This window comes from Urtica dioica, chromosome 1 (assembly GCF_054948205.1).
Source record: "Urtica dioica subsp. dioica isolate 48M chromosome 1, U.dioica_male_clone48M_v1_H2, whole genome shotgun sequence".
In the NCBI taxonomy this organism is placed as follows: Eukaryota; Viridiplantae; Streptophyta; class Magnoliopsida; order Rosales; family Urticaceae; genus Urtica; species Urtica dioica.
Window position 1 is genome coordinate 15,931,340 of NC_142756.1, and position 72,089 is coordinate 16,003,428.

Sequence of the window (72,089 nt, forward strand, 5' to 3'; positions counted from 1 at the left end):
AGGAAATTCGTCGACATATTGTTGATTTATACCTTGAGCGTGACGAAAATGGTGGAAACTCGCCGATCGCCGTCGAATTCCTCCGACACCCACGTTCTCTCTTCCACAGCCGCGAGACTTTTTTTTTTTTTCTTTTCCTTCGAATTTCCTCGAATTTCCTGGAAATGAAGATGGTTTTATACACAAAATGGAACGACATCAACCGGCATTAAACGACAGAAACGAAATGTCGTTTCTTGGAAATTCCAGCGACATCACACATGGAAACGACATATTTCTCTTTCGCTCGCCGTTGACCCATGGAAATTCTCCGGCATTTAGTTCCTTGCTTTAAATTAAAAAAAAAAATCCCTTAAAACAAAACAAATAAGGGAAAATAACACATTTATACCCTGTGTTTTAGTGAAATGTCGAGTTTAATCCTCGGTTTTCAAAAATGTCGAGTTCATACCCTCTGTTTAACTAAAATGAGGAAATTATACCCTCTGTTTAACTAAAATGATGAAATTAAGAAACATCTAGAAGCTTGTTCTGAATGCAATGTCGAGTGAAATGTCGAGTTTAACCCTCGGTTTTTAAACAGAGGGTATAATTTCAGGGTATAATTTCGTCATTTTAGTTAAACAGAGGGTATAATTTCATCATTTTAGTTAAACAGAGGGTATGAACTCGACATTTTTGAAAACCGAGGGTTAAACTCGACATTTCACTAAAACACAGGGTATAAATGTGTTATTTTCCCTAGTATATATGCAATGAGATGGACGGCCAACTAAAGGAAAAGGGAAACAAATTTCCAACCTTGGTATTATTATGGTAGGAATGGGAAATAAAGATTGTGCTCATGAATATGTGATATTCAATAGAAAAGAGGAAACTACCTCTTCAAGGCAATCTCTTCTCCTATAAATACCACACCTCAATCACAATGTTGAAATAAGTTTTTGAGATTGAGAGCTTCTCTCTCTAGCTTGGCCGATCCCTCTCTCTCTCTCTCTCTATCTCTCTCTTTCTCTCTCTCTCTCTCTCTATCTCTATCTCTCTCTCTTCTCTCTCTCTCTCTCTCTCTCTCTCTCTCTCTCTCTCTCTCTCTCTCTCTCTCTCTCTCTCTCTCTCTCTTCTTCTTGCTCTTTTTTTTGGCACCTAGGTCCTCATTAGACCTAGCATTTTGTATTAGCTCTTTTTCTCTAAGACTAGTTCTTGAGTCGTTGTGTTTAATCACTAAACTCTTTGACTTTAGTGGTAGAAACTATCGTGGTTACTCGGATTCAAGAAGACGCAAGGAGACAAGCTAAGTGGGGAGATGAGCGATTCAACATTTCCAAAGGCTTCTCAACGCTCAAGCTTCAAACGAGATTGGTACCGAGTGAAAACTCTTTATAGTTTTTAAAATTTAAATTACATGTTCATGCACTTTGTCTAGGTAGTAAAATCGTTTTACATGTTTCAAAGAATTTTTTATATTCCGCCACTTGCTAGAAGAGATAAATTATTCTTAATCTTGGATCTATTTCAACACGCGAGCCGCGAGATGAGTACAGAACCTAGAAACAAGGGATTAGGGATTGCTTTTTTGGAGGTGGTTGGCTCCACTAGCTCTCTGCATGGGAGGTGCGAACTTGAAGATTTATACTGGATTAATTTCTTTCAGCCCACACAGTCCAAACCACACAGATATTGCGAAATTTATTGAGGTGTAAATTGATTTGTACAAGTGACTTAGTAGCATTTTTTTACCAAATTTATTGATATCAATTGTTGAGAGTAAAATTGTATTTGTACGAGTGACTTAGTAGTATTTTTGGCCAAATTAAGATTTTGGTGAAAAATTAGAAAAAAAAAAAAAATTTATCAAATGGTTGTAGTTGAAACAATTTCTCAAAAAAAGGAAAAACGAAAAATAGCTTTTTAAATTGTAAACCGTCATTTTTCTTGATTTTCTTGATGTTTAACAATTTTTTTAAAAAAAAAAAAACTTGTTTAGTATTTTGGACTCAATTTAATTTTATATAATGTATACAATTTAATTTAGAAGGAAAATAATTTGTTAATGTTTGAAAAGCAGATATGACTGAAAGGATCTGAAATAGCAATTATTTTTTAAATATTACACATAAAAAGTGTTATTTCTGTAGTTTCTCCGATAATAATTGGGATCCCATAATAATTCTAAGCTTAAAAGTATCATGATAATTCAAAGCCACAACAATATAAAATTATCAGGGATTATATTGTTTAGTATTTGAAAGATGTCATTTAAGGTCACAATTCCAAGTGATCTGGAATCTTGACGCATTAGCCTAAGCAAAGTGCGATATGAAACAAATGACTTAAAAATTAATGGTCTAGCTTAACAACTTCATCTACAGTCCAATACTTTTTCTCAACTGTACAGAACATTGAATCATAATTTTCAGAATCTAAACTTATCCCAACTTGAGTTGAAGAACAGACTTTTCAGAGTCTATCTGTCTTGTATTCGAGAATGCACCGATTGTCGATCCAAAAGCTCGATTCGATGATATTGCAATATCTCACCACAACCTGCTTCTGAGAAGTCCCGATAGACGATCCTTCCTGGGCGAATACAAAGAAAACGGCTAAAAAAACAAGACCAAGGAGTCGAGCAATAACCTTTTAGTTTTGTACAAAATCACCTATAAATTTTATTTAACCACAGGATATAACCAATGTGAATAAATTAATTTTTATGAAAGCAAATGGTAAAAGATTACCCGGAAGACCGAGGAACCTTGGCGGAACATGGCCGGTAACGAGTTGTAGTCAGTGATACCGAATTTTTTAAGCAACTCCAATTTCTCTGCTGTTTGGGTACCCTGACAAACAAAATTCGAATAAGCGGTGAATGTCAGAAAAGGGCTAAATTCTTGGAACTCCATGGTCAAACGAATCATTCTTGTCATGTAAACAAGGTGAGAAGAGAGCTTGAGAGCTGCCATTTGGACTTGATGGAATGATTCTCAATAAGCTGAGCAAATATCTAACGCGATAATCCAATCAAACAAAACTCAAAGCAATCAACTGGCATATAAAAAAATAAAAAATAAAAATAAAATAAAAGAATGAGTGATTAGAATGTAACCAAGACATTTAAATTAACCCCGCCCCCGAAAGGAATTTTGCCTTCTCCTCTATTCTCTCATATGATACAGCCTGGGATTTAGATCTCGTAACTGGGCAATTGATGATTAGATTTTTTTTGTAATAAGAATGAAGAACGCAAAGTTCCACCAGAACCTAATCTCTTCTCGTTCTTGAGATATTATGTTATTTGGTTGGAAGCTGATTTTCTCGTTGACTTTAAAGTCTCTTAAATAGACCTAAGTTTACAACTGAATGGGCCGGGCCCAAAACCATAAATCTAGTTACATAATAAAACTCTAAATTAATTAATTTAAATTCGTAACAATAAAAAACACATAATTAAAAATACTAATTGCAAGACATAAAAACCTTAATTCAGAATTTACAAGTCCTAATTCCCATATTTTAAAACCATAAATAACTAAGTACGTATCGTCGTATAACTTTCCTCCTCAATCCATTATAATCCTATTTATTTATAGACCAAGATATTTACTCATTACTCTGAAACCGCCGATTAACCAAATTACTAATTATTACACAGTTACCCCAGTTCCTAAGACGTTATCAGCAAGATGAGTTGTACTACCTTCAACTGCTTCTGAGCTTCACTTTTTCCTTTGCCGCTCTTAACAAGCTCCCAGAAACAAGTGTTGTACTGATTATTAATGTGGCCTGCACAAACCAAAAAATCACTACACGTGTGATAAGATCTAAGAGATCAGATTTGAAACTAACATCGTTTATATCACGAAATAAATCTAAAAAAAATACTACGCCCCTCACACTCAGTCAAGCATATAAATCAGAGGCGTGACGGGCATCAAAATGTAAACAAGAATGTACACAAAGCAATGTGATGCTAGTAGAAGTGTTATCTATCTCGGTTTCATGGTTAGAAATGCGACGCTCCTCAGAATTATTCCATGTTGAGAAACTCACAATCAACTTGTCTCCACGCCAGATAGTCCCGAAGAATTTCGGCCGTTGGATAGCAAACGGCACGACCATCGAAGAACGGAGGGTACTTCAACTCTTTATTTGGCAGGAATTCCTTCCATTTCATCACATACACGGCTGTGAACAGCGATACAATCGATGTTACAATGTCACTGCAACATTACAAGGAAGACATTTGTTAATCGTGCTATGAAACTAAGTTATGAAGAAACTCCTTGTAAGAAAATAAGAAAAATTACGCTGAACCTTGCTCGCCTTTGATACAACTGTGAATCCTTCTTCAAAACAAAGCTGGAATGATGCGGTTTAGAGAAGAGTGAGTTTAGGGAAAGATAAAACTGACATGTTCGGTTGAATAAAATATGTACAAACAGAAACAAATACCTGTACTCATCGCTGACCCCATACGCAAAAACCAAGTCTTGAAACTCTTCCAACACCGCAACCGCACATGAATTCATGAGGTCAAGTGCTCTCTCGTCGTTTGGCTTAATGAATCCATGAATCTCCGTGAACCTACCAAAAAAATAAATGAATAACTTGAAAACTAGCATCACCAATGAATTAGCTTTTCCGACATCAAATTTCTGTTGATTGAGATTGGTGATGTAAATATATACACAATGATTTACTTGTGAAAGTGACAGCCGTCGATTCGAATAACAATCCATGTGGATGGTAATAATTTTGGCTCAGCTTGGAAGGACCGGATATAATCTAATTCGGTCTTTCCAAAGCCATCAGTAAAGCTTCCAAGCTCCTTCACAAGATCAGGATTCTGATTCCAAAAGGTTTTACAACCTATATTCTTCGAGTGAATTATGCCAGCCTTTCTCCTACGTCTCTTAACTGGAGCCCCGTCATCATCATACTTAACAATGTCTTCCACCTATAAATTTAAAAAAGATGAGATCTCTTTCGCTACGACATAACTTAGTGTGAAAGCAATCCAAACAGACATGCTTACAGGCATTTTCCAGTACTCTAACCAAAACTAGAACACCGTCTTAAACAGCTAACATAGAGCAAAGAGCTTTCTGAGAAGACAGCAGTTAACGGTAAAATAAAATTGAAAATTAAAAAAAAAAAAAAAAAAAAAAAAAAAAAAAAAAAAAAAATTCCACAGAGACATGAGAAAAAGTACACTCAACTCTCCTTTCCATGAATAATATATCCAAATGGGAACAGATGGATCGCTTATGGTTAAGAGAACAGTGCTAACATTCTAATGAAGCTAAAATCGTGAGTGTTTCGTTCAAGTAAAAGAGAAGATAACCTCAGATTTGAATATGCAGGATCCCTGACGGTACATAGCTGGCAGTTTCTCATAGTTGATACCAAACTGTTCAAAGAGGAGGTCGTGTTTCTCCCTTTTTCCGGTTCCCTGCAGATTTTGCAAGCATAACACAAGCAAAAATCAGTAAGATCAAAATATTATACATTATATATACACTTGTATAAAAAGGCTATTACACTACCACCCAAAATGGTTGAATTTACAATACTTTCTATTTGACTGTCCCACCGTGGTGACGATTATAGACAATATAGAGCGGAGTAAAACAAAAAGCTAGTTTCAATCCCTTGGGTGCCTATACTATTTCCCCTTCTTCTCCGTAGCTGCAGAAAATGGCATATTCTTCTTCACCCTCATCCTTGCCTCCGAGATACTCAGGCTTGATAAACAGACCAAGCTGCTCCAACATGGCTTCGGTGTAAACCGGCCAAAAAGAACCATCAACACTAAGCGGGGTATAATGTTACATTGTCAAGTATGGGATTGACATGTAGGAGTCCCACATCACTAAAATATGGGCTTAGGGTGTGGGTTTATAACCTCTTGGGCACCCTCTCCTTAATGGCTGGGTTTTGGGGATGAGTTTTACCCAAAGGGTTGTATCATATAACCACTCAAAAGTTCCAATTCCTCGGCTGTTCTCTCCATCTTCTCAAATGTGATGCAAGCAGCTTCTCTCTCTCTCTCTCTCTCTCTCTCTCTCTCTCTCTCTCTCTCTGCTGCTTCAATTCAGCAGCAGCCTTCTGTCTTAAGGCTACTTCAGCTGCTCTCATTTCACCTTCAATTTTTGCCTTCTCTTCACATTGCCTCCGTTCTAATCTTTCTTTCTCCTTCTTCAATTGCTATGGATCATTTTTATCACCATTATAGAGAGACTTCTGTTGTGCTCTAAAGATAGTGACAGCAAAACAACATTCGCGGGGGCCTTTTGTGGAGATAATGGGACATCTGATTGATTATTGCTATCTTGTCTAGAAAGAGCATCTGCAACAGTATGTACGATATCGGAGCTAGGCCACACACTTTCAATGTCCACAGTGCTTACATCAGAATCAGGATCAGCCCTCCCCATCGGGGATGCTGAGACATAGCTCACCAGTCCTGACACTACACTATGAGCGTGATTATCTCCGTCCAGTGATCTGTCAGTAGATATTACACTAGAGGATCAACATGCTGTGTCATTTGATTTGGTACCTTTATCAGACTTCTTGGCTCACTTTGTGAGCTCTTTTTTGCTGTTTTCATTGGCTCGAAAGTACACCTCGCAATTGTCTCTTTCAACGGGGTTTCTTTTTCCAGCGCAGCAGTATTACCCAAGGAAGCTGTCGTGTTGATAACAATCTTGATCTATCTACACGAGGATTTTTCCGACTCAAACTTCGAACCTTTCACCTCCTCCATGACTTTCCATCTGCTCTTGAAAATCTGGTTCAGCTCCTTAGCCATCTTTTGACTTCATTGGAGGGAGGATTGTAGATCATGGCATTCGAAAATGTCAATCGTACACCCGATGCAAACTCATTGATGTGAGAGTAAACCTGCCTATCCAGATTGCACTTGATTTTCCACAAGTCCACTGGTCTAGATATGATCGAGAACAATCAGGTATTTGCAAGGAAAGAGGGTTGACGGGTTGCTTAAAAATCCAACCAACTCCGTGATACATCAGATTTCCGTGCACTGTGCTTTCACGTTGCGTTCAATCCTCTGCCTCCTCTCTCTTTAATCCTCACTCTCTATAACCCATATCGAGTCACGCTTCTTTACAGCAGAGGCGGAGTTTTTTTGCACTATAATAGTCGTGACTTAGAGAAACCTGTGGTGTAACTACGCAGGGCGTTATCGCTGCATCGGTTTCTATTCTTTTCCTATTAAACTTCAACTTCAACTTCCGTTGAGGACCGATTGTTTTAGTGGTGGCAATCATTGTGAGGAACTTGGACCAGGCTATTGAACTACTACGCGGGATAAATAGGGTCAAACCGAATCAATAGAGCCGACTTTCTCTACCCAGAAGATATTGGAGACTCTTTGAAGCGAACATCAAAGAGAGGGCTAAGAGCTCCTTCTTAGCCCTCTCTTGGGCCGTCGCAGAATTTCGAAGGAGACGAATAACAAAGCTCAGCGAAGCTTTAAGAGGTTTATAGTGTTCGCTTCAGAGTGGCTTCAGGGAAAGTTTCCCTTGCTAGCATCAGTGGCTAAACGTATGATGAAAAAAAAAAAAAAAAAAAAAAAAAAAAACACCCAGAAAGTACCTTCAAGAAATTTTGAGCTTCCATCTCACTATTCCCGTCCTTGATCAGCTCATGTAGGCATGAGGCGTGCTGGTTGTTTACATGACCTATCGAACATTATTTAGAAGGCTTTATAAAGAAACAGATTAGTCGATCCAAGGGTGAAAAAATCGACGTAGTACTTAAGAGTTGTTTAAAATGCTTACGCACATTCATTTTGCCTCCAAGAAAGATACGACTGAAGTACTTGTATCGTAGCACAACTAATCACACGCGAACGGAATGACGGTGCATATTTCAAGTCTCTATGAGGAAAGAACTTTTTCCACTTTGTGACATACGAAGAAGTGAAAAACGACGCGATAAGAGACTGAATTTTGCTGCAGAGTCCAATTCACTACTAGGTAAGTTTCTACTTTCTAGTATGCTAGAAAACTAACAATGAGAGTTAGAATGGTAGAAAGTAGAGAATTATTTATACCTTGCACGCCTTTGGTAGAACTTGGTAGTCTTCTTCAACACAAAACTTCAATCACAGAACAGAACATAATCAATATTACAAAAGTAAAACATCCATATAAGTATCATATGACATGAGTTTTTTAATGTAAAGAAAAGAAAAGTAAAAAAAAAAAAAAAGGTACCTGTATTCATCACTGTATCCGTAGGAAAACCCAATGTCAGGAAACTCTTCTACCGCCGAAGAAGCGCAGGAGTTCATCAAGTTCAGTGCCGTTTCGTCATTCGGTTTCGCAAACTCGTGAACTTTTGAGAACCTCCAAAAGATCATAGTGATAGAAAAGAAGAAAGAAAAGAAGGAAAAAATATATATATATATATATGCTTGAGCTGATGTGGTTTATATCTTGAGCTAGCAACGTATATTTAAAATAAATGAACATGAAGAAAAAGCAATGCCTGAATTTATATGTGATTTAAAGATGTTAGTAAGAAACTGTTAAGGAATTTGTACTATTCGAGCCAGTACCAAGCTACATGAAGCAGAAATCAAATCTTCTCAATTCATGCTTCCCCTCCAATTCATTACATCAGTGTTTATATATGGCTCTGTTCTCCAATTAAACTAAACATATACAGAAGAAACTTAATAAGAGAAGCTATAGTTTGGGCCTTCACTGATGCCCATTATATTCAGCCACCAATTACCCAGCCCAACCCATAACCGTATCAGAAACCAATATGTGAAGTAAGCCTAATACAAGGCTGAACATATGTTGTAAAAACAAAACAAACAAAAAAAACATCCGATCAGGTTTATTCATCTGGATATTTGCTCAGAAACTACATATATTCAAAACTCCAAAATCCAAAAGCTTGAATAACTAAATATACATGTATATTTAAGTACCTTTGGAAATCACGGCCCTCTACTCGCACAACAATCAGAGTGGGGGAAAAGATTTCATCTTCAACTTCGAACGATTTCACATACTCATATTTGCTGTTAGCCATTTCTGACAAGAACTTGTTGAAAGATACAAGTATAAATCAACACCTGAACATCAATCATCAATTGTTGAATATAAATCATCATTTCAAAGATACAAGTAATAGATTTGTAATAAAAGGAAAAACAAAAACAAACAAAAAAATAAATAAGTGGGAACAATTATCAAACTGGTGGTGTGCACAATGAATTAAAGACACTTTTTTTTCTTTTGCATAAGAGTTGCCATTTCTGAAATCCGGTCAAATTTACGAAAGAGTACCTTCTTTAAACACTAAAACTCTCACAATATTCTGAAGAATTCACAAAAGCAATCAATCGAAAAGAAGAAAAAAAAGAAAAAAAAGAAAAATATATATATATATATATATATATATATATATATATATTGTGTCAGAGCCATATAGTGATACATTATCAAGACAGATTTTCATTTTCAGATTTGTTGAAGATAGATGAAAAGAATAGGCCATGATTTTGATCTTGATTCCGATTCGATTATTATGAGTAAAAGGAATTCACATTGTTCGCAGGTGATAATTGAAAAGTACTCGAAGACAGACCTGCTTGAAATGACCAAAGAGAAGTATGTCATGGAATGGTGTGAATATTTTATTAATATAAATGCCTTGAAACCAGAATGGTGTTATTCTCATAAGCAAAACATCAAACAGATGATATGCATTACTGACCTTTGGCGGGGGTCAGGGGTCGAGGTTCCACTATTCTCTCATCTTCCAAAGTTCTGCAAAGAACACCAATGAGTCCCAAAAGTTAAGCACAATCACAATTTCAAAAGCATGGAAAATAATTAAATACTGATTTAAGCAATTTATCGCATACCGTGGAGAGGGTGACGGAAAACCATGGTGATATCACGGCGTTGTGGCTAAGCCCAGAGGCCGAAATTCTTAATCAAAGCGAGAAACGACTACAACTACGACAAAGATTTAGTGGCGACGACGCTGATCAGTACACTTGCTTGCCGATATAAAGGAAATGGCCTCATAAATATTTAAATATTTTCGAAAACATATATTTAAGAATACCATAAACATATGATAGTGCCATGTCTAGTTTGACTTGTTGAACTCTTCGGCACTTCATATTAAATTTTAGTTGCACCTTTAAAAAAATGTCCGTAAAGTTTAACAAAAATATACGTAGCGGCCTCAAATTAAGCATGATTTAATAATGCGAGAACAGTTCCGATCGATGTTTCGAAAGAGATTACCTACATAGAGTTAGTCGACAAGGTGTACAAGAGAATCGATATAGACATATTCAAGTATGACTTAAAATTTGAAGTTCCATATGCAGTGGGTATGATGCCGATTGAGCCTACTTTGTTGAAAGACGATCTTGACGTTATGTATTATACGAAGTACAAAAGTCGTAGAAGTTTTCCGCTTTGTGTAAGCTTGGTATCGAAAGAAATCATAACGTGAAGTGCAAATCAAGGAGTTGATAAAGGAAAAAGTGTGATGAATAAAGAATTGTCTCGAGTTGAACTCAATGAGACAAAATAATCTGATTATCAATGATCGACACAATGTTCCTATCATCAACAACCGACAAGATGTTCCTGTGTTCAACAATCGAGCAGATGTTCCTATCATCCATCAACACAATAGTATCAAAGATGATGAGTTGTATAAGGGTGATGATGTTGGAATTGATCTAGGGTTAAGAAAAAGTTTAACGCTTCGAGCAAACGGCGGAATTTAAAAAATTTATTTTAAAACGAGTAAACCGATTATACTAACCTAGACAAAGAGCAAGTACATGTAAATAAAAACTATTATGAGCATTAAAATTTACTAACCTTTTTAGAAGCTTGAACGTTGATGAGCCTTCGGAAGGTTGAAAACGTTCGTCTCCCCTCGCAGCACGTCTCTCTTCTTTCCTCGGCAACTCGAGCAACCACAAAAGTTTCTATCACTAAAATCACTCGAGAGAAAAGGAATTAGTGAGTGGGCACTTTTAAACACGACGACTCGAGAACAAGTCTTAAAATCGAAGAGCTAAAATTACTAGGTCAAATGAGGACCTAGGTGCCAAAACAAAAACGAAAGAAAACTTAGAGAGAGAGAGAGAGGGAAGGGGCGGCCAAGCTAGAGAGAGAAGCTCCCAATCTCTAAAACTTGGGATGAATAAAATGTGAGAATGAGGCCTCTATTTATAGGGGAGGGATTACCTTCAAGAAGGTAGTTTCCTCTCCTATAGAATATCACATATTCATGAGCAAAATTTGCTTATTACCCAATAGAGTCACACGGCCAAGCATGATTCAAGCAAGTCCTTCGATTTGTTTCCTCTTTTATTTTGCTCTCTCATTGCCTCTAATTGCCGCCCACTATGACTTCCCACTAGAGGAAACTTGTTTCCTCTTTTTCTTTTGGCAAGTATCTTGATACATTAATGCACACAAAAAAACTCTCTCTTTTTCTCCTTGGGTTGGGCGGCCAAGACCTTCTAGAAGGCCCTTTTAGATTTTTCTTCACTTGTTCATGACAACATAAGAAAAACCCATTAAGAATTTTCAAGTAAAATTCTATGAAATGAAATTAATCCACAAGGCCCAATGAACTCATCATGGCCGAGTGATTTAAGTCATCATATGTCCATGTCAAAAAATTTATTGACATTCATTTCATCATATGTCCAAAAAGACAAAAATACACTTTTGACAATTTTCGTAAATCTTATCTCGTTCTTGTTTTGACTTAGCTTCTAGTTTAACTATTCCTACTCGATATGATTTGTGACAGTGACCTCATGGATCCAAATGAACAAAGCTTGAGCTAAAAACTTGGACTCAAAAGTTCACAAACATTTTTCCAATTTTAGCTTAATGTCAACTGACTCCACTAAAGAGTTGACACTGAAAATCTCTCGGTTCAAATGAATTTATTTTCTACTCAAGAATTCAACCTAATTGTAATGAGTGGATCCATTGAATATTATCTATGTTTACCCTTCATGAATATCATCAGCTAGTCGGGATTTACAAAATTACCATTTTACCTTTCTAGCTATTATTTCCTCAACTCCTTTGTCGCTTGTGAATAAGTTAGAAACAATGTATTGACGAGCAATCTTGTACATGGATTCCATATCTATGAGAACTTCACAAAGTTATTCATGACATCTTCACAACTTAGTACTTCACCAATAGGTCCTGTTCAAAGTCACATAGTGAGTCCGAACTCTGAATTTCTCAAATGAGAATACGTAAGTTGTGAAATGGCATGTCTCATTTCAGGATTAAGGTAAGCATGATGCAATTCATATGTAGTGACTTCGAGACATAAGAGGTTAAATGGTTTGTTCTTATCTTGTCTCTAGAAGTGCACTGGTCAATTCAGTACCTTCGGAAGATACCTAGAAGAACTATAAAGTCTCCAACTCTCAATGCTCCATAACCAGACATCATAGATTCTCCTAACAATCGTACTGAGATCAATAGTCATTTGACCCTTAGATTGCGAATATATCGTTTTAAGCAAACTACGAAGAGTTTGTTCATGCAAATCTACATTTGTCTCTTCGTAAGTTGTTATATTTGTTTATGGACTAAAGACTAAGGTTTTATCATAAAGCTTCACACAAGGAATAATGAATTAACGTTTCAACTTTTCATTAATGAATAAGCAATTACAAGCAAGAGTCTTCGTGAGACTTTATTACATCAAATGTACAAAAGTAAAGGCTACAACTCTTCTTGTGGGCACCATTGACAACAGATGAAGTATACAGGCGTGACAGAGATGATTACCACAACAATGACCAAGATGATGAACTAAACAGTGACGGAGGTGATGAAGACAACTGTGATGGAGATGATGAAAACAACAGTGACAAAGGTGAAGAATTTGAAGAATTCGCGAACCCTCAAGAATATGAAGATTTTTTTGAATATTTTATAGTACCATCGGGACACCGTGAACCGTCACGTGGGCCTCGTAAAGTATCACCAACGGATAGCATGCCTTACTCATGGAAGCCTCCGATTTCACAGCCGATGATGTTGTCAAGGAAGAACGTAGTGAAGGTCCAAGTCTGTATCCAACTTCTTTCACATGTAATATAAATGAGATGTATTTATATTCTTAAATGAAAAATGTTACGTTATAAGTATTATAACCGTTGAATGCAATAGGTAGCATATCTTGGGAAGGAGTTTGAGTCCAAGAAATAAATGAAGTAAGAGATTCACATTTTTTCTCTAAAAAATCATTTCGAATTTAGAGTAAAATCTTCTTCGAAAAGGAGATGGTATATCATATGCAAAAATGATTTGTGCACTTGGAAGCTGAGGGGTGTTGTGCAGTGGTCTGATATGTGGCAGATTATATCTTACGAGAGTAGACACTGTTGCTCACGTGTGGTTCGAATAGAAGGTCATAGATGAGCTGCTCCTTGGGTTATTGGGCACGTCTTTAAAGATAAGTATACTATTCACCGCAAATGTGGTAAATGTGGTGGTATGGGCCATAACAGGAAGATATGCACTTATAGGGATTGAAAACTTTTTTTTTTCTTTTATCTTTGATTTTGTTATGAAATTAAGACGTTTGTATTTTTATCTTTACAACTTTTGGTTTTTAAATGTAGAACATTTTAAGTTTATTTTTATATTTATGTTTATGTTTATGACATTAACATATTTTTGAAAAATTTAGTAACATCACAAAATTTAATGACATAACATATCAAAAAATTAATGATATAACATATCAAAAAATTTAATGACATAACATATCCAAAAATTTATTGACATAACATATCAAAACATTTAATGACATAACATATTTAAAAATCTATTGACATATAAATAAAACATTCCACATATCTCAAACTTTTTTCAAAATAAAAAAAATAAAACATATCATCGCAGTTCCGTCTGAAAAAATAAGTCAATCAACTATTTCTTTCTGAACGTTCTTATGTTGTCGCTTTGAAGTGTATCAAACCCCACGTCGACAAGGATGTACTTCACATACTTGATTGCGAACATCCCGCAATCACCACTGAAATAAAAAAAAAACATAAAATGTTATACACAAAATACGCTAAACAATTAATTATACAATTTGCATACCTGGCTACACATTATGGCACGTTTTGGTCGACTATCCATAGGAACGGTGGAAGTAGAATTTGGTCACCATCTAGCTCTCGCTCCGCCCTCAGATGCTTGTTGAACAATCCCGACGCTTTCATAACCGTTGGTAACGCTCGAGCCCAATTCTACATTATTGAATGAATATAAGATGATAAAAACATCGGATTCACTAGAGTTCTTTAAACTTCAAATTTTACTAACCTTCATCATTGTGTTGAAATCTTCTGAATATGCTTTCAACTAGACAAGGTGTTTCTGGCAATCCAAGACAATTATGGTCCACTCTTGGAGGTCGACCCGGAACGTGAACCAATGCATGTTCTTGAAGTTGACGACAAACAAAATCTCTCGTACCAGTCCATGGCAAGACTTACGAATCTTTGTAGCCAGTCATCGGGGTCAACACGCTTTTGGCATCCCATTCTACGACATTTACCTATGAGCCTTGTTCAGCGGCTATCTTCTTGTTCTCATCTTGCTTCGTATAACGACCGTATACGTTTTGGACTGATTGAGTATCCATGATACGGGCGTCTTGACGATACTCGACAAACTGTTGTTGGCGTCTCCGAACCATATGCAGAATAGCATCAACATGTTGTGAACGTGTATGAAATAACAATCATATTAATTAAATTTTTATTTAAATACGTATTAAAAGTAATGTAATTCAACGTACCGTATCGGTTAGCCATTTTCCGTTCTCCAATAGGATCTTGAAGAACTCGGTAGACACCTCAGTGGTCTTCAAGTAAACTCTCTCTATCAATTTGCCTTCATATTTCAAAGTGCGGGTCAACTTGACAAAATCATTGAAAGAAGAATTTATTGATTCCTTCAAGGCTCTGAACGACCCGTACTTCTGAGGAGTACTTTGGCCGCATCGGGTTGGTGAAATCGGAGGGGAATGTATCTTTTTGGCGATACCTTTGAGATAGCGTCCGTACCAAGTCTCTTTCGAGTTTCTTCTAGGCTAGGGTTGAAATTGGGAGTAGCTTCTTCGATACATCGAGCCACCGGGAACGGTTCCTACTCGGAGAAGATGACGGCTTCGTCGAAGAGGGCGGCTTTGTCGAAGAGGACGGATGTGAAGGAGGAGGAAAATGATTAGGTGGAGGATGACTAGGAGGAGGACTACGCGATCGATGTGGATGATGTACACTAGCTTGTGTAGTTGGTAACGACCCCGGAGGTAAATCTGTCAGGTCCTCGAGCATGAGGTTTATCTTCTCAAACATGGCAAGCTGTAAGTTGATGACACCAAATACTTTAATAAGAAACTAAAAATTTATAAAAACGACTGATTTAGAACTTAGTTTATAAAAATTAACCTGGTCTCGCCTCATTCTCTCTAGCTTGCGATCGTTCGTACTCAGAGCTCTCAAGACGGTCGCCTGAGAACGTACCATTTGATTCCACATATCCTCCTTCAAAGCCCACAGAGCAGGATGATCGGGAGCTTCAGGACGAGCATAAGCACGCCCAGGACATTCGGACTGAAATGAATGATGAATAAACTAATAACTAATTAATAAATAAACTATTGATTCATTAGTAACTAAAATCATATTTAATTAATAAAATTTACCTGACGAGTTACTCGCAGAGTATCCGAAACATGTTCTTCATCGTCGTCTTCCTCACCCCACAAATCCTCATCTTCATCCTCTTCGGCTTGTCTCAGTACGCTAGCTTCTTTCGTTGTTGACTCTACTAAGTCAATCTCTTCCTTGATATTACGTGGCTCAACCACGTCTTCACCTTCTGTCGGATAGAGCGATTGATTGAGTTGCGTCTCTAGTAGCTAGAAAAATTGGCGCTCTCCGGTCCGTGGTCTCAACATCTGAAGAACGCCAACCTACAAGATACCAAACAGTTATAAATATTTAAAAGTTAGAGACATTAAGGTATTTAAGCTCAAAGTAATTACCGTTTTTTTACTAAAATCTTCTCGACGTCCCTGTGGGTGACAACGCGGGTGCTAAACCAAGAATGCATCCTCGGTACTCGAACACCGGCATTTTTGCCGAACTGCTGACCAATCTCCGGGATAGCCTCATATGCCCAGTATTGCACGGCGTGCAAATTTCCTGATAAGGAATACTTCGCCTCCTTTTGGACAACATTTTCTTTCGCAAATTTCTCCTGAAATCGGTCATGGTAGCGCGATAAATTCACCGATAGAGACGACAGAGTTTCGGCCCACGTGATGTTCCCCCACGGCAGAGAATAGAACAATGGAAAGTCTTCAATCATGTAGAGATATTTATCGTTGATGTTTTTGTTGTGTTCTAGTCCGCGAAGATACCCCATGACAAACACACACAAACAAGCTTGTACGCATCATTCGGATATTGACAAGTCTTTAACACATTTACCAAGACGTCGAACTTGGCATTTGACAGGCCGTTCAAGTAATTCGTTACAAGCCTGTCGCTCATTTGCTCGTCCTACTCTGCCGCTGCTGGACCATCTTCCATAGTGAATCCGATTATCAACGCGTATTCGAGCCGTCCAAATCTCACGCGCTTATTTCCCAAACCGAAATGTATCTCCCCCGTTTCGTTGGCACACTCTTTCGGAGAAAAAGCGAATACATGAGTACCAGGGAAAAGTTGAGTGTGGCCCCTCGAAGAATTGGGCGAACGGAGTCTCCGCGACCCGATCAAATACACCATCTTCAAGTAACCCGAACCACCATATGTGATTCGACCCGCAAACTCATGCTCGCATAGGAATGTCAATTTTTTCTAAAACACGAATAACATATAATTATCATTAAATATTAGTAACCAACTTAATCTCATATTTTCCCTAGTCTATTTTTCCTAAAATATAAAAACATAACAACAATATTGTTACTAAAATATAAAAACAAATCAACAATTTCTTAGTAAATTTATCATAAAAAACAACAATTTATAAGTATAATGTTACTAAAATATTAAAAAAAAATCAACAATTTATTAGTAAATATTCATAAAAACAACAATTTATAAGTATATTGTTACATAAATATTAAAAAAAAAACAAGGATTTATTAGTCAATTTATCATGAAAAACAACCATATATTAATACATTTATTCAAAAAATTAAATAATAAAAAATTCAATTAAACCATCGGATTTGGAACTTCATCGGATCTTGACCAAAAACCATAAGATTTTGGTGGATTTTATCGGAGCAATTGGAATTCATCGGATTTTGGCTGATTTTATCGAAATTTTTTGTTTCAATGCGTTCGGAAAATCCGATGAATCTCATCGAAGATCGTCGGAGTTCATCGAATTTCATCAAAATCTGATGAACTCCGATGAGCTCCGATGAAATTCATCGGATTTTTTCCATATTTTTTAAAAAAACCTAACTCGATCAAAAGCTTCAAATCCGACTATTTTCATCCAATAATCATTAATAATCACTGCAATCATGTATATATACTATCCTACACCAATAAAAAAAAACATGAAATTAAGATAAAAATCTAACCTTTTTCGTCATTTTGATCTATGGAGTCTTCAAAGACTTGGAGACGATCGTGGAAGCGTGGACAGCCTTAAACGCCGGTGGAAGCTCGTCGGAATCACTTGGAGACGTCGGAAATGGTCGGATTTTGAGGGAGGGGGTCGGATTGGGTCGGATTAGGAGTTTGAGAGAGAGAGAGATGAAGAGAGTTTGAAATGAGATGGAATGAGAGATGAAGAAGGTGATTTGAATTTTAGGGGTATTTTTGTCCGAAAAGTGTCCAAAAGTCCAATTTCGTGTATTATTGAATTAGTTGGTCTAACTAATATATTTTGATAATTTTGGGGTCTACAAAATGAAATTTCTCTTTATTACATACTTAAGAATTGAAACTATAAAAACATTTTAGTAATTATTTCTTAATATTAATCAAGCATTAATAATATATTTTTAGAAAAATACTTACTTACTTTTTTTTAATATTTATAAACGTCATTATATTAAAAACGATTGGCACCGGATAGTTTTTCTTGCTCTAGTTTTGCAAAAAAAATATTATACTTTAAAAATAAAACTCTAAATAACTATATGAACTAATTTATATATATATATATATATATATATATATATATAACAATTGACACTGGATTATTGTTTTTTTTCCCTTCTTTGTAGCCTTTTGCAACACATACATTACTTACACACTACAAAATTACTTTAGCATCAAAGTAAAGTTGTCAATTGGGCCGAGCCGCCCGTGGACTAACCAGCCCGACCCTTCTTTTTAGAGGTTTTGGGCCGGTCCGACCATTTTCGGAAAAGGGTCAAGCCGAATCGGGGTTCATGAAGAGCCTGGGCTGGGCCTATGGTATAGGCTCTTAAGCCGGACCGACACGGCCCTCATAAAAGGCCAACCCGGGGCCGGCCCGGACCCTGATTAGGCCCGGTTCGGGCCCAATCCTTTTTTTTCAAAATTACGTTTTTATGTACAAAAGTAGTTTTTGACACATAAATTTAATTTTATATTAATGTATAATTTTTTTTTACTCATATTTTTGTTGTTTTGATTAAAATTGTATTTTTTAAAAAATTTTAAAAAAATATTTATATATTATTTTTTTATGATTATAGTTTAGACTTTTTGAGGCACAACTTAGGCCATTTTCCAGCCCGGGCCTAGGTCCGACCCTCGGCCCCAAGGGTCGAGGGCTTCCTGGGTTGAGTCTAAGGTCCTATTTCTTAGGCCGGGCTTGGCCCTCAAATAAAAAGTTTTGCACCGGGGTCGGGGTCTGGCCTCTTTTGAGTTTGAAGAAAAATGCTCGGTCTGACCCTTTCGACGGCTTTACATTAGAGCGTAAGAAATGTTGTTACAAAAATACTTATATATTTATATTCAAAATATACTTTAATATTAACATCAAACACTTTGAACATCTAGCTACTTATTTATAAAACAAGAATCTAGAGCATCTTACTCGTGGTCGGTAGCTTATATGTCTTATAAGATTGAAAACTCAATAAGTGGAACAACTAACTTGTTATAATGCTCGTGCACAAATAAGTTGCAAGAAAGAGTAAAGCAATTATAAGAATACATACATCTACCTACTTAGGATTAATCCTAATTTCCATATTTGAATAATAAACGATAACATGTTGATACACAGGTTGATGCTCAACCGTATCTCGGATATCAAGAATACTTGGAAATATCGCATATTAATTTGTTTCTTAGTTTTTGTAGGCTACGTCCAATAATTACTCATAGATTGAATACTTTATAAATATTGCATCATTAGAGGGAATTCTTAGATTTACTGGTCAATATTATAATGTATTAGTGGATATTTAATATTACAGTGCCCTCAAAAAATAAAAATTGTTAAAAACGTAATGTCCTATAATTAAGGAAATTCAAACAAAAATAAAAACATTAAGAGAAAACAAAAGTATCAGCGTGTATTAAATTTTTTTTAAGGAAAGTTTATTGAATTTCAAATATGTTCCAGGACGGTTAGTCAGCATTTAAGAAAAAAAAAACTACAAAAAAAATAATGTTGATGATGACAATAGCCCATTTCATTGTTGTCGACCTCTTTCAAATATTTAGATTCAGTAGAGGTTAGAGAGAGTATAGCGGAAGAGAGTAAAGAAAACAAAAATTGCTCTAGCTTTTCTGTAAATCTCAGAAATTCATCAAAACACATACCGGTATTTAGCTCTCTCTCTCTCTCTCTCTCTCTCTCTCTCTCTCTCTCTCTCCCTCTCTCTCTATCAATACCCCCATAATGTTGTTCACATGGAACACTTTCACACGAAAGGAAGTTTGCTCAGATTACATCAATTGACTGGTTCAACAAATCGCTTCTTGCTAAAGTCGGATGGCGCATCATTCGACACCCCTCCTCTCTTGCTTCAAGGGTCCTAACCGAGAACTACCTTTCAACCAACAACTTCCTACACGCCACCTGCCCCAGGACAGCGTCCAGTCTCTGGCGAGAGATTCTATGGGGTCGGGAAATCATCACCTGAGGATCTCGCTGGAGAATTGGGTCTAGAACCTCCCTGGACGTTCGCAAAGACCGATGGATCCCCCGTCCCCCTGATTTCCAGATTCGCAATCCAATCCGTATTCCAGAAGGCACCAAAGTCACGGACTTGATGCTTCCCCACGGAGATTGGAATAAGGAGCTCATTCACTCCTATCTCGACGAGGACGAAGCGCTTGAAGTACTGAGAATCCCTTCGACCATCTCGCGCACCACCGACACTCTATGTTGGCACCACACTGCTGACGGTGAGTTCACAGTCAAGAGTGGCTATCGAGTCGAGGCAGACAACAAAGCCACTGCTACGGATCAAGCTGGCCCTTCTAATCCCTGTGCAACCGAGCTGTGGTGGGAATCCATCTGGAAACTAAACATCCCACCAAAGCTCAAGTTTTTCGCGTGGAATGTCTGCCATAATTGGCTCCCGATGGCTGACAACCTCACTCATAGAGACATGGAGGTGGCTCTCTCTGTGGCCGATGCAAGAAGGATCAGGAGTCGATCCTCCACGCCCTCTGGACCTGCCCCGCCAGCAAAAAAATATGGAAAGCAACTCCCTGGTGGTGATTAGTCAAAAACAACTACAACGAAGACATGGTCGGGTTCCTAACCGGGATCAAACACGATTTGATACTAGCCGACTTTGAAAACTTCATCGCGATCACACGGAACATCTAGAATTCCAGAAACGATGTGGTTTTCAATGACAAGATGCGTCCCCCGACGGAAATCGCCAATTGGGCGATGAATTTCGTAGAGGAATTTCGTAGCTGCAACCAGCGCCCGCCTCCAGCCCCAAAGCTCCTAGGCCACAACCCTTGATGGTCCCTGCCACCATCGGCTGTTACAGCCCTGAACACAGACGCCGCTCTCACCGCGGACGGTCTCCGGTGCGGCTTTGGGGGTCTTCTCATAGACTGCAATAGGAAGGTCATCCTCTCCTTCATTGATCAATGTCAGCGCCCCCTAAGCCCGATCATTGCGGAAGAGCTTGCTATCGGACTCAAGACTTATCGCGACTTTGGCATCAACAGCGTGGCGGTCCAAACAGATTGCGAATCCTTAGTGAAACTTCTCCGCTACAACTGCTCTTCGGCAAACGAACTCGGTCTCGTCCTCGACGACATCCGGCTCTTATCACATGACTTATCTTTCTTTAGTGTCTCTCACACCCCACGAGAGTGTAAACAAATTGCTCACAATCTGGCTAAAATGGCCCTTCAATATGACTCTTATGTCTACTGGTCCTACAGTGTTCCTCCCGACATGTGGGAGATCACACTTGCAGATATGCCTTAATCAAGGTCCAAGTGACATCTTTTCTATAAAAAAAAACCGAACATGACATGTATTAAATCTGTATTTCTACCTTTTCATTGTTCTTCGCTTTAATCAGTATTTAAGGGTTTCTATTTCTACTGTAAATCTGTATATCTATGGAAAGAAAATGCACAGAGCCACATATACATACATAACAAATCAATTGTGGTCCTTCACTAGAGTTCAATTTACAAAGTATGTCATTAGGGCTTTGCTTTCTTCATAGTACTAAACAATTGTAGAGTGTGCAGATGTATTGAGAACTCTTTACAAAATTATAATATTATTAGGCATCCTCAAAATATACTTTGTTAAGGGATGATATGACAATTATACATTAGGTTTCAAAATAATGAACATTCTGAAATCAACCTGAAATGTTCAATAAAGAAAACGTCATTTTGATAAGGATAAATTACATTGTTGCCCCTTCAACTATGACGTTGGTTACGTTTCACCCCCTGAATTCTAAAATTGTGCATGACAGACCATAAAATCCTATATTGCAACAAATTTACCCCTTCTGTTAAGTATTTAACAGATTTTAAATAGTCAATGCTTATGCGGGATAATATTTAGGGATAAAAGTGTAAAATCATTTTGAAGTCGTTATTTCTAATTGGAATAAACACATCAATGTTAGTAATAACTTTATGTAAACTAAAAAAAAACATAAACCCAACTCATGCTCGATCTGTGACTTTTCTGACGGAACTATTGATTCCATACCGGTGATGTTTATCGGGCTGAGTCTGGTGCTTGGAATCGGAGTGCCTTACATTGTTGCTTGGAATCACTTATAGCTCTCTCTGTTTTCTTCCTATGAAATTAATCCATATCTTAAGTTAAAACCATTTCTAATACACCCACAAAATAAACCTGTCAAACAAATCCATCAAACCAAGTGCAACAAAATTATTATAACATCCTTAAACGTTCTCTAATCTTTGGTTTCTAATTCCCGTAAAGACATTGAAATCTTAAACAATTTTTTTCTTTCCTTGAAAACGCATTTATGGAGTCACAACAGTTTTGGCCATATTACACCTTACCTCCATTTCGCCAACAAATTAGCCAAACAGGGCCATGAAATCTCATTCTTTATACCAACAAAATACAGTCTAAGATCCAACACTTCAACAAACTCTCAACCTCGTCACCGTCGTCCCTCTTTCTTTCTTTCTCTCTCTCTATCTCTCTCTCTCTCTCTCTCTCTCTCTCTCATCTTTCACCATGTTATGTTTAAAAAAACACAGTCGAGGGCCTCGTGAGGCGGAGCGTGGCAAAATGGTCGATCTCCGTCAACCTAGTCCTAAACTCGGGATCCTAGGGCTGATCTTCGCCAGCCTAAAGAGCGGAGGGATTAATCTCTCTGGCTACGACAATTTGCTGAACGATCTACAAATTACCATTCTCGTGAATCGCGACCTTCGCGCCTTTGATCAAACCAGAAACTGTGAATTGATCTTGCGGTCTTGCCTTATTACAAAAGTTCGTAAGGATTTTTAGGGACAAGAAGAAGAAGAATGGGAGAGAGAGAGAGAGAGAGAGAGAGAGATGGAGATGAATAATTTTTTTTTCTTATTTTACTTTTATAAGGGTATTTTGGTACTATCACAAAAATAAGTGGTCACATGACCAACACATGACAAATAACTAGACGTCCGTCAATAAAATTTAACAGAGGTGGTAAATTTGTTGCAATGTAGGATTTCATGGTCTGTCATGAATGATTTTTAGAATTCAGGGGGTGAAACGTTACCAAAGTCATCGTTGATGGAGCAACAATGTAATTTATCTTTTTGATAAATGAATAAAAAAGAAGAAGAATAAATCTCATTTTTACCCCCTGGACTCGTACCCCGGTTATATTTCACCCCCTCTACTCGAAAATGTTGCGTTGAGAATCTCTTAACTAATGGCGTTATTACACGTTGCCACTTCTGTCTAATTTTGGACGTTAAATGTCACGTTTTTTGTCACATGAGATTTAAAATATATGCAATTATCACTATACCCTCGTTTTATTATTTTTATAATAATAAATTATTAAAAAAAAAACTCTTCTTTCTCTTCTCTTCTTCTCTTTCTCCTTCTCCGAGGCATGTTCCCTCCATTTCTTCTTCTTTTTCTTCTCTCCTGAACCAACCCTCCCACCGAAGCATTGATGGCCTTATTGCTCGCCTCTCCAGAGCTTCCCATCCGAAAACATAAAGAAAGCCCCAAATGGCAACACCAATAGCAATCGAAGCTCTGCTCTTATTCACCGAAGAAACAAGATCTGCGTCGCTGGCGATTGTTGCTACTTCTCCGGAGAAAGTACTTCTGAGCGTGACTCGCCACCTGAGTCGGCGTCCGAAGATATTACAATTCCATCTCACGAAATCAAATAGAACCCGAGCCCAACAGAATCACAATTAAGAAATCAACTCGATGAAACTAAAGCCCCGATTCCAAAATCCAAACTATCATATAAACACACAGACATTCAGATCAAACAAACAATTTCGGAAACTGATATTCCTTTCTCACAATTTCCACAAATTTGAGCAAACTCCAGACTCAAGTAAATACAGTAAATCGCAGAATCAGCATAGAAGCAAAAGCCCCAAATTTGAAATAAGAAAACCCTAATTTTCGAAGGAAAAACAGGGATTTCCATGGGTTTTTACCTAGCTGTGTGAATCACCGAAGATATCAGGCGAAAATAACTTCCCTCCGTACATGGATTCACGACGAAGCTTTGATGAATAATCAAAATCGAACTGTCACGCCCCGGAGAAGAAACATAGGAAAAAGAAAGAAAAAAATACGCAGAAGAGAATGAAGAAAGAACCACGACCGAAAAAAAAAGAAAGATGAAGAAGATGAGCGAGAGGGAAAGAAGAAGAGAGCGACATAGAGAGTGAGCAGGAGAGATAGCGTGGGTGAGGGCTGAGCGAAATCAAGAAGAAGAAAGAGAGAACTTGCGAGAAAAGGAGGGAGGCCGAGAATTCACGCTGGAGAAGAAGAGAAACGCTGGAAATCCCGTGAAGTGAATGGGTTTGCTTCCTTTTCCAACCCCTCTTCTTCTTCGTCCTCATTTTTTTTCTTTTTCCTATGTTGTGACACGAACTGATATAATAACAATTTGATTAACAATTTTAAATATTAAAAGTATTTAGAATAACCAAAAATACTATAACACCCTTTAAAATCATGTCACGTCATCAAAATGTGATAAATTAACGTCCAAATACTGACGGAAGTGGGGCCTTGTAACACGTATCTGAGTTTTGAGTTGAGTTTTGCAACATTTTCGAGTGCATGAGGCGAAATGTAACTAAGGTACGAGTCTAGGAGGTAAAATTGAGATTTATTAAAAAAAGAAATCAACATGAAATGAGAAATCCTTCAAATAAAAAAAATTTAGAGCCACATGTTGTCACGAAAGAAACTCCTGTGATTTTAGTAATATGCCCTCAATTTTTGGTGTAATCTTCTGTGCTACTCTCTTGCGTTTAGACTGTCAAATGTAAACATCGCAAAGTTGTATATAATTGACTAAGAAAATTCAACAAACCCTGTAATTCTATTATTAAACAGTGTTCTAATGTTGTAGCTTTTCTATGAATAGAAAAACTAAAAGCGCCACTCCAAAGAGGAGAAACAGTAGCAAGCTCAAACAAGAACTTCCCTTCACACAGACACACCAAAAAAAAAATACTCAAATAAGAACAACATTTAAATGCAAGTTTCTGGAAGGGAACAAAAAATTGACCATGACATCATTATCAGCACAGCCAAAATGCAAACCAAAGCATTCAAAAACAACCACCAAACTTCAAAAAAGAAAGACAAGAGATAAAAAAATCACTCAAAACAATTCACACTTAATTAAATAAGCTTTTCAGAAAAAATAAATCCATGTTTGACATTTTATCAAACATCTGCAAAGCAGATAATAATTAAATGGAAAATCCAAACTTTACTTGGATATGACTATTTCCAAAATCAGATGAAACGAAATTAACTTGGATTCATTGAGTTTTCGAATTTCAGAGGCAACAGAGATTAATCATACGAGTAGGCCAAGTGATAAAGAGCACTACACAATAAAAAAGAGATGAGAAATGGTAAGAGAGAGGGATAGAGAAGGAGAGAGAATGAGGGATCTGTGTAGGAGAAGAGATGAGAAATAAATCGCGTATTGGAAACTTCTGAAACTTTTTTTATTCAGAGAAGAGAAACAGGAAAAAAAAAATAAAAAATAAAAACCTTTGTAGTGACGTGGCTTAAAAAAATGCGTTAGGGTATGTAAGGATTCATCCCCAATACTACACACACAACACGCACACGCACTTTACGAGTCGTCTCTCTCTTGTTATCACACTTTCTCTTCATTCAATTGACTCAACCACCAAACTCTCTCTCTCTCTCTCTCGTCTCTTCATTCATGCATTTGTGAAACCGACTTCGCCGCCGCAAATGTCTCCGACGGCCGCCACGGCGCCACTCCAAATCCTGCTCGACCTCATCAACTCCTCCGTCGCCGCCCTCCTCTGCTCCGCCGGCGGCGTCCAATGCTTTCTCGGCCGGTGGCAGCTCCTCCGCGGCAAGCTCTCCGACCTCGCGGCGGCCGTAGCGGAGACCGCGGAGTCAGCTCACTGGGCGGAGAATCCTCTCCTCCACAATCTTCTACCCACACTCCTCTCCACCCTCAGCCGCCTCTCCGCCCTCTCGTCCCGCTGCTCCGACGCCTCCTTCCCCGGCGGGAAGCTCCTCCTCCAGAGCGACCTCGACATCGCCGCCTCCGCTCTCTCCGACCACCTCCGAGACCTCGACCTCCTCCTCCGCTCCGGCGTCCTCCGCCACTCCAACGCCATCGTCCTCTCCCACCACTCCGCCAAAGACGACCTCCCTTTCTTCCTCCGCGACCTCTTCACGCGCCTCCAGATCGGTGGCCCTGACTTCAAGCGCAAGGCTCTCGACTCTCTCCTCCGCCTCCTCGCCGAAGACGCCAAATCCGCCGCCGTCGTCGCGCGTGACTGCAACCTCGCCTATCTCGTCCACCTCCTCGACCACCACTCCCTCCGCGATCTCGCCGCCCTCGCCGTCTCCGCCATCGCCGCCTCCGGCGACGACGCTGCTCGGAGAATCGTCTTCGAAGAAGGCGCCCTAGGACCGCTGCTTCGGATAGTCGAGTCTTCTCCCGCGGCGATCAGAGAGAAAGCCGCCTCTGCTGTGGAAGCCATCACCGCCGATCCGGAGAACGCGTGGGCTGTCTCCGCGTACGGCGGCGTTTCGATCCTGCTTGAGGCATGCCGATCCGGTTCCGCCGCCGCCGTCGGAGCGATCAGGAACGTCGCGAACGTCGAGGACGCAAGAGTCGCGCTCGCCGAAGAAGGAGCTATTCCGGTTCTGCTTCAGATCCTCGTCTCCGGTGCCGGATCTGACGCGCAGGAAAAGGCGGCTGGATCCGTGGCGGTGTTCGCCTCCTCCAGCGAGTACTTCCGATCTCTGATCATCCAGGAGCGAGGCCTTCAAAGGCTGATTCACCTGGTTACTCACGACGGCGCGTCGAGCCCAGCCGCGTTGGAGCAATTCCTCCGCGCTATCGCCGCCCTCTCTTCGTCGGACCAGGCGGCGCGTGCGCTGGCTGGATCGACAGCGTTTGTTGTACGGCTCGGCGAACTGGTGAAGCGCGGGAATCCAGTGATTCAGCAGCTCGCGGCGTCGATGATCGGAGCTCTACCGATAAGCGACGGAAATAAACGAGCAATCGGAAGTTCGATGGCGTCGCTGATGAGGCTGACGGAGTTTCCGAAGCCGGCGGGGATGCAGGAGACGGCGGCGCGTGCGCTGGTTTCCCTGTTAAGCGTACGGTCGAATCGGAAGGAGCTTGTTAGGGATGAGAAGAGTGTGACTAGGCTAGCGCAGATGCTCGATCCAAGAATGGAGGCGGCTGCCGGGAAATCGATTCCGGTAGCCGTGTTGACGGCGATTCTCGGCGGAGGAAGCAGTCAGGGATGTCGGAGGAGGCTGGTCGCTGCCGGAGTACAGCAGCACCTTCAGCGACTGGCGGAAATGGACGTCGCCGGAGCTAAGAAGGCGGCGCAGCGACTCTCCGGCAACCGGCTGAAGACAATCTTCACTAGGACTTGGAGGGAATAACCGCAAAAGTAACTAACCCTACCCGCCGTCACAAAAAATGTATCCAGGTTAGCTCTTTTTTATTATAATTATTTTTTTCTTAACAAACTCTAGTTAGAGGGTAAATTTGGTATAATCATATCAGCTAGCGATAGCCTTGCGTATTTGACCGGGCTTTTATTTGATTGCCGTGTCATTCTCGACACGAAAAAGACAATTCTATCCTCCGTTTATGCATCATAGTAAGTAATCATGGCATAGATTGGGTGATAGTTATTGTCTTCCTGATGAGTGGGGACATGCAAAGTGATGACGTGGCGAGCTGATGGGTTTAATGTTAGGCGTGTGTGATATTTTGTTGCCTAGTCGTAATTTGCCAAATTAACGGCTGTATTTATTGGACGAGTTAAATTCAACGTCTGTAATTATGTGAATTATTTATTGACTTTGATGGAATGGAACAAAATTGAAATATATTTAATATACAGTTCCTTTTATGACAGGATTTGGTTTGGATTTTTCTAACAGACTGAAGAATGAGAAAGGACTGTAGTCCCGTGGACAAGCTACAAGCCTACAACACACACATCGTTTACTACAAACTTTTTTATTTTCCAAAATATTTTTTTGTTTCCTTATTGATTTGATTATATATTATAATCTACATAGTTTTTATTTTACTTTATAAATATGCTAATATTATATTACTACAGAAAAAAGCAAGAAAGCATGGATGCGGTTTTTAGGGTGTATCCTCGATTTGCCTTTTCTTATTGATATTATTTTATTTTTTTAGTGGATTCAGTAGGAAGTTTGAGAAGGAGATATGCGACTATAATGATTATTGTCGTATTCTTTAATCCACCAATTTTATGTATGTTTGTGAAATGTACATTATTCAGAATTTCAGATCCAAGAGTGTTTTTCTTCCACCTCTTTTATTGTAATGGACAATGATTCAGAGAAAAAGAAAGAATGAGAATGAGACTTGTGTGCACATAAGAGAAGACTAGTCTTGTTGTCTGTTATAGCTTTTGATTGCATGTGACAACTTTGGAGAAATATTTGATTGATGATAATTTATTTGTAGGCGCTAAGCTAGCTATCTCTCTAGAACTCCGAGATTCCATTCCAGTATTGTTTTTATTTTATAAATGGGAATCAATGGCAATGATGAAGGTCTTTTGCTTGGCTCTATGTAAGAAGGTGAGTTGGCCTGGTCATTAAAGATTTTTTTATTTTTTTTTCATGCCTGTTCGCAAATCGCAATGTGTATCATTATGACACAAAACAAACCCAGTCCAGTACTCCAGTCTTGCTTTTTGATTATTTGTCCCTTTCATATAAAATATTCAACTATATCTCTCTTTTACTTTTGTCTTAAAATGATCCGTGTGGAATATATGCATATAAGAGAGTGCTATAAGGCTATAAGTTAACTAACCTATGGTCTCATCCGTATGGTTAAGAATGTGAAAACGTGGTAGATATGATGCTACTGTTGAATGAATAAGTAAAAATGCGTGGGACATAGTTGATAGATTGATATTAAAGGACCTGTGAAAAGGGCAAAATGGGAAAGGGACAAGAGAGAGGAGAAAGAAAGATGTTGGGAGGGTGGGAGACTATGAAACTCAGTATTTGAGGTCCCACTCTCAAGCTTGAAGCAGCGACATCACATGGGAAAGAGAAGAGACCGAATATCCCATTAATGATATATATCATATTTACTTGATGTATTGAGGTTGGATAGTGTGTGGTCCATTTCCTCTTCAAAATCAAATTGCACAACTTCGCATGCAATTTCTATTCCTTCAATTCCCCATTACTCCATCGTAAAAAAGAAATATATAAATATAAACGCTATTTTTTTTATATATATATATACTAGTAGCTCGAAGCTCGTCTATTAGAGAAAATGTATATCAGTTGAAGGTACGAACATCGTACGACTTCTAACATTGAACGATAAGACCTCGTGACAACAATGATTCAAGACTAAGGTTCAGTGAATGCACATTGAAAATTTCCGACGAACGAAAAAAGTAAGAGTTCAAGCATATGTTTTTCTATTTCTGATAAAGGGTTGATGTACTTGTAAATATTTTTCGTTCACAATTATTATTTTTTTGTTTTATAATTAATTTATTTATATTTTTATTTAAGGTCCTTCAAAATGTATATGATTAATGATTAAAAGTGGGTAGGTAAATGATGAGGTTTTCCTTTTACTATGCGTATGTAAGCTGCTTTTTATGTTAGTGAGGCATAGATAACGTCGTTGTTACCTTTTTTTATTTATGAAATTGTGTAAACAAGAAGCCCTGAGTATGAAAAATCGGGTCTTCATCTCTGGTGGGTTTAAAGCAGTGACTTTATTTTCCTAAGGGATGAATCAGGCCAGCTTAGTCCTACCATCACCAAGACTCGATAAATACCACTTCAAACTATATTTGGTAAGTCATTCTTTACCAAGACAAATTTCTGCTGAAATTATCTCTATATGTCACTCCGCTCTTCCTTTTTCTACAATCTATAGATAATATGAGACCATGCACCTCACTAAGCACTTAGCTTCGCGGAATAATGTTGAGCATTTGAGTGTGCGTCTAAGAAAATTCCGTTGTCCACGCTCTTAGATTATTGTCTCGTCTATCTAAGGTGATAAATTAATTTTTTGGTGAACAGAAGATTAAGACGACAATCATCTTTACCCAGTCCAAATTCTTAAACGGTTTTTTTAGGTGTCATAAACAATTCCTCTTTCTCGTCGGGATTTTGTAGACCCTACTGGGATCGTGACATTTCAGGTTTTTTTGCATAATCACGATTCTCTTAGACAATCGATAAAATAATTTATATAGTTGAGTTGTCTGGATCACAGGGTTTAGAGTTTTTATCTTTGGGAGAAACTCTAGGAAGATCTGTGAGTAAGAGCAGTTAGGGAAACACATTGATGGGTGTAAGGTTGTGTGTGAAGGTTTTTTCTTTCAGGTTTCTCTCTGTTTTGTGGCTTGTTGAGTTGGTTTTATCCGTGCGAGAAGGTTATTTGTGAGCATTGTGAGCTTTTGGGAAGGGAAACACGGTGGACTTCAGAGATTGGAAACACGGTGAGAGTTCAGATAGGAAGGAGAAAGGGTGAGATGTCTGAGAATGAGAGCGTAGATGAGGAGCTAGAGGTGGAAACATCCTTTCTGGCAAAGAATCTGGTTATTTTCCAGAAAATGGACAAAGAAGAAGCTCTGAGACCAATCTGGTGGCGGGGAAAATCATTACCAAAAAATCACAAGGATGAGGACGAAGATGGTTTATGACGTCTTTTCAGGTGTGGCGGTGTAAGAAGAAATGGTTCGTGAAGGAGATTAGGCTAGGAATTCTATAGTTCCAGTTCAAAAGTTAGGAGGATGCAAATCGGATTTTGGGGGGAAGACCATGGTTCATAAAAGGGAATAAGATGCTCTTGGTGGAATGGCCAAGTACAAAGACCATCAATGAGATTGAGTTCTCGTTTTCCCATTTCTAGGTGGGGCTCAAAGGTCTCCCTCATGGGCTTTTATATGAATCCAGTGCAGAGGAGATAGCTATAATGTTTGGAAAGTTTCTGTCGTAAAATGGAAATGAGGGTGGAGATATGAGGTTCAAAGTGCTCATGGATATGCGACGACCAGGCTTTCCAAGGTTCTTTCTTGATCGTGATAGGATGAGGCCATTATGGGTACAAGGAAATTATGAAAAAATTTGGCATGATATGTTTTAAGTGTGGTAATCGAGGCCACGAAGAGGGTGACTGCCGTAGAAGTGATTGGGTGATGATCAGAGCTTGTCACTCCCCAAAAGTTCTAGCTTACGGGGGTGGATCCATACGGAATCGACTTTCAGTATGTGCTATGCCAGTTTGGATTTCTTGATTGGGCGAGTGAAACACAATTTTGCAGTTTAATGGTTGGCGGATTTTGTCGATCGGGGCTATTTCACTAACGAGATGAAGAGGCATCCGATAGAAGATGGTGGAGAGTTCGATCCAAGAATTAACCCATCAACATCGCCGAACTGAACTTGGAGCAAGCCCGCAATAGAGACGTTATCAGTAGTGCCAGGTACGTACACTGGAGGATGCAGAGTAGTGGGATGCACAGTTTGGCGGAAGCAGAGTAGTGGGTGTTGAGAGGCAAAAGTTATTTCTAACAAAAAGATTAGAGAGGGGCTTTGCATCAGATAGGGGGAAGGACGGGACCACTGACACCTAGGCCAGAGCAGACAAAATCAAGGTTGGAGGTCATATCGTCCCATGGCGATATACAAAAATATAAGGTAATAGAGAAGAGCGTGACACTTGTCCCTAAGGAAAATAATCAACGATTTTGGGGTTATTGAAAAGTTATCGATGTGGCCTATCAAGAGATTTGGGCCTGATGGGAATCTATTGAAGGTAGGAGTAAGGGGAATTTTATTGAAAGGCCTAGTGGCGATGGGATCCCTAGACCAAAGGTTCATGACGAAGGCCTGGAAGTGAATAGTGGGCGGGGAATTCGCGAGGGTGGGCAGGAGCAAGGCCAAAGGGCGAAAAGGAAAAAAGAACAAGAACCTAGGTGCGATAAGGAAATGGCCAAAATGGCAAGGGTTATGCATTCTGGTCCAGAGCAGATCACGAGCGGGAGGGAAAAGAAACATGAAGATGTATTGTTTTTAGGGATGAAGTGAAAGGCATTGCTTGGAAAGTGAATCCTCTAAAAGCCCCCGGCCCGGATGGATTTCAAGGTATTTTCTATAGGAAATTTTGGGATATCATTGGGAATGATTTTGTCCACTTCGAGCAAGAGTTCTTTAAAACTAGGGAGATGTTTGAGAAGATCAATTTTTCCCACATTGTCTTAATCCCTAAAACCGAGGGAACGGTCACTTTTGAGAAATTTCGCCCGATAAGCCTTTGTAATTTTAGCTTCAAAGTTATTACAAAGATTATTACGGTGAGACTTTGGGGCTATATGGAGAATATGGTTTCCCCTTTCAATCGACATTCGTGCCCGGTAGGTGGATAACGGAGAACATTATTCTCGCCCGATAGATTATGCAGACGATGGCTAGGAAGACGGGGAAATATTGCCTCATCGGGATCAAGATTGACATTAGTAAAGCGTATGATTGGTTGGAGTGGAGTTTTATTCTCCAAGTCCTCAAATATTTTGGAGCATCGGGAAAAATGATTAGCCTCATCAATCAATGTATGTCCACGACGTCCGGTGCTTTACTACTCAATAGGAGTCCACTCAAAAGATTCAAGCTCACAAGGGGTCTTAGACAAGGTAATCCGCTTTCACCCTATTTGTTCATTTTAGCATCGGAAGTCTTGAGTAGGATGCTAATGAAGGCGAAGTGGTTGGGCCGTTTTAATGAGATCAGCATTGGCCGAAAAGTCCCCACCATATTGTTAGGAATATTGCCCACTAGAAGATGATGATTACTAAATAAGATAAGAAGTTACTTTATTAGCATCATATGATTAGTGGGTTGAGGTCTGATAACATTCAGAATCAATAACAACTATCATCCATAGTCTCTGTATCAAACTGAATCGCATGCTGGGCATCCGAGATCGGGCGGCGAACTAAATATCGGAGTCACTATGTATGAATTGCATCATGCTTACCTCAATCCTGAAATGAGACATGTTTTTCATAGCTTACGTATTCTCATTTGAGAAAATCAGAGTTCGGATTCACTATGTGATTCTGAACAGGACCTATTGGTGAAGTACTAAGTTATGAAGATATCATGAGTAACTTTGTGAAGATCTCATAGATATAGAATTCATGTACAAGATTGCTGAAATGCAATGTATATCACATCATGCTTTGTTCCTTGGAATGTGAATAAACGAACTGGCCAGTGTCCAAATTGAGTCATGACTCTTTTGGATGAATCAATGTGACTTGTTAGCTCATCGTCAATACATTGTTTCTAACTTATTCACAAGCGACAAAGGAGTTGAGGAAATAACAGCTAGAATGGTAAAATGGTAATTTTTTAAATCCCGACTAGCTGATGATATTCATGAAGGGTAAACATAGATAATATTCAGTGGATCCACTTATCACAATTAAGTTGAATTCTTGAGTAGAAAATAAATTCATTTGAACCGAGAGATTCTCGGTGTCAAGTCTTTAGTGGAGTCAGTTGACATTAACCTAAACTTGGAAAAAGTTTGTGAACTTTTGAATCCAAGTATGTTAGCTCAAGCTTTGTTCATTTGGATCCATGAGGTCACTGTCACAAGTCATATCGAGTAGGAATAGTTAAACTAGAAGCTAAGTCAAAACAAGAACTAGACAAGTTTTACGAAAATTGTCTAAATGGTATTTTTGTCTTTTTGGACATAGGACGAAATGAATGACAATAAATTTTTTGACATTGTCATATGATGACAAATAAACCACTCGGCCATAACAAGTTATTTGAGCCTTGAGGATTAATTTCATTTCATGGAATTTTACTAGAAAATTCCAAATTGGCTTTTCTTATGTTGTCATGAACAAATGAAGAAACATCTAGAAGGTCATTCTAGAAGCCCTTGGCCGTCCAACCTAAGAGAGAAAAAAGGAGATTATTTTGTGCATTGATGTATGAAGATACTTGGCAAAAGAAAAAGAGGAAACAAATTTCGTCTAAGAGGAAATGAGTCACACGGCCAAGGAGAGAAAAGAACAAAAGAGGAAACAAATCCAAGACCTTCTAGAAGGTGTCATGGACGTGTGGAACAAGGGAGGGAGAGCAAATATTTGCTCATGAATATGTGATATTCTATAGAAAAGAGGAAACTACCGTTTGAAGGTAATCATCCTCCTATAAATACCCCACCTCATTCTCATTGTTGCTCATCCCAAAGTTTTAGAGATTGAGAGCTTCTCTCTCTAGAATTGGCCGCCCCCTCTCCCTCTCTCTCTCTAGTTCTTTTCGTTTTTGTTTTGGCACCTAGGTCCACATTTGACCTAGTGTTTTAGCTCTTCGACTCTTAGACTTGTTCTTGATTCGTCGTGTTTAAAAGTGCCCACACACTAATTCCTTCTTATCTCGAGTGATTTATGTGATAGAAACTTTCGTGGTTACTCGAATTCCCGAAGAACGAAGAAATACGAGCTGCGTGGGGAGACGAACGTTTCAACCTTCCTAAGGCTTCTCAACGTTCAAACTTCACAAATGTTAGTAAACGAGCAATGCTCTTTAATAGTTTTAATTTAAATATAAACATGTGCTTGCTCTTTGTCTAGGTTAGTAACATTGTTTTACTTGTTTAAAATAAAAATTTTATTTTCCGCCGCTTGCTCGAAGCGTTAAATATTTTCTTAACCCTAGATCAATTCCAACAATACATGTGGAACACAAGTGAAGGTTGATCACTTAGTGAGAACATTCTGCACTTGTGGTAAGTGTACGACCTGGACATACCTTGCATGTAGATCGATGTGTCGTTTAAGGACCGTTACGACACACTAGCCAGGGTCACAAATGATGGTCATATTGACGCTTGATCTTAATCCTGAAGTGATCATGGACTTATAGGTCGTGTTACCGGGTTCTTTGATTCATCACGTTAAAGGCCAATGAAGGTTGAATAAATGGATGTTTTGGGAACTCTGGACATGATCGTAGAAGGGAAGTGTTTTACAGATACAGAATCCAGCTTTCTTGAAAGAAGGTTAATGTTCTCTCACCTAAGGGTTGATTCCAGAACCGATTGATTATGCACACTTCCGAAGTTGGCTTACGTTCGGTTGAATCTTTCGTTAAGGAAACAACGATGCTTAGGGCTTATATGTAACGAGAAAGGTATAACGGAAAAAATTGACCTATCTCGATACGAGCAGATTCAGCAGGGTCATGATCACGTACTGACTAAATCAGTGGACACTCGTTACGATGAGTAAATATAATTCTAGTATCGAAGTTGGGTTCAGTCCTGGATTACACGGTGGAGTATTGAAAAGGACTAGACAATTCGATTAGAAAAGGAAAAGGAATATTTTTATCGAGATTGTTAAGCTTCTACTACTAGGTCCATCGTCCCCGATTCGGCTTCGATAAAGGCAGATAAGAACATTAATATAATAGTATGTATTATTATTATAATCTCACTTGATGTAATAGTGATTGACAGCATTAAATTCCAAAAAGGGTATTTTGGGAATTAAATAAATATTTATAGTAAAGCTATTTATTTATTGCTAGATCAAGTAAATAAACTTATTATTTATTGTTGAACAAGTAAATAAATGTTTAATGGGCTTAAATCTTTTGGGCCTTGAAAAGGCAAAAAATCGCCTACCCCTACGGTGTTGGACGTTTTTGCAAGTATTTTTTTCTACTTTTCTGTTCCTAACATTTAGGAGGATATCTAGAAGAATATAATTTCCTAGATTTTCTCAACAAGCAAATATTTTATACTACTATATAAAATAAAATCCTAGATACTGATCTGATAGATGAGAGAAAAAATAGGATTCACTTGTTGAGATCCAAGGGCTGAGATTTAATCCACTAGTGTAAACACAATAAAAGGAAATAATATCTTTTAAAATATTCTAGAATATTCTATAAAGATACTTTTTAAACTGCTATAAATAGATGGCTGATGTGAAGCAAAATTTAACAGAAATAGCCAAGGAATTTCGTGGCCTCTCTCTCTCTCCTTGAGTTGGCCGACTTTTCCTCATCCTCCTCCCCTCGGAATTGCTTCAATTCCATTCTTAGACATAAGAGAGAAAGATCGAAAATGCCCCGTTTTCAGATCTAGTGAGATATAACAAAGGCCACTCTTTTGTCTTATCTTCCTTAAAGATTACATTTCTGAAGACTTTGGTGTCATCACATCAAGTCCTTGAAGGAGAAGTTCCAGATCTGATCGTGTGGAGGCTTGTACGTTCAAGACGAAGACGGATCTTGAAAGTTTTCGGTTCGTGAGCCAAAAACTGTAAGTTTTCTTAAACTCGTCTTTTATCTGATGTGGTTGCTTAATGAATTTTCTTATGATGAATTAATTAAGTAATCTAGATCTTGTTTAATAACCATGTTAATAATTAGCTCTTGTAAGCGTAATTATTCTTTTCCGCAATTAACTGATTATTTAAGGTGCTTTAATCACCAACACATATCGCATCTTATGTTTGCAGACGATACAATTCTTTTTTTCCATGCGAAGGTAGAAAAGGTTAGGAATATTATGAAATGTTTTGAACTTGATCAAGAATGGTCCGGTCAACGTATCAACGCTAGCAAGTGGGGCATTATCTATTTAGATAATTGTGTTGACGAGACTCGTTGGTTACTCAATGGCACCTTGGAAATGAAGCTGTGTGGGGATAATCTATTCTATTTGGGGAGCCCTTCCTTTTTTTCTTGGTCGAAATCGTTCAAAAAGTTTCGCCTTTCTTAAGAAGAAAGTCTATAGCCGTCTTGAAGGTTAGATGGTGAAATCCATCTCCAAAGCGGGTCGGGCTACCTTGATTAAATCAGTTGTCCAAGGAATCCCTTCGCATGCGATGTCTACCTTTCGGTTGCCGAAGACCTTTTGGCTGGGGATTGAAAAAGATGATCGGCAGTTTTGGTGGACAGGTGGAGTGAGTAGTGACATGCATCTAACCTTAGTCATCTGAGAGGGACTCTGCTTGTCGAAGGATCAGGGATGGTTGGATTTTCACTGTTTAGAAGATTTCAACCGTGCATATATCGCAAAATTGGCTTGGTGGGTACTTATGGAACCTGACTTGCTCTGGGTCAAGATCTTTAAAGCTAAATATTGCGCGCAGGCCCCCTTTTCCCACTACGATATGAAGTCTACATCGTCTAATGGATGGCGTGAAATTGCTCAAATGGGCTAGTTCCTTACAGAACATTCTTTTTCACTTGGTGGGGAATGGCGAAGATACGAGCATAGCTAAAGATAGATGACTAAAGGGCGGGTGTGTTAATACAATGATGGTGGGTCGTAAGGGGTTGACGGAGGTAAGGAAGGTCGCTGAACTCTTTCAGGAAGGTAAGAAACGGTGGGATCTGGGGACAATTGGCAAGTTGTATGGCCAGGCCTACGTCGATGAGATCTCGCGTACTAGGACTCATCCGGAGCCAGAGCAGAATCGCGTGGTGTGGGAGCCAACATTGTCGGCCAATTTAGTGTCAAATCCGCGTACCACGAGCTTAGAAGAACTTCTTTTTGTTCCTAATGATATATTGTGGAAGGCAATGTGGCGGATTGATATCCACGAGAGTTATAGATTGTTCCTATGGAGAATTGGGGCTCAGAGTTTGACGACAGCGGAACGGCTCGCGAGCTGTGTTCCAGGGATGGATCGTGCGTGTCGAATTTGTGAAGACAAAGACAAATCGTTATGGCATCTTCTACTACTTGTGAGACTGCGTCGCGCTTGTGGTTTGTGGAAGGGCTGGATCTGCGCTGGGAGAGCGCAAGTCGGGGGCGAAGATCATTTGTACCCTTCTGGATCATAATGAAAGGATAAAGACGGCGATTGGTAAAGAGGGGTTCATTTCCAAAGATGTGAGTATCATGGATACGGTGTGGAAGCACTGAAATAATGTCCTGTTCAACGGTAGGAACAGCCTTTTTCCAGACTTGTTGCCCATGCGAAGAATATGGGACATGAGGTCAGAAGGTCTGGGAAGAATAGAAGCAGAACCAAGGTGTAGAGGAACCTGGGGGCAATGCAGCTATCAATCTGCGAGAGAGGGGGACTAGACCGACTAGTGAGGTGATTAAATTAAACATGTATGCTGCTTTTACGAGATCTAGGGTGGCGATCGGAATAGTGGCCAAAGATAAATTTGGTCATGTGAGATGGATGTGGCGGAGTCGAGTCGGCGCGGTATCGGCGATGGAAGCTGAGATGAACAGAGACTTGATTACTATGTTGCTGGCTAAGTTTAGAACCCACCATTATTTTTTAGTCGAAGGTGATAAGGCAATCATGGATGCTCTTGCGAAGAATGGTGCGTGTTCGGATTGGTCTTGTACACCTTTGTTCAATAGAATTTTATCCTTAAGCGATTGGTTTTCAGAGTGTGTGTTTAAATGGGTCCATCGAGCTTGCAACGATGAGCTCATAGGTTATGCCAATGGGCTCTGCGCTCGATTGATTTTGGCTTTTGTGTGTTAAGGGAAGTCCCGCCCCTTATGTGAGATAGTTTATTGGCGGAAGCCATTGTTGAATGAGAAGCGTCGGGTACTTTTTTTTTTCCTTCTGCCGCACCGGATTTGGGACGGAGGGTTCTGATTAGGTCCCCCAGAATTTCCAAAAAAAAACTATGTAAATAGTTATATTAAATAAAATAAATGTATTATTTTGTTGGGTGTATAGATTATAAAATAAATAAATACATATAGCTGTCTACATTCTTATTGGGTACCCTACCAAGATGACACTGCATCAGATACTGCTCTCAAACAAAAAGCGGATTCCCGTGATTTTTTTTTTTTTTTGAGGAAGCGTGGGCGGAACAATATTTCCAAAAAAAGTGTTATATAAATTAATTGAACGTACAAATTTATTTGTATAATTGACTACAAGCAAATTTATAGAGTGTCTCTCTAGCTGTAAAGCTTTAAAGACTCGCTCATTAATGAAATCTATTCTCTTTTCTATTCACTTTTACTCTACGGTTGGTGGTTATTATTCTGGCTTAGTCACTTTTCTTCTTTCCCACCCATAAAAGTTAGATATAAATGGCAGTTATTCGACCATAGTGCTTGTATTTTCACTGTTGTTTTTTTCTCTGCTTTCAATCTTATTTATTTTTTTCTCTGGATATAAGATGACAGAATGAAAAAGAAGTATAAAAATTAATGTTCCTTATGTACTTACCACATTATAATTAAACTAACTACTAAGTAGGTAAAACTTGCGTTTCTCGTTTAACTAACATAATTACCCTCGCGATTGTGTACTACGTGGTAAGGAAGTAAGCAATAAAAGGTAATAGGAAACAAGCGATAATCAGTGAGAAGCATTGGCAACGTGATTTATTTATTTATTTTTTTTTTCAAAATGTCTAATCTAATGTTAAATGCCAAATGTGCTAACAAATAATGCTACTTATAGAAACGAGAATCTATATTATTTCTCTCTTCACGCATTGTACAGCCCGTGGAGATACTAAGCAGAGATCAAATTGGGTCACGGTCCATTGTCGTGTGAAAACAGTTTTGATCCAATTTTTTTATGGGGCTAAGTTTGCTTGAGAGTAGGGCTGAACAAAACCGAACCGAAAATCGGATAAAACCTATATCCAAATCGAACCGAAACCGAAATCTGGAGCCACGTCAGATAATCGAAATTCGGATTCGGATAAGCGATCCGGTTTCAAAAACTGGACCGGATATCGGATTTGATTTTAGACAAATTTGGATATCGGTTATATAACCGAATTTTTTTATTTAAAAAATTAAATTAAAAATAATTAAACATATGTCTTTCACAACCACCTAGACCATGATTTTGAAAAAAAAAAAAAAAAAAACTTCACAACATTTTTTTACCTAATTTTTATTTTTATTTTTTAGACTGAATTATTATTTTAGAGCTTTATATGACTCGTTTTGTACTCATATTTAAATCATTTTAATAATTTTAGAACTAGATATGTATTTTAAAAACAGCATAACCGGTTTGTTTAAACCGGATATAAAACTGGATCTGAAATTTAAAGAATCGGATAATCGAATTTTGAAAAACGGATATTTGACCGGATATTGGATTTAAGAAACCGGATAACCGAATTTCGGTTTTAGACTAAACTGAACCGGATATTGGACCGAATTTTTAAAAACCGAACATTCGAATTCGGATATAAAAAATGTAAGAAACCGAACCGAACCGATCCAGTTTCAACTCTACTAGTGAGGTGAGTTTTTTTTTTTTTTTTTTTTTTTTTGTGGAAATTAAAGGTACCAATTATTTTATTTTTTTTTTAAATAATAACAGTAGTAAATAAATTTATTGTAAAAATAATTTTTTTGTAATTCTTATGTTTGTATAATTTGTTGATGTCATTTCCAAGCTTCAACAATCACGAAGAAAACAAAAGATAAAATTATGTGTATTTGTTTCATATATCTATGTGGATTTCAGAAAAACGTCGTATAAAAAACGAGAAGGTAGTTAAAAGCAATTGTCTTTAACAACGAACTAAAAAAGTGAACTGTTTATCAAATCGGTTGATCTGGAAAACAGTTGATCGAGCTTGTCTGATTATGAAGTGAATTAGCGAACTCAGAATATTTTGGCCGTCTGAGTGTTCAATAGTGTCTGCCACCGCCGGTGGAGAATTTTTTCCGATTGAGTGCTCAATAGTGTCTGCCGCCGCCGGTGGAGAATTTTGGCCGCCTGAGTGCTCAATAGTGTATGTCGTCGCTGGTAGAGGATTCTGGCCGCCTGAGTGCTCAATAGTGTATGTCGCCACCGGTGGAGGATTCTGGCTGCCTGAGTGCTCAATAGTGTATGTCGTCGCCTAAAGCTGTCAAAAGGATCGGACCGACCCTTTTTCTTCAAGCCCAAAAGAAGTCGGAGCCCGATCCCGACCTCGATCCAAAATCTTTTATTGGAGGGCCGGACTCCGGTCGGGCATAAGAAATATGATCTTTAGCTTAACCCAGGATCAAGCCCTTGACCCTCAGGGCCGAGGGTCGAGCCTGGACCCGGACTTGAATAGGGCCTAAGTTGTGCCTCAAAAAGTCTAAACTATATATATATATATATATATATATATATATATATATATATATATATATATATATACACGAGTGTTTAGCTTGAAGAATACTAACCGAAGTGTGGTGAGAGGAGATGAAATGGGCATTGCATATATGTAAAGTAGAAAGAGTGAGGCACAACACAAAAACGAGGGCAATATATCAGACCTGGTATTGATGATATATATGTGCATATATAAACAAGTTTAGCGTACTACGTACTATATACAGAACAGAACTCGTACCATACGTATGTAATGTGAAAGAGCTGATAGGCAGTGAAAAGCAGTCTAAAGAATATGCAGTAATTAAGATGACGAAGATAGGTTGAGAGAGAGACGGTCATAGTAAAGAGAACGTGGTGTGGTTTTTGTGAGAACAGGTAGTCATTTGATCCATCTTTGTACCATAAAAAAAGTAATATACGCATAAAGATATTGTCTGTTTTGGCAAAATATAGGGAAATGGCAATTTATAGTAGTCATTTCAATGATTTGGAACAAAATATAGGGTAGCTTGTTTTTGGACACTTTTAGTAGTGTTTTGAGGAGAGATAATAGTTTGATACCGGGTTTGCCATTGAATTTGTAATTTTGTTCATTCAAGCCCCCAAACCAAAACTTGCTCAATAAGACTTCTCATACGGTCTTGTTTATTGTGCCATGTACTTCTCTCTCTCTCTCTCTCTCTCTCTCTCTCTCTCTCTCTCTCCTCTCTTTTTTCTCTGCGTGTGAAGGACGTTTCATCTCCCTTTCATCATCCTGCATGAGCTGCGTGTCTATGAAGTGAAGCTCAGCTCTCCGGCCACCTCGTCCTCGTCTAAAAGTAAGCTTCTTTCGTTCATCGTTGTCGTCGTCGTCTTGTCTCCTCTCTTATTGTTTCTGGGCTTTCGTTCATCCTCGCCGGGTTTTTGAGTTTATGGGTTTCGGATTCATGTTTGTTCAACGTCATCATCGTGCATCTTAAAAGAAAGCTTCTTTTTCGTCGTTCATCTTTGTTTTCGTGCGTTTGTTTGGGTTTCAAGTCTGTGTCGTTCTGGGTTTGTTGGTGCCATTATCCGCCGTCTCTGTGTTGTTTGTTGCTGGGTTTTTTTTGTGTTGTTCTTAATTGTTTTGAACGTTTGAGTTTTTCGCGTTCTTTAATTGTAGACATACATGTCTACAGTCTCTGAAATTGTAGACATGTAGTAATTGTAGACATATAGGTGTACAACTTCCGTTGTTGTAGACGTATTAGTTTACAACAGCTGAAGGTGTAGACCTGTATGTCTACAATTACAATAATTGTAGACAGTATATCTACAATTACACTCCATTGGAGTAATTGTAGATATACATTTCTACTAATATTCTCATTGTAGACATTTAATTTTTTCATACATGATAATAACAAAATCAGATATGCGTTTCTCCTATGCAGGAATGTCATAAATATATATATTTTCGAAACACAGTGGTACATGGGTCGAACCCACAGTATACGTCGAGGGAGGAAATTTGGGTATTATGGTGTCGTCTTCGGTGAACTACCCTAGTCTGATGCAGATGTTGTTTGCGGAGCTTGGCCTTTCCCCATCAACTCACAGAATTGATTGACGGTGCATGTAAACCTGTTGAGATTAAAGACAACAGTCAATTGAAAGCTTATTTGTATTTGAGGAAAACGATACTTGACGTCGGAAGATTTCATATGATTTTGGAAATATCTGAAGAGCCACGGGGACACTCGGCCGTCCATCCCACTGGGCCGCCCAACCTCGGAAGATTACGAACTCCTCTTTCAATCACGGTGTTGTGAGGTGCATGTTGAAGTAATAAGGGATAAGAAGTATGTGCATTTTACTTATTAACCTTTATTTATTATTGTAGATTCTTTTATTAGAAGAGTAAAAACCTAGCTTGACATAGCTTTCCAAAAAAAAAACAACAATCTTATATGGGCATTCTTTACTTATTAGTTCACCATTTATTCTTGTCGTTTTTTTTAAAGAGATTAATTCTTATCATTGTTCCTGCTTTGATTCCCTTTTTTTCGTGTATTTTTTTAATGGTATTTTTCGTCTTATCTATTCCATATTATATTATGTAGGAGTTTGATCCCTTTTAATTAACAATTATAGAGTTATTGTGATGTGCCCGCCGATTTTTTTATAATATGATTATACGTTTGACTAAAAAAATATTAGAATTAATGACATTTTTGGCCCCTCGTCTTTGACCTCTTTAACACCTTGGTCCCTGATTAAAAAAACTTGCAATCTTGGCCCATTATGATAGTCATTTTTTCACTTTCAGTCCTTCTGTTAGCATTGTTGTTAAAATTGACTGAAAATTCTCACGTTTAAAACAAAGAAAAGGAAATTATCAGAATACCCTTACCTATTCTACTTCCTAATTATTGTTAATAAATAAATAAATCTTCTCAATCCCCCCACTACAACACCACCACCACCATTAAATAAATCTTCAGGACCTGGTTCGCCTGGTACGCGTCCAACGCTCGTTGATTCTCCCGAGCGACTCCTCCGTGGCCCGGCCCCACTTCCCGCCCTCTCAGAGCCGCCGATTCCGACTGGACTCTCCTCTTGCCCGACGAGACTCTGCTCAGAATCCTCTCCTGGCTTCCGAGCTCTCAGAGAACCGCGAACTCGCTAAATTATTTTTCCAAACAAAACTGAAACTGAGAGAAAAGCAAAGAGGCAGAGAAAGTTTATTAATGGTGTTTTTTTCCCTTCTTCTTCTTTGTCTTCTTCCATAGTTTTCTCTCTCTGTACTTACATATCGCTTTCCATGTCCATGAATTCACCTTTTGGAGCTCCGTCGAACCCGACTTCGAGCTCTCCGCCGAGCAAGGAGACGAAAATGGCCTCCGCCGAGCAATTGGTGCTTGATCTCTCCAATCACGATCTCCGAGAGAACGCTCTGCTCGAACTCTCCAAGGTTACGTTTGCTCTTCGTCTCTTAGATATTATCGCTTCTCCGATTTCGCTCAAGTCTGGTTAATTTCATTTTTTTTTCTCGCCCCTTCCTGTAGTGTGTGTTTTTAAATTAGGGTTCCAATCGTAACCAGCGAACTTGAAAAAAAATCCCCTAATTTAGGAATGGCAGTTTTGTCGATTGGGCGAAAGGTATTACATTTAGTGTCGACAAGGCTTTTGAAAGAATGTAAGTCCCTGAATCTCGCCATGCTCTTGCACCAACAAACCCTAGTTCGTGGCTTGGGTAAAAAATTCGTCCCCGAACTCTTCGGAGCGTATATCGGCTGCAGAAATGGCCGATCGCGTGCTCTGACTCTGCTCGAGGCTCTCGAGCCTTCACGCGTGTCTGTGTTCTGGTGGAACGAGCTGATTCGAGTCTCGGTTCGATCCGGGTCGTTGATCGATGTTCTCGGGCTTTATAGCCGAATGAAGAGGCTCGGTTGGATTCCCGACGAGCACACGTTCCCCTTCGTCCTCAAAGCCTGCGGTGGAGCGCTTTGATCACACGCTGGCAGAGTAACCCTCGTGAGCCGCATATACCACGTCCAGGCCGAGGAGCTGGAGCGGCTCAAAACCCTCGCGGGCCGCACCAAGCTCGAGTCCTTCTGCGCCTTCTTATGGAAGCTCGTGGCCGCGGCGGAGGATTGCGCCGAAAAGGTCTGTCGAATGGGGATCGTGGTGGACGGATTTACTGCCAGGGTGGCCAGGACGAGGCCGTAGCGTTCGTGGTTTCGTCGGGGTACTCTGAAAATTCTTCTGTTAGCAGCGAGAGATTTTATTTTTTTTAACTATTATTTTTTATTTATTTATTATTTTATTAATTTTAATTGTAATATGATTTGTTTTTTAATTTATTATTAAATTACGATTTTGTCCTCATTTAAAAGGCACGTGATACGCACATGATCCATTTTCCATCTGTTTTGACGTTTTTTTTAACAGAAGGACTGAAAGTGAAAAAAAATGACTATCATAATGGGTCAAGATTGCAAGTTTTTTAATCAGGGACCAATGTGTTAAAGAGGTCAAAGACGAGGGGCCAAAAATGTCATTAATTCAAAATATTATAAGGGTAGTTGTAAGTACACATTATTTTCTACCATCATGGTTTAAGTAACAGTGGAATAGTAATTGCATGTATTAATTTTGATTACTCATAACTTAGTTAAAAGTGTAATATATTATAGGAAGAGAAATTTCATAAAATATGCTTAAAAATAGGGTTTTCTTATTTAATATGTCATGTATGTCAACATTACACTTTTTATGATTCTATTTCTTATTTTTGATCAAAATACCCACCATCTTCACTATTCTCTCATCTTATTCGACCAAACACACTCTCTATTCGACCAAACAAACATAAACAAAGAGAAAACCGTCAAGAATTTTGACAAACACACATAACAAAAATCGTCAAAAATTTCGACAAAAACACAAAACAAACGAACATCAATCCCATCGTAGTCGCCGAACCATCGCCGTCGAAGGCCGTTCCCCTACCCGAATCCAGAACTGCCAAGCACCACCGAACACCACAGAGCCCGATCTCAACCACCGTCACCAAACACCAAGCACCACCATACAAGCTACGAAAACATTAAAAAAAAAAATTATTGAAAATAGTTTATAAGCCAATTTTTTTTTTTTTTTTTATAAAAATCGTTGTACAAGCTACGAAAACATTAAAAAAATAATAATAAAAATAGTTTGTATGAAGGTTACCGTCGTACAAGCTACGAAAACAATAAAAATAGTTTATTAAAAATATTAATTACGAGCTACGAATATATTATCAAAATTATTTCATTAAAAATAGTGTGTACGACGATTTTTTTTTTATAAAAACCGTCGTACAAGCTACAAAAACATTAAAAAAAATTAAATAAAAATAATTTATTAAAAATATTAAAACAAATATTAATTAAAAAAATTAATTACAAGCTACGAAAAACATTAAAAAAATATTTTATCAAAAATATTTTATTAAAAATATTAAATACTATTAAATAAAAATAGTTCAATAAAAATATTTAAAATATTAATTACAAGCTAAGAAAATATTAAAAAAAAATTATTGTATTAAATATAGTATAAAAAACCGTCGTACAAGCTAGGAAAACATAAAAAAAAAAAAAAAAAAAAAATTAAAAAACCATCGTACAAGGTACGAAAACATTTAAAAAGTATTTAACTAAAAATGGTTTATTAAAAATATTAAAAAATATTTATTAAAAATATAAAACAAAATATTAAAAATATTAATTAAAATCTACGAAAATATTAAAAAAAATTATTTTCTCAAAACTAGTTTGTACGACGGAAAAAATATTTAAATAAAAATAGTTTGTACGATGGTTTTTATTTAAAAAAAACCGTCATACAAGCAAAAAAAAAAAAATTAAAAAAGCATTTAATTAAAATAGTTTATTAAAAGTATTAAATAATTAGGTTTATTAAAAAATATTAAAAACAGTAATTACAAGTTACGAAAATATAAAAAAAAAAATATTTAGGGCCCAAAAGTTGGTCGAATTTCTTGAAAGTTGGTCGAATTGTCCAAAAGTTCGTCGAATTTTTTGAATTAAAGCAAAATCTAGAACAAACCCTAGTTTATTTTTTAATTTCAGTTTTGCATTTTGTAGAAGATATTATGTGCATTCTATATAGAAACCAAACTAAATACTCATAATATTAACACAACACAACCTTACACGTCAAAATCCACAACAAATCAAACAATTAAAACCCTAAGATGTAAAGAAATAAACAAAGAATAATCTAAATCCACAGGCTGCGACGGCGACGGTGGTACTTGGTGTTCGGTGAGGGTGGCTGAGATCGGGTTGTGTGGTGTTCAGTGGTGCTTAGCGGTTCTTGATTTGGGCAGGGGAACGCCTTTGACGGCGATGGTTCGGCGACTACAAGGGATTGGTGTTCGCTTTTGGTTTTTGTTTTTTTTTTTTGTGTTTTTGTTGAAATTCTTGACGATTTTTGTTATGTGTGTTTGTCAAAATTCTTGACGATTTTCTCCTTGTTTATGTTTGTTTGGTCGAATAAGAGGTGAGAATAGTGAAGAGTGTGAGTATTTTGGTAAAAATTAGAAATAGAAGCATAAAAAATGTAATGTTGACATATTAGATAAGAAAACCTCATTTTTAAGCATATTTTATGAAATTTCTCTATAGGAATCCAATTAAGGGGAATTCAATTCCCTTTTACTAGTAATATAATTCTCTTTAAATAAATTACCTGTTGGTAAACACGTGTCACGTAATAGCTATATATTGAGAAAATATACTAATACTAGGATAACTACGTAAAGAAGTAAAAAATGATATGTTAAACTGAAAATAATCAATACCAATCATACATGCATACATATAGTTTTCATAGGTTAACCAAAAATAATCAATACGAAGAATACATTGATAAGTTCAATTTATTTATACTTATCAGACATTAATCCGACTTGAATTAAAATAAATCCTTGAGCATTTTAATGTTTTCCCTTTGTCTTTGTCGTTTTACATGTTTTTAGGTTTTTACACGCGAAAGCGTGTCTTTGAAGAGCGGGAGTACTAAATTCCAATGAGTTTATCAGAAATTCTCAAGGATTGAATTCGATACCGACATGTATACCTAGAGTCTGATTTTATAGAGATACCATCATGTATACCGACATGTATTACAGAGAGATTTGAAATACTCACATCCATGGGTAAATTGTTTATCGACGAATATACTGCTTACCGATAGATATTTGGGGAAAATCTTATTTTATATCAAACATTAAAGACAATATATATATATATATATATATATATTATATATATAAGTTTAATTTTATAATATTTATTTAAAAAATTATTTTGTAATATGTTTTATGACGGTTTCTTCTATTACAGAGAATATTTTCATTGAATGTTCCAAACTGCCTTTACACGTGGCAGCCTCATTCAGCCTACATGTAACCATACAAAATCGGCTATATCGATTTTGTTAAAGGTTAAATAGGTATTAAATAAAATTAAACATAAATTGGTTTAAAAAGTATGGGCAGTATTGTCAATTCTAATGTTATAGTTTAGTGTTTAGGGTTAATATAATAGTTCAATGGGGTAAAAGCGTCTAATAATATGTACCATTAATGTTGATTAGTAAATGGTTGATTTATACACATTAATCAAGTTACCATAAATGTATCAGAATACACGTGTCATGTAATAGGTATATATTGAGAAAATAAACTAATACTACAATAGCCACGTAAAGAAGTAAAAACTGATATGTTAAATTGAAAATAATCAATACCAATCATACATGCATACATATAGTTTTCATAGGTTAACTGAAATTAAACAATATGAATAATACATTGATATAAGTGCGATTTATTCACACTTATCGAACATTAATCCGACTTAAATTAAAATAAATACTCGAGCTTTTTAATGTTTTCCCTTTCCCTTTGTCTTTGTTGTTTTTAGGTTTTTACTCGCGATGACGAGTTTTAGAGTCGAATTGAGCATTATCGGACCAAAGTGGGTCGATACGGGTCATCACGGGTCACATCGGAGCAGAAATAGAGAATTTCGGATGAAAACGGATATTTGTTCATCGCTGTGTCTCGGTCAATTGGTTGCGTCTAGGTCTAGGCAACGAATTTACACAGAGAACACCGCAACACAACATTTTTTCATGACTGCGTCTTGGTCTCTAAGACCGACCGAGACGCGGATTCCAGGCCAGCCATTTTGAGCGAATTTTGAAAACAAATATGGTCCGTTGGATCATTTTACATGACCCAGATCAGACTTTAGGGACCAAAACCCTTTTTTAAGGGTTAATTGAGCAAAGAAAGAGGATTCATTCAACTTAGGAAGAGAAAAAAGAAGACAACAAGGGAGATGAGAGCTTCAAGGAAAAATCCAATTTTTTGGGTTTCACCATTAGAGTTCGTCTATCCCTCATTTCATTATCTTATTTGCTTATTTTGAGACAATGAACGTTTTTGTATTTGTGTATGTTTGTGTTTTCCACATGAGTGCCTGAACTCACTGTTAAGATTATGATGTAGCTTGAGTAGTTGGACAATTTCTATTTCTTGTTTGTTTATATTTTCAGACTCTTGTTTCTATTTTATTGAATTGTGTTGAATATATGAGTATGGGTACGTACATTGTGTTCTTTGAACCATTTCCACTCAATCTAAGCCTTTAAATTAGGAACCTTTCACTTATATTGTGTTGTTCAATTCTTTCAATCCTAGATTTATGGTTGGATAAATATAGGTACTTATGTGAGCGAGGTGAGTAATCGAGAGAAGAAAACCAAACGCCGACTGGAAAGTGGGCAATATAACTTAGTTAGCGGTTGACCGAGAGGTTAGTGTTAATTACGTAATCGCGTTTTTAGGTTCAAAACCGAGAGGTTATGGTTGAGGGTACTTAGGGTACGAGCCTAATTACAGTAGGATTAGATGGGTGCAAAGATATTTGGCTCGTCCGATGGTTTACAGAGATCTAGGCGGCACTCGAGAGAGGGTTTAGAGCAATTAAGTCCCATTGGTTAGTGTTAGTTGGGTGTAGAAAGTGGATGTTAGAGTGATGCCCATGAAAATATGATTATGGTATTTATTTGACATATACTGATTATGATAATGATAGTGTATTAACTCATTAAGTATAGAATGCGTAAATCTTAATTGATTTGTACAAATATTTACATATATCCTTAGTACTTAGCATATACCTTAGTAGAGTATTCACATGAGATGTGAGATACCAACTTTGGGCTAAGTCACTAAAGCGTAATTGGTCAGTGATTTATCGAGTTCTAGGATAGTTCGGTGGAAATCATATATATTCAGCATTGGAATGAGATGACAATGGGAGTATTCTGTATAAAGAGTTTATACACGACCTGGACTGTATTTGACATCGATGAGAAGTCAAATATCCGTTACATCTCACGTGTCGAACACACAACGATAGCCATATGAGATTTGATCTTAATCCTGACGCTATCCTAGACTCTGTAGTGGTTTCTCGGGTTCTTTGATTTGGTCGTTAAAGGGGGATCAAATATGCCAACTCGGATACTTTCATTTTGGGAATTTGAGACATTGCCAAAGGGGAATGAGATAGACAGATACAGAATCCAGCTCTCAATAAAGGGAGTTAATATTGGTTCCCCTTGTCATGTCAATTATGGTACCGAAAGATTGCGCGCACTTTTATGATACGATCATAAGTGGATCTTCGCTAGTGAATTGATGGTATGCAAGGAATAGTTAAGAGGTGAATCTAATGGTCTGACGGGTTAAACCTATTCGAGACACATACCAATCTGGAGGGCCGAACTCATGTAGTGGCACTTATAAATGGACAACACTGATTGTGTAAACGCATAACAACTATATCTGATAATCTTTTGAGTGCAAATTTGTGTCTATAGTGGAGTCATGCAAAGTTGACAAAGTCGTTTGATATTCCGAGAGAGTCTGCGGATATCAAACGTACTTGTTGGAGCAAGTCATCGGGTCCATAGTCCCCGTTCCGGTTTCGATAAAGCTTTTAGAGATACTCGTAATTAATTGGATTAATTACCTCACACAATTATATTTTGATTAAGAGTTAATCAAATTTTAAGTTTCACGGTAAAATACTTTTACCGCACAGTAAAATAATTTTACCGCACTATAAAATAGTTTTACCATAAAAAGTTAATTAAGAGTTAATTAATTTAAGACATTAATTTTATGTCAATCACTCACACTGTGACACGTGGCAATATGAGATAGGCGCCTAGTCACTATAAATTAGGAAGCTGAAAATTACGTAGATTTTATCTTCAATGACGTGTCGATTTTTCATTGGATGAAAATTAATTCTGGGAATTATTAGGTGGCGCCAATATGAGATATTTATCAAGAGATTTTTTCTCTAATTAGTTGAGCAAAAATAGCTAAGTAGTTATGCTATTGCCACATATAGACAACAAAGGAAAATTAATCTCAACCTCCTTGCTAAAAGATAGGTGGCGAGATTCTCTCAAATTGGTTGAGATCTTATCAGATAAGATCACGCCACGTGTCATTCAAAGAGGAAATATCTCAACCAAATTCGGTTGAGAAATTTTAGGCTTCAGATGGCTATAAATAGAGGCCTAGAGTTTCTATTTTAGGCGTCTATTCCAATCCATTCCACACGAATTTCAGCCAAAGGTTGGCATCCAAAACATCACAAAATACGTGTGATTCTAGGGTTTCCTAAACTTAGAATCAATGAGAAACGAGTTTGCCCACCCAAGAGTCTCTACTAGCTCGGAGATACGGTTCGGAAGAGCAGGGTATCGATCAATAGTGTCGTTCGATAAGATCGTTCAAGACTCAGTCAGGCGTGACCGATAAGCTTGTTCTCGAGTGTTCCTCTAGCCTAGACTTGGCGACTTGGAACACACGGTGTTTAGAGAAAAGAAGGAGTTACGAGAATCAAGTAAGTTTTGATATTTGAATATGCACTTTATTGTTTGTTTTAGAAACTGCATGTTAGGTCAATTAATTCAAGGCAATATTATATGGCATGCTCTAATTTATATGAGATATAAATATGTTATTAGAAATGTTCTAATTAATTTAAAAGGATCATAACCTTTGTTTACTAGTTAAGTAAATTAGAGAAGGGTCATAACCTTTGTTTACTAGTATAGTAAATTAATATTCTGCTTAGAGCATTCGCGATTTGATTATCGCGTTTAAGTTTTAACGAAAAATTTTCGTTGTCCGCCATATTGATTTTGAAAACCGGTATCAGAGCGTTAGATGCGATGACCGGCGATCCTACAGTGGAAACCACAGAAATATCAAAAGTCCAACGAAAGAAGCGAAGTCATAATAATCCCAACCTCGTCTCTGTTGGTCGGATCGGTTGTCGGATAAAATAAATGTCGCGGCGGAAGCGCAACGAGAAAACACGCAAAACAAAAATTTTACGTGATCCTACTATCAATGACATATTGCAAATGCTCTACGCGGAAAAGAATTTACTAAACTAGTAAACAAACTTTATGACCCTTTCGAAATTTACTTAAATAGAAAACAAAGGTTATGACCCTTTTAACAAAAAATAATTAGACCAATTCTAATAACAAGTTTATATCTCATATAAACTAGAGCATGCGATAATACAACACATTGAATAAACCATTCTAACATGCATTTCTACATACAAATAAATAAAGTGCGAATACAAAATCATTACTTACTAGATCTTGTATCTCCGTCTTTTCTTCTACACTGTGCGTTTCGAGTCGCCAAGTCTGGGCTAGAGGAACACTCGAGAACGATCTTATCAGTCACGTCTGGATCTGCGCCTTGGTCTCTGGAACGATCTTATCGAACCCGCTTGATCGACACCTTGACTCTTTTGATCCGTGGCTCCGAGCTAAAAGATAGTCTTGGGTGGGCAAACTCGATTCTCACTAGTTTTCTCACTCACTATTCTAGGCGTGTGGAAACCGTAGAACCAGCCGAATTATGACTGTGTTGGACCCAATAATTGAAACCCTAGGTCTCAATTTATAGTCATTTTGAAGCCTTAAAATTCTCGATCGAATCGGTTGAGATTTTTCCTCTTTGATTGACACATGGCGCGATCTTAACGATTAAGATCTCAACCACTTGGAGAATAATTCTCTAGTAGTTGGCGCCACCTATTTTGTAGCAAGGAGGTTGAGAAATTTCATCTCATGTCGACACGCGGTGATAGCTCAACAATTAAGCTATTTTTCATCAACTAATTAGAGATAAAATCTCTTGATAAATATCTTATATTTATCTATAGTTGGCGCCACTTTTAATTCACAGAATTAATTTTTCATCCAATAAAAACTCGACACGTCATCAAAGACAAAATCCACATAATTATCAGCTTCCTTATTTATAGTGACTAGGCGCCTGAGAGAAAATTAGAAAGTTTGACACCGAAAAAATTAAAATAAAACGATCAAACATACCATCGCTGAGTGAAAGGTCATCGAACTCAGAGACCCTCGACCCTCCTGCGAGAAGACTGCGTCAACGTCAGCAGGAGGAATCGAATGTCAAACCTCATGGATCAAAGCTGATCCACAAAGGCCATTATATCCGCGTCACGAGGAGTCTCCTGAGACTCCGACGTGGTACCCCCCGAAGCCTCGGGGATTGATGGAGTCTCGATGACCACAGGAGGAGGCACAGGTGTCGACGACGTGGCGGTAGTCTTCTTCTTCTTCGGAGGCCTCTCCTACGATGTACCCGACTCGGGCCTTGCATGAGCAATCGGTGGTCGAGGAGGAGGAGGCGTACCGAAATTCACGCGAATCTTCGGCATCGTCTTGTGATTCACAGATTGTCGTATAATCCCTAACTGATTCGGGGAGGTTGAAGGCCTCGTTGATTTGCGAATTTTGGACGATGGTGAGAGAAAGGGAAAAAGATCGCTCGTGAAAAAGTGCAAACAAGAATGAAAGTTAGACAAGGATAAGAGTACGAATACAAAGTAAACGAGCAAAATCGCAAAACACCTACTCAGATCTCTGAACCAAGTGCACACTCTAGCAACATCGTCAGGGTCGCATAGAGTGTCCAAGAAAAAAACATGAAAATCTACACAAACAGTCCTCATATCACCAGAATTATATCTACACAAACAGTACTCATACCAAAACCAGTCTACAATTTCTGGAATTGTAGACTTTTATGTCTACAATTTCTGGAATTGTAGACTTTTATGTCTACAATTCTCGTGACTGTAGCCATTTATATCTACAGTTCATATAAATAGCTATATAAATGGCTACATTCACAAAAATTCTAGACATAAAACTATACAATTCCAGATATTGTAGATGTCGAAAAAATAGTCTACAACAACAAAATGGTGTGAAACTATAGACATAAACATCTACAATTCTAGTGACTATAGCTATAAATGTCTACAACTACAGAAATTATAACTTATTAAGTTTTCAAAACACTATAAATGTAGATCAAAGATTCTACAATCACATCAATAATAACCCAAACTCAGCTTTGCATGCCATCAAAAAGTTACCCAAAACGCTCAAAGTGAAGAAATTTACCTCATATGTCAAGAAAAAAACATGAAAATCTACACAACCGGTCCTCATATCACCAGAATTATATCTACACAAACAGTGCTCATACAAAAAGAGTCTACAATTTCTGGAATTGTATACTTTTATGTCTACAATTCTCGTGACTGTAGCAATTTACATCTGCAGTTCATATAAATGGCTACATTCACAAAAATTCTAGAAATAAAAGTCTACAATTCCATATATTGTAGATGTCCAAAAAAATAGAATAAAACAACAAAATGGTGTGAAATTGTAGGCATAAACATATACAATTCTAGTGACTATAGCTTTAAATGTCTACAATTACAGAAATTATAACCTATGAAGTTTTCAAAACACAGAAAATGTAGATCAAAGAATTCTACAATCACATCAATAATAACCCAAACTCAGCTTTGCATGCCGTCAAAAAGTTACCCAAAACACTCAAAGTGAAGAAATTTACTTCATTTATAGTTGGTTTTCGTTTTCGGAGTTGAAATTGCGATGTCTCATCTGAATTTGACGCCGGCGAGTCAATGACTGGTTTTGGTTTCTTCACTCGAGACGTTGTTGGCTTCTTGGCCGGAGAAAGATTTTTCTTCAGCGGCGCCGGAGCTTTCTTCATCGTCCTCGGACTCTTCCGAACCAGCGCGCATTTTTTTGGCGTCATTTTCTGCGATTTAGGGTTTGAAAAAAGGTGATTTGTAGAGATTTGAAAGAATAATGAAGATTAGCAACGAACGTGAGATATTTATGAGAGATTAGCAATGACCCCGGCGATTTCGGCGACGTAGGTGATGGTTCCCGGCGATTTCGGCGACGTGGGGGAGGGTTTCAAGCGATTTCGGCGACGTGGGGGACCCGGCGATTTCGGCGAAGTGGATGAGGGTTTTAGATACATAAGAGCGCGAACAAGGAGATGAAAATGGGTTTCATTTTGGGTTTTGATTTTGATATAATGGGATATTTTCAAAACAAAAAATTAAATCAAGGGCAAATATGTACTTGCTCACTTCAACAACTACTAAAAGTGTCCAAAACAAGAAACTCAATATTTTGGTCCAAATCATTGAAATGAGTAATAGATCCGGCCATTTCCCCAAAATATACTTGAATTGTTTAATTATATAGATATTATTCAAAATAGTTATTGATCGCTAATACAATTATCCAAATATATACACCAGAGGTGATCAAAATAGCATTCATAATCTTAGTGTTAGTGCTTCTGATGGTGATAGCTAGCTATTTGCAATTCGTGTGTTGTTTGTAAAAATCGTGAAGGCTTTCGCGTAGAAGTGAGAGGGTCTTTTTTGAAGAGCAGACCGAAAACAAGATACTCAAAATGAATTCTTAGAATATAAGTGAGTTGTATCTAGTGAATTGCATTATGACCCGGCCGGGCTTAGCTTGTGTCCCTTAGAGGTTACCGGGTCACTGGTGGTCGGTGCATAGTTTGATGTATGTAAGTGAAATCGGCTAGACATCACAATACATGCTTTGGTTCTATCACGTGTTTTTACATCTCCCATTCTTTATTTTCGTGACCAAGTTTTTATGTTTTGGATAAACTTTCGCCCACAACCGTTTGGATAATGCATGCAAGCATACAAAACAACAAAGTCATATCCAAAACTAAATTTCAGCGATATGGATTTTATCCCTTGGTGTCCTCCGATCAAAATATTCATGTCGTTTCCTAGCTCATTTTCAGTGATAAAATAATGACACTAAACTTAAACTATATAATCTTGTTCGTACGTAAGACCAAACGCAAACAGACAATTTGGATTCTTAAAAATCAATAAAAAAAAAATTCAACAACAAAAGTTAAACGAACTCGATCCAGCCATGTTTATGTGTATATAATATATAAGATGACAATAATGTATATTACAACGAGAACTCATTGGAGGCCATACGCTTTGCAATGATCTTCTTCTGATTCTCCAACCACAACCGCTGTTCACAACTCACCACGGTCTCGTCGCGTTTCTCTCTGTCGTCAAAAGCAGTCTCGAACGGATCATCGCTCCCTCCGCGGCCGCCGTACAACGCCTTCTCAATCGAATCTCCGACGCAAAAAGTCGGCGCCGCCACCGTCGCCGGCGGCGATCTATCGAGAAGTGTCCCCAGCGTCGTCGTCACCGCCGAGCCTTTGCTGATCATCTCCGCCTCAGAAAACTCCCACTCCTCCGCCGCCGCCGTCGTCGTCTCCGATCCGCCGTCGCTCCTCCGGCCGGCGGTGCCGGAGAAGGAAGCGTGGTCCTTGAGGAACTCGTGAAGGGTCTCGAGAAGCTCGGCGGAGATCCTCTGGACGCTGGGGTACTCGGAGGTCCGGCCGACTCCGGCGGCCTTGCAGAAGAGGTAAAACTCGGCGAGCTCCTCGAACTGCCGCGAAGCTCTGACGCAGGCCTGAAACGCCGCCACGCAGGACTGGTAAGGAAGCCGGAAGAATCCGTCGAGAAGGAGAGCCAACCCGTCGGAGACGTCTCGGTAGAGCCCAAAGCTCTCTCTCACCACCGCGCGCAGTGAAGTCAGGACCAGACGGCTCGCCGCTGCGTCGCCTGATCAACACAATATCCAAACCATAAATCATTTTCTTTAAATAGGTCATAAAAGTGTTCTATAACACCATCAACTCAAAGGTAATGTACCTCTATCACAAACGCCACATTTCGTGTCGTTTGTTTTTCCAAGATGGATTAGCCATTGTTCAATCTTTCATAATAAATTCTTGTTAGATTTAGGCTTATGCATGTTTAGTTTTATGCACCGAAGCTACTCCCAGTGCAAGGAGGGCTTTTGCCCCTCTTCAATTTATTTATTTATTTTTTATTTTTTAATTTAGCTCTCTTGAACTTTTTTTTGCACATTAAATCCTTCCCTAACTTGAAGTCCTAGCTTCGTCTAGGTCTCGTAATCTTAGTCGATCAAGCTCGCTCATCAACTATATAAAGGTTGTGGTCAAAAAGAGCACGTTTGATTACTTGTGTGCATTGTTGATTTTCTATGTTAAAACTGAGTACATGTTTGAAGCTCTCATCTGATCTTATAAATGGGTCTGAAATCAAGTTTATCTTTGCATTAAGACTATCAAAGTTTGCATTAGTGGTTGTATTCCCTTTTATCTAAAAAACATATTAAACAAAAAAAGGAAAAACCAAAGTCCCATAATATGTTCCTATCCACGGTGTATATTGTTACTCATATTTTTCACAGTTCGAACTGTAGCTCGGATGCACTGAAAACTGCAGGAATTCAGCACCGAATCTGAGTCAAATAAGCCCGATGACTCATGAAAACTAATGAACGACCCGTTCATAAGGTAAGAACGAATCCTACCGAGCAAAAGTTCGAAGATAAGAGAAGCTAATAGGTCAAAGACTAGTCAAAACAAATATAAACACGTGTATACAAACTCAAAACTTTAATAAAACGCTCACTTCGAAGGTTATGCCGAGCAGACGGATAAATAACCGTCCACTACGCAAACTCTAGAGTGGTTATTCAGCAACTGTCGAGGACGTTGGATTGATCACCCCACTAACTCGACTCAAACAACTAAATAGGAGTGAACAAGATCATAAGAGGGACGGCACATTTTTACGCATACACAATCACTTGTCACAAAGTTCACTTTTACGCATACACAATCACTCGTCACAAACTTCACCTATTGTTTTGCATCCTCTTTATTTTCTCTATTTTACTAGATTCATCTGTATTTAGATTTAGAGATAATCTTGTTTAGACGCTCGGAGTTTTCGAGACTGTATTCTCGAAATCAAGTGTTATTCGTGAGATATTTGTTGTATTAATTTTGACTGTCAACATATATATATATATATATATATATATATATATATATGTATATATTATATTTGGGTGTTCGGCTTAGACTCCACTAAGTTTCAAGAAAATCGGACGAGAGGTTGAGAGGAAGAAGTGATCACCCATAACTTTAAAAAAATTGTAATTTATATCATAAAATTTTATCTTCCTATATTTCACTTAGAATTATATGGTTTTTTTAATTTCACCTTTTATGTTTTGAAATAAAGTTATAAATAGGGTACGTAGTTAATGGGTGCATGCCTGAAGGCCTAGCGGCGATGGCACGGTCGAGAAGCTTCTGGCAGTGTGAGACGGCGTTGATCAGCGCCGGTGGATTCAGCGACCGGATATCGTCGAGCCGGTGAGAAATCACGCAGTGGAGTCTCTCATCGATGTACAGCGCGAACGCCCTCACGAAAGCCGCGCAGTCGTATGGCGTCGACGCCGACCCTCCGGAGAATCCCACCACCTTCATCACTCGCCGGACCTCCGTCGGAAAGTTGGGGTCGCCGCCGTGGAGGACTCCGAGGAGGAGAGTCAGGGATTTCAGGGCCACGACCCAGCTCCGGCTCCGGCCCAGCCGCCGAGCGATGGCCTCGGCGCAGGCCGCGGCGCCGCCGGCACGGTCCGACGCCACCGCGCGCAGGATCTCCGCCACGTGGAGGGAATCCATTGGGGACTCGTCGTGCGACGTGGCGCGGAGGATCGGGACATCGAGGGTGACGGTGACCGTGGCGGTGGCTGTCACTTTAGCGAGGCCGATGCTCGTTTGGTCCTTCACTGCCCCGATCGCCCGCCGAAGCCTGCTTGGCATTATTGTTTTGTTTGTTTTTTATCCTTATTATGATACCCGCAAATGCGCTGTTATTAAGCTCCAATATTATTATTATTTGCTAACTAATTAATAACAACGTTCAAATATTACGGCCACACCCAAGAACTCTATATTGGCTTCACCTTTTGCTCAGCCTCTCGTTTCTAACAAACTCTATATACCTCACCTCACATACATTTTTGGGGATTGTGCGTATTTATTTTACTTATTATGATGGATTACACAAATTATGATTGATGAAAAAGGTGAGGAAATTTGTAAACTCAACTTTATTTGTTCCTATTGTATTCATTAATTTAAGGTTTATTATTACTTTTGACATAGTATCCCGAAATGTATAAGCCCGTGATTGTTTACCTTTTAAATTATGAGTATATTTAGAAAATAGTTAACTTAAACGTTTGATATTATTAAATAGTCAACGTTTGGTAAATTTTAGGTAAATATAGCCACTTTCAGACATAAATCTTAAGTAAATAGCCACTTTCATATACTAAATATTAGCTAGTTACCTAAGATTTAATCTGAAAATGGCTATTTACTTAAGATTCAACAAGCGTTGGCTATTTGCAATGTCAAACGTTTAAATTGGCTATTATCCTAATTTTTTATTAAATTATAAGGTTATGTTACAACCCATAATAACCCTCAATCTCAAAGTATTTTTTTTTTATTATTTTTGTATTTCCTGAAATTCATTTAACTTAAAAAAAAAAGATATTCATAGCTTATTTAGTATTTTTTTAACCCTACTTTTTAATATAGAACTCATTTAGAAATACTTAAGGAAAAACTTTTTTCTTAAAAAAAACTCATCGAATACTATAGATTAAACAATTTATTATTATAAATATTACACGTCTCTCAAAAAAATTATTTTAATAAACCAACTAGTGATAGTTATCCATAATTGTATCCCCCCTCAACTCCATCGCGTCGAGGATCAAGCGGAGATGTTGCACTCGAAGTTTGCCGAGCATTTCGAGAAAAAACATTTGATCTTGTCCGCGATCTTCTTTTACATCTCAGGATATCTTCGCGCTGATCAAAGTTCTCACCATGGCTTGTAACCCGATCTTCCTTGCCCTTTTCGTGAGTTTCGTGGAAGAAGATTTCGGGTCGAAAACCGAAGGTTACACGTTGACGATCACGCTATTCGCGTTCAAGATTTTGGAGTCGCTATCGGAGAGACAATGGTTCTTCCAAAACCGTCTCGTATATAAGCATAGGCAAGAATAAAATAAATTAGGCCTTTTATTATATATATATAATATTATCGGGTTTGGTAACTAGCCCAAACAGTCTCCCTCCTTTAAAATTGTAGTCAAACTATTAACATATTTAGGGAAGTCGCCAATTAGGGTCCATTAGGTATATAGGAAATTGGGGGATTCCTATCTTCAAGAAGTGGAAATAGGTGATCGAAGAGGCTGTTCGGTTCACGAGTTTGCCACCGTCGATGACTTTTAATGATAGGTTTCATTTTTTATTGTTTATTAATAGAAAAATGATACATATATACCTTGTGTTTTAATGAAATGTCAAGTTTAACCTTTGATTTTCAAAAATATCGAGTTCATACCATCTGTTTAACTAAAATGACGATATTATACCTTGAAATAGATAACAGTGCCACAAATCTTCTTTTTATCAACTTTTTATTGAGTTTTCATTGACGTTGACTATAATATTTATATGTAAACACCAATTATCTTTATCATCCGCGCCATATATTTAATTTATTTAAAAACGAAAAAAGAAAAACAACAGTCTCTGAATCGTGGAGAACACAAAAAGAGGCAAGGGATAAAAATCGACAGTTGATAGTCATCAAAACTACATATTCGAGCAGAGAATCCAAGATTTAGAGTTGCAATTCGAAAACGGATGCAAGTCATCTCTTGGGAGATATAAATTTTATTATTTAATTTTGATTTAAGGTTATTTTTAATTCAAAATTGAGAATTTGGAAGTTAGGGTATTGGTTTAGATTTTATTCGGCTTTTCTTATATAAGAGTTAACATCAATGAAAGATAGATTTGTAACAATGTTATCCATTTCAGTGTATAATTTCGTCATTTTAGTTAAACAGAGGGTATGAGCTCGGCATTTTTGAAAATCAAAGGTTAAACTCGACGTTTCACTAAAACACAGGTATATATGTGTTATTCTCTCACCCTTTATATATTACTTTTAATAACGATATTAAGTAATTTTTCCAAAAAAGTGGTCACATAACAAAAACGTGATAAAAACAAATTGGATGTCCGTAAAAAAAACATGATGGAAGGACTATAATTGATACAACGCAGTCTTTTAAAGTTTGTTATCTACGATTTTCAAGTACATGGGGCATTGGATTATTCGTGCAGGAGATCAGGTGGGATTCTTGTAAATAGTCCTTATTTTTAATAATGGTAACAAGGACAACAGTAAATGTTATTAACGGTAACAAAAACAATAATAAATCTTATAAACAGTAATAAGAACAATAGTTAATTTTATTAATCGTAACGAGAATATCAGTAAATCTTATTAACTGTAACAAGAACAATAGTAAATGATATTAACGGTAATAAGAACAATAATAAATCTTATTAACGGTAACTGTGACGGTGGAGTTCGGTCCACTAATGAAATTTCATAATGGTTCATCCAGCCCAATATCAACGAGGCCCATTCATACAAAATAAATTAAATAACTAATTTATGATATTCAATTATTATCGTGTATTAATTATTGACGTATGATAAAATAAATCACTTGGGCCACGGCCCAAATCTATTTACGAATAACACTTCCATCAAGCTTATGTGGAACAAAGGTTGGGTCTCCGATGGGCTATGGTTAGGGTTAGGGTTAGGGTTAGATTCGAGGTGGGCGAAATAGGTGTCGTCGTTCTCGTCGGACGAGTGAGAGAGGGAGGAGGAGGCGGATGAGGATCGGAAGTGAAGAAATGGGAACAAAATTGAAGAAACTGACCCTGGCAAATTGAAAAGGGTGATACATGAACAATCTACATTTATTGGTTATTTACTTAATAAAAATGATAGTTTGACCAATATTTTAACTTTCTTCTTATAAATAAGTTAGTTACTTACAAATCTCTATTATAAAGAAATGGATTAATTACATTTTTGCCTCCAAACTACGAAAATGGAGAAACCCGGATCTGTCGTGTTTTTTTGGGGAAAAAATGTTTTATAGAAAATGATTTCCAGAATGGAAGAAACAAACAAAAAAGACAACACCAACAAATAAGAGTTAATTTATCTACAATAGCTTTAAATATAACCATGTCAGATATATGAATCAAGATCATGGAATTCAACCTCCTTCGTGCTTCTGGGTTGCAATAGAAGCTTGTGAATTGTTAATGAATGTCCACAATATTCCTTATTCATCTTCTTCGTCATAAATTATTTTAGAGGAGTAAACAAATTAAAATCAAATGAAGGGAAAAACGTAGTGGTCAAATAGTAGATTTGCTTTGCTTTGAAATCGAAGCTGATATATATATATATAAAACAAGAACGGAGATAGAATTTTGATTTTGGAGCTTCCAAAAATCAAACAAAAAAGATGAGATTAATCACAAAGATTCTCAAAGAAGTACTGAATGGCCTCAACCAGACTCTCAGGAACAAGAGCAACCATTAAGATTTGCCTCAGCAAAATTCGGCTATCTCGTCTGTAAAGTTTCTATTTGATTTCTTCGATTTCAAATTGATTTCATTATAGGCCATTGCCTAACTGTAATTATAAGGGAACGTTTGTTACAACCAATGGCCTAAAATTGAGCTTTAAACATAGTAATTTATTTATAAAAAAATTTGAGGCTTATTTTTTCTAAAATTTGAGGCTTTTATAATTGGCAAGAAAAACATTTGAACTTAGTTTAAGCCATAAACCGGATCTGCATGTATTAGGTTGTGAACTTATGATACAACTTATTGCGATATTTTGGTACGCAAGTGCACGTAGTCGCTCATGTAGTAAAGTCGTAAGAACAAATTCGTCCCACATGAACTATGCTTAACCGAATCTCAACTAGGTAGCAACGAATTAAACTAAAGTAGAAGAAGATGATTATTAACTAATATGCAGAAAATAAATAAACAAGAAAATTAGCACAGGTGATCGGATGAGTAGAAGGCAAGAGCTACGGCTTCGCAAAACTCTCATATGGTTGGAATTCCTAGAACTACATACGGTTTTTTGGTTCTCTCTCTTCACTAATCACACTCACGTAATATTATAGCTAAATCTCTTTCGAGCATCTAACAACCTATGTCAATACCGAATTTTTATCTATCGACCTCAAACCTTAAAAATACGATAACATTACAAACAAGAGTGTACACATGAACAAGGTAGCTAATGTCATACAAGCATTAAGCACAAAATTAATTCAAGCGATAGAGAAGATGAACAAAAAAATACTTCACTTAAATAATTATGAATTCACAACCATATTTAAGCAAAGCTAATCCATCACTCTTAAGGGGTTCAGTTCATGGTGACGAAAGTAATGAAAACAGAAAATAAATAAACAAACTCCATAAAAAAAAAAAAACAATATCAAAATAAAACATAAATAAAATGGAGTTCCAAGGAATAATATTAGAAGGAAAAACGCTGAATCGCGGTTGTCAGTCGTTGGCGAGCGGTGGTCTTCTTCTCTGGTTTCCTCTTATCTCCCAACTAGCCAAACAACTAATAAAACCTAAGATGTTTGAATGAATATTTTGAGGTTATAATTACCCTTTAAATAGGCTTAGGAGTGCTTTTTTTTTAGCAATATGAGCCTTTGGATGAGATTCAATGGCTCAAAAACACTTAAAAATCGGGTAATTAACGAAAACAGCGTTTTTGGGCCGCAGAAAAACTGGATAACTGCGCAATGATTTTGAATAGACCATAACTTCTTGCTGCGATTTCCGATTTTCACAAATAAATATGTATTTGAAATCTAAGAGCAAGATATATCCAAATCTAAAACTTGATCATCCAAAATATTCAATTCAAAATCTCAAAATCGTGCAGAAGATGACGTCGTGTTTCTTGTTTCACTCTAAGTTGTCCAAACGTGTATGAATCATTTTAAATTGCTCGGATTACATCCTTAAGACCAAAATACTCCCTCAAACTTGAAAATTACTCATAAACACATTAAGCACACTAAAAGTCACTCGAGAACGCATGAAATTCAAGCTGGAAAATATGAGTTTAACGCGTAAAAAATGCACCTATCAAATACCCTCAAACTTAAACCATCACTTGTCCTCAAGTGATAAAAAAAACAAAAAACAAAAACAAAAAACAAAAACAAAAACACACACAAGAAGTAAACTAAAAATAACGGTAAATTTCGGTGATCGATTTACCATTACAACGTTTCTCGTATCTCGCAAACTCTCGGGTACCTCGCTTCGCAACCTTCTCAACCGCCCTCAAGAGTTTACATAAATCCGAATTTTTTTTTAATTTCGGCTCAACACACCCATATGCCCACTCTTTTTTACTTAGTTTCCACTAATGTACATGTGTCATCTCTAGTCGGTCCATAGGTATTTTCGGATTGTAATGTCACGCTAGGGTTACGATAGGGTGTGAAATTTTTAGTGACTAAAATCGACCTAGTAGGGATCGCGAATCACTTCTCACAAACACTTAAATCTCACACTCTCACTCTAGCACTCTCTTTTCCAAAATCATCCTCAAAACTGTCATTCCAAGAACTTGACTAACCAAAAAATAGGGTTATCTTTGGAGTTTGAACCACGTAGCATTCTTGACTTTTTTTTCCCCACTACTTCAAGTCTGGCCCAACCGCAAGAGTTGTAAAGCTTGTGCAATTGAAACCATACTAATTTGGTAAAAATAAATAAATAAAAATAGAAAATGTTAGAACTTTCGCTGAGTTTTGTTTAGGTTTGTTGGTCGGGCGTTTTATCATTTCCAAATGATGATTAGATAGCACCTAGCTACGTTGCATTGAATATTAAAAAGATGCTAATGTACTATAATAAATAGGGTCAAAATGGTGGGTTAGAAAACGAGAGATTCTATCATATAACGGCCATGTGTGCTATGTGCAGTAAGAATTTACTTATTTATATTTGGCCGTAGTTTTGAGAGCTATTAATGTTAGTAATAACAAGTTCAATATTAATCTTTTAATTAACAACACATGAGGATAGTTAAAGATGTCAATTGGACCGGGTCAAACGTGAGCTAACCGGTCCGGCCCTCTTTTTTTAGAAGTTTTGGATCAGCCCAACCTTTTCGAAAAAAGGTCAAGCTAAATCGGGCTTCATCATGAAGAGCGTACCACGGGCCAGGTCCGGACCCTAATTAGCCCCGGTTCGGGCCCAATCTTTTTTAAATAAAATAAATATTTTTTTTTCAAAAGTATGTTTTTATGTACAAAAAGTAGTTTTGACACATAAATTTAATTTTATATTAATTATATAAATGTTTTTTATTCCCATTTTTGTTGTTTTGATTAAAATTTTATTTTTTTAAATTTTAAAAAATATTTATATTTATTTTTTTTATGATTATAGTTTGGACTTTTTTAGACACAACTTAAGCTCTTTTCAAGCATGGATCCAAGCCCGACCATCGGTCTCCAGAGTCGATGGATTGATCCTGGGTTGGGCATAAGGTCCTATTCCTTAGGCCTTGTCCTCCAATAAAAAGTTTTGGGTCAGAGTTGGGATTTTTTTGGGCTTAAAGAAAAAGGACCGGTCCGGCCCGGCCCTTTTGACGGCTTTAAGGATAGTACACTACAAGAAAAATGACTTTTGCCGACACATATTTAATGATATTTATGATTTAATGTCGCTGTATCTTATGTTTAATGAAATATAATTAAAAATGTCATTGAAATGTGAAACTAGAAAATATTTGGTGACATTTGAAGGTAAAATGTCATGAATTATACATTTACTGACAATAAGTAAATATTGTAATATTGTAGATATCATGACTTTTAAATGATGTCATGATTTTTTTTTCTTGACATAGTACCTAACTTTGTATTTTGTTTTAGGACATCTTAGAAGTAAAATCCATATTTTTTTTAAATAAAAAAGCATTATGTTATTTATTTTATAAAATAAAATTATACATTTTAGTATCAGTATCCTAAAAAGATTTCAAAAGTCTTCAAATTCGCATAGAAGAAGTAAATACTTTTTTGTTAATAAATATCTATGTTATCTAGATTGATATATTGCAATCTGTCTACCATTTATGAAGTTTTTACTTCTGTGATGTATGCAATGCATATGTACTCGTCTAAAAAAATTTCCACGTTTTCAAAGTCACAACTACGTTCTCCATTTTTCCACGGTTTCCTCTTGGCGGTTTTTATTTATTTATTTTTTTATATACCTATTTTCCCACTAAAAATGAAAAGAAAAGAAATACATAGGTTTAGGATTTTTTTTGGTTGCTCTCTTGTGACCAAGAACCTTAACGGCACCTTTGCAAATCCTAGTTCGCCAATTGCCATCGTTTAAAAATGGGAAAATAACGCATTTATACCCTGTGTTTTAGTGAAATGTCGAGTTTAACCCTCGGTTTTCAAAAATGTCGAGTTCATACCCTCTGTTTAACTAAAATTACGAAATTATACCCTTTGTTTAACTAAAATGACGAAATTATACCCTGAAATGAATAACAGCGTCATGAATCTCCATTTCATTGATATTAACTCTTATATAAGAAAAACCAAATCAAATCTAAATCAGTGCCCTAACTTCCAAATTCTCAATTTTGAAATAAAAATAGCCTTAAATTGAAATTAAATAATAAAACTCATACCTCCTAAGAAATTACTTCATTCCGTATTCGAATTGTAACTCTAAATCCTGTATTCTCTGTTCGAATATGCGATTTTGATGACTATCAACTATCGATGTTTACCCATTTGCCTCTTTCTGTGTTCTTCACGATTAAGAGACTGTTGTTTATTTTTTAGTTTTTAAATAAATTACATATATGGCGCGAATGAATAAAGATAATTGGTGTTTATATATAAATATTTTAGTCAACGTCAATGAAAAGTCAATAAAAAGAATATCCGTGACACTGTTGTCTATTTCAGGGTATAATTTCGTCATTTTAGTTAAACAGAGGGTATGAACACGACATTTTTGAAAACCGAGGGTTAAACTCGACATTTCACTAAAACACAGGGTATAAATGTGTTATTTTCCCTTTAAAAATTAGCATCAAGCTTGAAAGATGTTACGATCTCCGCTAATCCAAAAGGTGAATTTTGTTTATTTTAATATTTTTCATTTATATCTTCTCTAGGAATGGGTGATGCAAAAGATAAATAAATATATGTAACAAGGATTTGTCTATCCTTTAATAAGATTGTTATTGAATGCTCTTTTTTTTCTTTTCTTGGACAGTGTACAACTGTCTCGTTGAAAGAAGAGGTGATGATATGAAAATGAAAGAGGTGACAAATAACATGTGGTCGAATAAATTAGCGAATGAAGATGGAGACGAGGGATGAGTACTGTTATGTGAGATTTTTCCCATACTAAAAAACGTCAAGGCCCAACCCAAGCGCGGATGTATGGCAACCCCGGCCCAAAGAATAGAGCCCGGGATTAAGACAAGTCGAGCTCACCCCTGAGGGGACCTCTCATCCCGACCTCCAGGCGAGCTCGACCTCCTGGCGAACTCGACTTCCAGGCAAGCTAGACCCCCAAGCGAGCTCGGCCTCCAGGCGAGCTCGACCCCCAGGCGAGCTCGACCCCAGGCGAACTCGACCCCCCGGGCGAGCTCGACCTCCAAGCGATCTCGGCATCCAGGCAGGCTTGGCCTCCAGACGAGCTCGACCCCCCAGACGAGCTCGATCCCAGGCGAGCTCGACCTCCAAGCGGTCTTGGCCCCAGGCGAGCTCGACCCCCAAGGCGAGCTCGACCTCCAAGGCGAGCTCGACCCCCCGGGCGAGCTCGACCCCCCCGGACGAGCTCGACCACCGAGCAATCACGGCCTCCAAGCGAGCTCGACCCCAGGCGAGCTCGACCCCCCAGGCGAGCTCGACCTCCAGGGCAAGCTCGACCCACCAGGCGAGCTCGACCCCTCAGGCGAGCTCGACCTCCAAGCGATCTTGGCCTCCATATGGGCGAGCTCGACCCCCCGGGTGAGCTCGACCTCCAAGCGATCTCGGCATCCAGACGGGCTTGGCCTCCAGAGGAGCTCGACCCCAGGCGAGCTCGACCTCCAAGCAATCTCGGCATCCAGGCGGGCTTGGCCTCCAGAGGAGCTCGACCCCAGGCGAGCTCGACCCCCGCAGGCGAGCTCAACCTCCAGGGCGAGCTTGACCCCCCAGGCGAGCTCGACCTCCAGGCAGACGACCTCCAGGCGAGCTCGACCTCCAAGCGAGCTCGACCTCCAGGCGAGCTCAACCTCCAGGCAGACGACCTCCAGGCGAGCTCGACCTCCAAGCGAGCTCGACCCCCCGGGCGAGCTCGACCTCCAAGCGAGCTCGACCTCCAAGCGAGCTCGACCTCCAGGCCAGGTTCGACCTCCAGAAAGAAGTCCAACCCAAAAGTTGTGAAGGCAATCCCAGCCCTGGTAAAACTCACAAAACCTGGGGTTCTCTCCAGTAAAGCTCACAAAACCTGAGGTTCCCTCCGGTAAAGCTCACAAAACCTGAGGATCCCTCCGGTAAAGCTCACAAAACCTGAGGATCCCTCGAGTAAAGCTCACAAAACCGGAAGATCCCTCCGGTAAAGCTCACAAAACCAGAGGATCCCTCCGTCAAGTTTCCATAACTTTTCACATTCAAAATCCTATAAATACCTCCAGATTCCTCATTTGGAGGTAAGCTCTCACACTCACAAAAACCTCTGCTTTTCTCTCTAAAACTCAAAACACGACACCTAGACTAATGTTGAGCGTCAGAGTGCCCGCCGGAGGAAACCCCTCCGCGGTCCTTTAGTTCGCTTTTCTCTCTTTTCTCAGGTGACGAGTCGTCGGAAACCCTTTTCCGGTACGGCGAAGGTACGGGTGTTGGGACAACTTCTCCGTTCGACCACCGCGCGGTCATAGGGTCCGGCTCTAGACCGAACCGCGGACCGGTTCTCGTGTTGATCCATTTTCAGGCATTAACATTTTGGCGCTAGAAGGAGGGGATCTCGAGAACAACCACGAGCTCTCCACCGGCAAACTCACTTCCTCCACGGAAGACCACAGATCTCATGTACAACAAATGGCTAGCCACTTAGCCATCTCCGAGGGCGGCGCCCCTCCGGCGGGAAGCATCGCATTCAACACTCGTGCTCGAGCCCGTCAAGCCCAAGAGAACGACGTCCCCCGAGAGGAATCTCTCCCCGCACTCGTTCAAGGCGACCAAGACACAAGAATGGAGCGAATCGAGACGAGTATCTTTCGTCTCGCCGGCGTTGTCGCGAGACTCGGAGGCTAAGACACCCTCATCAACGACGTCTTCAACGAACAAGACGTACCGGAGTATGTCCCGTTGGGACCGGAAATTGAAGACTCGGAGCAAGTCCCCGGCGACAACCCCGAAGGCGAAGCACCCGAGCCCCTTCAAGGAGAAAGCGATGACGTCCCCGATCCGAGCATTCAGGACATCGGCCACAACCACCTCGAAGGAGCACGAGGAGTTCATGACCATCACCGACGCCGTCAGGCTGGCCGAGCGATAGTCGAGCCAAGGCCACGAAACCACCCGGTCACCTCACAAAGCTCTCGCTCTTTCGTCGAGGCTAGAACGGATCGGTCGCGTCCGTCCACCTTCGATCGCTGAGGCCACGAAGAGGACATGACGGCTAGCGGTGATACTCGAAGGTTCGCGCCACCAAGGCGCATCCATAACCCGAGACCCGGGACCCGCCATGACCAAGACCAAAGGCAACAGCTAAACGCTAGATGGGAGGTTCCACAGAATCTCCACCCCCCGGCGAACCCCCGAGCGGCAACGGGACCGATCCCGACCGATCCAACTCCACCACACATTGCGCCTCTCGACCAGGCGTCAAACGAGATAGGACGCGATAAGACTTGCCCCCGCCCCCCGCGGTAACCCCCACTGACAATACGGACGTGATGACACTCTTCCAAAAGTTGAGGGACGAAGTGCAAGGCATCAGAGCGGCCCAAACATTGACGCCTGACGTCCGCAACATGATGGAAGACGCAGCGTCTCCATTCACCACGAATATCCTCGCAGAGGATTTTAAGCACGACTTCCTTCTACCACGCATCCCTGCTTACGATGGAAAGGCTGACCCACTTTGTCAAATACAGCAGTACCAGATGTGGATGAAAGTGGGGAGACACTCAATGGCGATCATGTGTCAGGCTTTTTGCCTCACCTTGAGCGGCCCTGCCTACCAATGGTTCCTCAAGCTAAGGCCCGAAACCATCCGATCTTTCGAGGAGCTGCAACAAAACTTTCTTGCCCGCTTCAGCGGTTCTAGAGAGAGAAAGCTGGGGAAGAGCCACCTCCGGACAGTCAGGCAGAGGAGAAGCGAATTTCTGCGCGAATACTTGTCACGTTTCACTGAGGAGTCAAACAGAGTTGACAAGTTCGAAGATGGCGACGCCATTTCGGCGATTCTCGACGGACTCCTACTTGGCGACTTCCTCAATTCCTTGATCAAGAAAGAGCCAAAGACAATGACCGAGCTCACGGCCCGAGCCGGGAAATACATCACTCTAGAAGAGTTTGTCCAGATCCGAAGGACAAGCGACCAAGGAAATCGCCGAAGGGAGGACGAAGAGTCCGACGACTGGAAAAGGAAAAAGGCGCGTGCCGACAATTCCGGATGACCTCACGCTAATTCAAAGAGTCTGTTGGTGGAAAAATTTTGAGACCACTTGAATTTCACTCCGCTAAACGCCCCGCCTGAGAGGATCCTCGCGTTAGTTCGCGACAAGTTTACCGACCCCGCGCCTCTAAAAAGCGATCCCGCTAAACGAGACCGGTCCAAGTACTGCGAGTTTCACCAGTGTTACGGACATGTGACCTCTGGATGCATCGATTTAAAGAGACAAATCGAGTCCTTAATCCGAGGAGGAGAACTAAAAGAGTTCGTTCTTAAAATGGTCAACAACTCTGAAGCCTCGACAAGCCGACACGGCAAAGCAGTCGACAAGGGGAACAATGAAAACGAAGCTCAAAGGGCGAGAGCTCCTCTCAACGTTGTCACCTAAAAGATAGAAGCCGCCCAGGCAAGAGCAAGACCCGCATAAACGATCGGACTCCACTTAATCTACGTTTCTATCACCATATTTTTGTGTCTCATCACATGTAATCCCCGCGAAGGGAAACCTTTCGTAATCCACCCAGTGGAAATACTTATATTAATGATAAAATGATCCATTCTGTTGCCTCTAACATGAACTTAGCCCCCGTGGCTCCAAAAATCCCGACCCCCGTGGTTCAGGGTCGCTCGATCCCCGTGATCGAGTCGCTTAAGGCCCCCGTGGCTCCGAAAATCCCGATCCCCGTGGTTCAGGGTCGCTCGATCCCCGTGATCGAGTCGCTTGAGGCCCCCGTGGCTCCGAAAATCCCGACCCCCGTGGTTCAGGGTCGCTCGATCCCCGTGATCGAGTCGCTTGAGGCCCCCGTGGCTCCGAAAATCCCGACCCCCGTGGTTCAGGGTCGCTCGATCCCCGTGATCGAGTCGCTTGAGGCCCCCGTGGCTCCGAAAATCCCGACCCCCGTGGTTCAGGGTCGCTCGATCCCCGTGATCGAGTCGCTTGAGGCCCCCGTGGCTCCGAAAATCCCGACCCCCGTGGTTCAGGGTCGCTCGATCCCCGTGATCGAGTCGCTTGAGGCCCCCGTGGCTCCGAAAATCCCGACCCCCGTGGTTCAGGGTCGCTCGATCCCCGTGAT

At 38.7% G+C, this 72,089-nt stretch overlaps 4 protein-coding genes across 6 annotated transcripts; 3 read left to right on the plus strand and 1 right to left on the minus strand.

Moving 5' to 3' along the window:
- Nucleotides 1–2,317: 2,317 nt before the first annotated feature.
- LOC149407507 (tRNA(His) guanylyltransferase 1-like) lies at nt 2,318–10,125 on the minus strand. 2 transcript variants are annotated; one of them, XM_089614236.1, is made up of 15 exons: nt 9,911–10,122; nt 9,760–9,812; nt 8,969–9,115; nt 8,244–8,375; nt 8,081–8,125; nt 7,810–7,979; nt 7,621–7,706; nt 5,342–5,449; nt 4,698–4,954; nt 4,450–4,581; nt 4,312–4,356; nt 4,048–4,217; nt 3,695–3,780; nt 2,736–2,837; nt 2,318–2,577 (listed from the first exon to the last, which is right to left on the minus strand). In XM_089614236.1, exons 3-15 carry the CDS (start codon nt 9,070–9,072, stop codon nt 2,458–2,460), a joined length of 1,557 nt encoding a protein of 518 aa, XP_089470362.1. In that variant the 5' UTR covers nt 9,073–9,115; nt 9,760–9,812; nt 9,911–10,122; the 3' UTR covers nt 2,318–2,457. The 2 variants fall into 2 exon arrangements, 1 of the variants encoding a protein (XP_089470362.1); XR_016296961.1 differs by having other exon boundaries at nt 2,471–2,577; nt 3,695–3,800; nt 9,911–10,125.
- Nucleotides 10,126–20,042: 9,917 nt separating this feature from the next.
- On the plus strand, nt 20,043–21,509 carry LOC149407508 (uncharacterized). The gene is made up of 3 exons (XM_089620483.1): nt 20,043–20,213; nt 20,275–20,773; nt 21,061–21,509. The coding sequence occupies exons 1-3, from the start codon at nt 20,043–20,045 to the stop codon at nt 21,507–21,509; spliced, it is 1,119 nt and encodes a 372-aa protein (XP_089476609.1).
- Nucleotides 21,510–25,855: 4,346 nt separating this feature from the next.
- LOC149407509 (ARM repeat superfamily protein) lies at nt 25,856–28,840 on the plus strand. Of its 2 annotated transcripts, none has more exons than XM_089614245.1 (2): nt 25,856–27,730; nt 28,166–28,840. In XM_089614245.1, exon 1 carries the CDS (start codon nt 25,998–26,000, stop codon nt 27,681–27,683), a length of 1,686 nt encoding a protein of 561 aa, XP_089470371.1. In that variant the 5' UTR covers nt 25,856–25,997; the 3' UTR covers nt 27,684–27,730; nt 28,166–28,840. The 2 variants fall into 2 exon arrangements, with proteins under 2 accessions (XP_089470371.1, XP_089470376.1); XM_089614250.1 differs by having other exon boundaries at nt 28,191–28,840.
- Nucleotides 28,841–70,294: 41,454 nt separating this feature from the next.
- Nucleotides 70,295–71,020, plus strand: LOC149407510 (uncharacterized). Its single transcript, XM_089620494.1, has one exon. The coding sequence runs from the start codon at nt 70,295–70,297 to the stop codon at nt 71,018–71,020; it is 726 nt and encodes a 241-aa protein (XP_089476620.1).
- Nucleotides 71,021–72,089: the final 1,069 nt, after the last annotated feature.

What these genes read in the sequence shown, in the direction of transcription:
- LOC149407507 (XM_089614236.1), bottom strand. Translation starts at nt 9,072, where the DNA reads ATGGCTAACAGCAAATATGAGTATGTGAAATCGTTCGAAGTTGAAGAT. An exon ending in GAGGGCCGTGATTTCCAAAG is followed by an intron (nt 8,376 to 8,968) that starts GTACTTAAATAT and finishes GATCTTTTGGAG; the next exon opens with GTTCTCAAAAGTTCACGAGT. An exon ending in CCTGCATATTCAAATCTGAG is followed by an intron (nt 4,955 to 5,341) that starts GTTATCTTCTCT and finishes TTAAATTTATAG; the next exon opens with GTGGAAGACATTGTTAAGTA.
- LOC149407510 (XM_089620494.1), top strand. Translation starts at nt 70,295, where the DNA reads ATGACACTCTTCCAAAAGTTGAGGGACGAAGTGCAAGGCATCAGAGCG.
- LOC149407509 (XM_089614245.1), top strand. Translation starts at nt 25,998, where the DNA reads ATGTCTCCGACGGCCGCCACGGCGCCACTCCAAATCCTGCTCGACCTC.
- LOC149407508 (XM_089620483.1), top strand. Translation starts at nt 20,043, where the DNA reads ATGGCGCATCATTCGACACCCCTCCTCTCTTGCTTCAAGGGTCCTAAC. An exon ending in GGATCTCGCTGGAGAATTGG is followed by an intron (nt 20,214 to 20,274) that starts GTCTAGAACCTC and finishes CCTGATTTCCAG; the next exon opens with ATTCGCAATCCAATCCGTAT. An exon ending in TGGAAAGCAACTCCCTGGTG is followed by an intron (nt 20,774 to 21,060) that starts GTGATTAGTCAA and finishes CGGCTGTTACAG; the next exon opens with CCCTGAACACAGACGCCGCT.